We start from the raw sequence: 71,330 nt of genomic DNA on the forward strand, positions 1-71,330 counted from the left end.
TAAGGTCACCTCTTAGTCTCCGACGCTCCAGGGAAAACAGCCCCAGACTCTCCCCGTAGATCAAACCCTCCAACATCCTGGTCGATCTTCTCTGAGCCCTCTCCAGTTTAATAACGTTTTCCCTATGGTGCACTCAGTCCTTTCAGAAACCCACGGCCACTTCCATTTGGAAGGACAAGGGGGGGTCGCAGATACATGGGAACACCAGCCCCCTGCAAGATCCCCCTCCGTGCCCACTCCCCTTCCCCACTCGGAAATGTATCAGGCCCGTTCCTTCCTGGGTCTGAATCCTGGGATTCCATCCCTGAGGGAGATTGCAGCTGTCTCAGTCTCTCTCTCTCCCGCTCTCTCCCGCTCCCTCCCGCTCCCTCTAGCTCCCCCCTCCCCCTCTCTCCCTCTCTTCCCCCTCCCTCCCCCTCTCTCTCACTCCCTCCAGCTCCCGCACGCTCCCCCCCTCTCCCCCCCCCACTCTCCCGCGCTCTCCCGCTCCCTCTCGCTCCCCCTCTCTCCCCCTCTCTCCCACTCTCTCCCCCTTCTCTCCCCCCTCTCTCCCCCTCTCCCCCCTCTCTCTCACTCCCTCCAGCTCCCGCACGCTCCCCCCCTCTCCCCCCCCACTCTCCCGCTCCCTCTCGCTCCCCCTCTCTCCCCCTCTCTCCCACTCTCTCCCCCCTCTCCCCCTCTCTCTCCCGCTCCCCCTCTCTCCCCCTCTCTCCCACTCTCTCCCCCTTCTCTCCCCCCTCTCTCCCCCTCTCCCCCCTCTCTCTCACTCCCTCCAGCTCCCGCACGCTCCCCCCCTCTCCCTCCCCACTCTCCCGCTCCCTCTCGCTCCCCCTCTCTCCCCCTCTCTCCCCCTCTCTCCCACTCTCTCCCACTCTCTCCCCCCTCTCCTCCTCTCTCTCCCGCTCCCCCTCTCTCCCCCTCTCTCCCACTCTCACCCCCTTCTCTCCCCCCTCTCTCCCCCTCTCCCCCCTCTCTCTCCCGCTCCCTCTCACTGCCACTCTCCCCCTCTTTCCCCCTCTTTTTCCTCTCTCCCCCACTCTCCCTCTCTCTCCCACTCTCTCCCCCTTCTCTCCCGCCTCTCTCCCCCTCTCCCCCCTCTCTCTCCCGCTCCCTCTCACTGCACCTCTCACTGCCACTCTCCCCCTCTTTCCCCCTCTTTCTCCTCTCTCCCCCACTCTCCCTCTCTCTCCCACTCTTTCCCCCTCTCTCCCCCACTCTCCCCCTCTCTCTCCCGCACCCCCCCGCTCCCTCTCACTCCCCCCTCTCCTCCCCCTCTCAGTCTGTCCCCTGACCCCGTTCCTGTCTCAGTGTGACCCCTGACCCCGTTCCAGTCTCAGTGTGTCCCTGACCCCATTCCCGTCTCAGTGTGTCCCCTGACCCCGTCCCACTCTCAGTGTGACCCCTGACCCTGTTCCACTCTCAGTGTGTCTCCTGGGCCTATTCCCGTCTCAGTGTGTCCCCTGACCCCGTTCCCATCTCAGTCTGACCCCTGACCCCGTTTCCGTCTCATTGTGTCCCCTGACCCCGTTCCAGCTCAGTGTGTCCCCCCTGACCCTGTTTCCATCGCAGTGTGTCCCCTGACCCCATTCCACTCTCAGTGTGTCCCCGATCCCATTCCCATCTCATTGTGACCCCTGACCCCGTTCCAGTCTCAGTGGGACCCCTGACCCCTGTTCCAGTCTCAGTGTGACCCCTGACCCCGTTCCAGTCTCAGTCTGTCCCCTGACCCCATTTCAGTCTCAGTCTGTCCCCTGACCCCGTTCCAGTCTCAATGTGACCCCTGAACCAATTCCAGTCTCAGTGTGACCCCTGACCCTGTTCCAGTCTCAGTCTGTCCCCTGACCCCGTTCCCGTCTCAGTGTGACCCCTGACCCCGTTCTAGTCTCAGTGTGACCCCTGACCCCGTTCCAGTCTCAGTGTGACCCTAGACCCGTTTCCATCTCAGTGTATCCCCTGACCCCGATCCAGTCTCAGTCTGTCCCCTGACCCCATTTCAGTCTCAGTCTGTCCCCTGACCCTGTTCCAGTCTCAATGTGACCCCTGAACCAATTCCAGTCTGTGTGACCCCTGACCCTGTTCCAGTCTCAGTCTGTCCCCTGACCCCGTTCCAGTCTCAGTGTGACCCTAGACCCGTTTCTGTCTCAGTGCATCCCCAGACCCCGATCCAGTCTCAGTGTGACCCCTGACCCCGTTCCACTCTCAGTGTGACCCCTGACCCCGTTCCAGTCTCAGTGTGACCCCTGACCCCGTTCCACTCTCAGTGTGACCCTAGACCCGTTTCCATCTCAGTGTATCCCCTGACCCCGATCCAGTCTCAGTGTGACCCCTGACCCCGTTCCACTCTCAGTCTGTACCCTGCCCCCGTTCCCATCTCAGTGTGACCCCTGACCCCGTTCCTGTCTCATTGTGTCCCCTGACGCCATTCCAGTCTCAATCTGTCCCCTGAACCAATTCCAGTCTCAGTGTGACCCCTGACCCCATTCCCGTATTAGTCTGTCCCCTGACCCCGTTCCGTTCTCAGTGTGTCCCCTGACCCCCTCCCAGTCTCAGTGTGACCCCTGACCCCGTTCCAGTCTCAGTCTGTCCCCTGACACCATTCCCGTCTCAGTGTGACCCCTGACCCCGTTCCTGTCTCAGTGTGACCCCTGACCCCGTTCCCGTCTCAGTCTGTCCCCTGACCCTGTTCCCGTCTCAGTGTGTCCCCTGACCCCATTCCACTCTCAGTGTGACCCCTGACCCTGTACCCATCTCAGTCTGTCCTCTGACCCCGTTCCCGTCTCAGTGTGACCCATGACCCCGTTCCAGTCTCAGTCTGTCCCCTGACCCCGTTCCAGTCTCAGTCTGTCCCCTGACAACATTCCCGTCTCAGTGTGATCCCTGACCCCGTTCCTGTCTCAGTGTGACCCCTGACCCCGTTCCCATCTCAGTCTGACCCCTGACCCCGTTTCCGTCTCGTTGTGTCCCCTGACCCCGTTCCACTCTCAGTCTGATCCCTGACCCCGTTCCAGCTCAGTGTGTCCCCCCTGACCCTGTTTCCATCGCAGTGTGTCCCCTGACCCCGTTCCACTCTCAGTGTGTCCCCTGATCCCATTCCCATCTCATTGTGACCCCTGACCCTGTTCCAGTCTCAGTGGGACCCCTGACCCCTGTTCCAGTCTCAGTATGTCTGCTGAGCCAGTTCCAGTCTCAGTGTGACCCCTGACCCCGTTCCAGTCTCAGTGTGACCCCTGACCCCGTTCAAGTCTCAGTCTGTCCCCTGACCCCATTTCAGTCTCAGTCTGTCCCCTGACCCTGTTCCAGTCTCAATGTGACCCCTGAACCAATTCCAGTCTCAGTGTGACCCCTGACCCTGTTCCAGTCTCAGTCTGTCCCCTGACCCCGTTCCAGTCTCAGTGTGACCCCTGACCCCGTTCCACGCTCAGTCGGTCCCCTGACCCTGTTCCAGTCTCAGTCAGTCCCCTGACTCCATTCCAGTCTCAGTGTGACCCCTGACCCTGTGCCAGGCCCAGTGTGTCCCCTGACCCTGTGTCAGTTCCAGTGTGACCCCTGGCCCTGTGCCAGTCCCAGTATGACCCCTGACGCTGTGTCAGTTCCAGTGTGACCCCTGGCCCTGTGCCAGTTCCAGTGTGACCGCTGACCCCGTGTCAGTCCCAGTGTGACCCCTGGCTCTGTGCCAGTCCCAGTATGTCCCCTGACCCTGTGTTAGTCTCAGTGTGACCCTGACCCCGTTCCAGCCTCAGTGTGTCCCCGACCCCGTTCCCATCTCAGTGTGTCCCCTGACCCTATTCCCCTCTCAGTGTGACCCCTGACCCTGTTCCAGTCTCAGTGGGACCCCTGACCCCTGTTCCACTCTCAGCGTGACCCCGACACCCTCCCAGTCTCAGTCTGTCCCCTGACCCAGTTCAAGTCTCAGTGTGACCCCTGACCCCGTTCCAGTCTCAGTCTGTCCACTGACCCTGTTCCAGTCTCAGTCTGTCCCCTGACTCCGTTCCAGTCTCAGTGTGACCCCTGACCCTGTGCCAGTCCCACTGTGTCCCCTGGCCCTGTGTCAGTCCCAGTGTGACCCCTGACCCTGTGTCAGTCCCAGTATGACCCCTGGCCCTGTGCCAGTTCCAGTATGACCCCTGACCCTGTGCCAGTTCCAGTGTGACCCCTGGCCCTGTGTCAGTACTAGTGTGACCGCTAACCCTGTGTCAGTCCCAGTGTGACCCCTGGCTCTGTGCCAGTCCCAGTATGACCCCTGACCCTGTGTCAGTTTCAGTGTGACCCCGGGCCCTGTGTCAGTCCCATGTGTGACCCCTGGCCCTGTGCCAGTTCCAGTGTGACCCCTGGCCCTGTGCCAGTCCCAGTGTGACCCCTGACCCTGTGCCAGTTCCAGTGTGACCCCTGGCCCTGTGTCAGTCCTAGTGTGACCGCTGACCCTGTGTCAGTCCCAGTGTGACCCCTGGCTCTGTGCCAGTCCCAGTATGTCCCCTGACCCTGTGTTAGTCTCAGTGTGACCCTGACCCCGTTCCAGCCTCAGTGTGTCCCCGACCCCATTCCCATCTCAGTGTGTCCCCTGACCCCATTCCCATCCTAGTGTGACCCCTGACCCCGTTCCAGTCTCAGTGGGACCCCTGACCCCTGTTCCAGTTTCAGTATGTCCCCTGTGCCCATTCCAGTCTCTGTGTGACTCCTGACCCCATTTCAGTCTCAGTCTGTCCCCTGACCTTTTCCAGTCTCAGTGTGACCCCTGAACCAGTTCCAGTCTCGTCTGTCCCCGACTACGTTCCAGTCTCAGTGTGACCCCTGACCCTGTTCCAGTCTCAGTTTGTCCCCTGACCCCGTTCCACTCTCAGTTTGTCTCCTGACCCCGTTCCAGCCTCAGTGTGTCCCCTGACCCCGTTCCCGTCTCGGTGTGACCCCTGACCCCGTTCAAGTCTCAGTGGGACCTCTGACCCCATTCCAGTCTCAGTGTGTCCCCGGACCCCGTTCCAGTCTCAGTCTGTCACCTGACCCCGTTCCAGTCTTAGTGTGACCCCTGACCCCGTTCCAGTCTCAGTCTGTCCCCTGACCCTTTTCCAGTCTGTTTGTCCCCTGACCCCATTCCAGTCTCAGTGTGTCCCCTGAACCCGTTCCACTTTCAGTGTGACCCCGGACCCCGGACCCCATTCCCGTCTCAGTGTGACTCCTGACCCCATTCCCGTCTCAGTGTGACCATGACCCCGTTCCCGTCTCAGTGTGACCCCTGACCCCGTTCCAGTCTCACTGCGACTCCTGACCCCATTCCCGTCTCAGTGTGACCTTGACCCCGTTCCACTCTCAGTATGTCCCCTGACCACGTTACAGTCCCAGTGTGAACCCTGACCCCGTACCCATCTCAGTGTGTCCCATGACCCCGTTCCCGTCTCAGTGTGACCCCTGACCCCGTTCCAGTCTCAGTGTGTCCCCTGGCCCCGTTCAAGTCTCAGTGTGACCCCTGACCCCGTTCCACTCTCAGTCTGTCCCCTGACCCTGTTCAAGTCTCAGTCTGTCCCCTGACTCTGTTCCAGTCTCAGTGTGACCCCTGACCCTGTGCCAGTCCCACTGTATCCCCTGACCCTGTGTCAGTCCCAGTGTGACCCCTGACCCTGTGTCAGTCCCAGTATGACCACTGGCCCTGTGCCAGTTCCAGTATGACCCCTGACCCTGTGCCAGTTCCAGTGTGACCCCTGGCCCTGTGTCAGTACTAGTGTGACCGCTAACCCTGTGTCAGTCCCAGTGTGACCCCTGGCTCTGTGCCAGTCCCAGTATGACCCCTGACCCTGTGTCAGTTCCAGTGTGACCCCGGGCCCTGTGTCAGTCCCAGTGTGACCCCTGGCCCTGTGCCAGTTCCAGTGTGACCCCTGGCCCTGTGCCAGTCCCAGTGTGACCCCTGGCCCTGTGTCAGTCCTAGTGTGACCGCTGACCCTGTGTCAGTCCCAGTGTGACCCCTGGCTCTGTGCCAGTCCCAGTATGTCCCCTGACCCTGTGTTAGTCTCAGTGTGACCCTGACCCCGTTCCAGCCTCAGTGTGTCCCCGACCCCATTCCCATCTCAATGTGTCCCCTGACCCCATTCCCATCCTAGTGTGACCCCTGACCCCGTTCCAGTCTCAGTGGGACCCCTGACCCCTGTTCCAGTTTCAGTATGTCCCATGGGCCCGTTCCAGTCTCTGTGTGATCCCTGACCCCATTTCAGTCTCAGTCTGTCCCCTGACCCTGTTCCAGTCTCAGTGTGACCCCTGAACCAGTTCCAGTCTCAGTCTGTCCCCTGACTCCGTTCCAGTCTCAGTGGGACCTCTGACCCCATTCCAGTCTCAGTGTGTCCCCTGAACCCATTCCACTTTCAGTGTGACCCCGGACCCCGGACCCCGTTCCCGTCTCAGTGTGACTCCTGACCCCATTCCCGTCTCAGTGTGACCTTGACCCCGTTCCACTCTCAGTCTGTCCCCTGACCACGTTACAGTCCCAGTGTGAACCCTGACCCCGTACCCATCTCAGTGTGTCCCATGACCCCGTTCCCGTCTCAGTGTGACCCCTGACCCTGTTCCAGTCTTAGTGTGGCCCCGGACCCCGTTCCCGTCTCACTGCGACTCCTGACCCCATTCCCGTCTCAGTGTGACCTTGACCCCGTTCCACTCTCAGTCTGTCCCCTGACCATGTTACAGTCCCAGTGTGAACCCTGACCCCGTACCCATCTCAGTGTGTCACATGACCCCGTTCCCGTCTCAGTGTGACCCCTGACCCCGTTCCAGTCTCAGTGTGTCCCCTGGCCCCGTTCCAGTCTCAGCGTGACCCCTGACCCCCTCCCAGTCTCAGTCTGTCCCCTGACCCAGTTCAAGTCTCAGTGTGACCCCTGACCCCCTCCCAGTCTCAGTGTGTCCCCTGACCCCATTCCAGTCTCAGCGTGACCCCGACCCCCTCCCAGTCTCAGTCTGTCCCCTGACCCAGTTCCTGTCTCAGTGTGACCCCTGACCCTGTTCCAGTCTCAGTTTGTCCCCTGACCCCGTTCCAGCCGCAGTGTGTCCCCTGACCCCGTTCCCATCTCAGTGTGACGCCTGACCCTGTTCCAGTCTCGGTGTGTCCCCTGACCCCGTTCCAGTTCAGTGTGACCTCTGACCCCGTTCCAGTCTCAGTGTGTCCCCTGACCCCGTTCCCGTCTCGGTGTGACCCCTGACCCCGTTCAAGTCTCAGTGGGACCTCTGACCCCATTCCAGTCTCAGTGTGTCCCCGGACCCCGTTCCAGTCTCAGTCTGTCACCTGACCCCGTTCCAGTCTTAGTGTGACCCCTGACCCCGTTCCAGTCTCAGTCTGTCCCCTGACCCTTTTCCAGTCTGTTTGTCCCCTCACCCCATTCCAATCTCAGTGTGTCCCCTGAACCCGTTCCACTTTCAGTGTGACCCCGGACCCCCCGGACCCTGTTCCCTTCTCAGTATGACTCCTTCCCCCATTCCCGTCTCAGTGTGACCATGACCCCGTTCCCGTCTCAGTATGACCCCTGACCCCGTTCCAGTCTTAGTGTGACCCCGGACCCCGTTCCCGTCTCACTGCGACTCCTGACCCCATTCCCGTCTCAGTGTGACCCCTGACCCAGTTCCAGTCTCAGTCTGTCCCCTGACCACGTTACAGTCCCAGTGTGAACCCTGACCCTGTACCCATCTCAGTGTGTCCCATGACCCCGTTCCCGTCTCAGTGTGACCCCTGACCCCATTCCTGTCTCAGTGTGTCCCCTGGCCCCGTTCCAGTCTCAGCGTGACCCCTGACCCCCTCCCAGTCTCAGTCTATCCCCTGACCCAGTTCCAACCTCAGTGTGACCCCTGACCCCCTCCCAGTCTCAGTCTGTCCCCTGACCCAGTTCCCGTCTCAGTGTGATCCCTGACCCTGTTCCAGTCTCAGTTTGTCCCCTGACTCCGTTCCAGTCTCAGTGGGACCTCTGACCCCATTCCAGTCTCAGTGCGTCCCCTAACTCCGTTCCCATCTCAGTGTGATGCCTGACCCTGTTCCCGTCTCCGTGTGTCCCCTGACCCCGTTCCAGTCTCAGTGTGACCTCTGACCCCGTTCCAATCTCAGTCTGTCCCATGGCCCAGTTCCAGTCTCAGTGTGACCCCTGACCCCATTCCAGTCTCAGTGTGTCCCCTGACCCCGTTCCAGTCTCAGGCTGTCCCCTGACCCCGTTCCAGTCTCAGTGTGACCCCTGACCCTGTGCCAATTCCTGTGTGACCCCTGACCCTGTGCCAGTCTCTATGTGACCCCTGACCCTGTGTTAGCCCCGGTGTGAATCCATACCCAGTACTTGTCCCAGTGTGACCGCTGGCCCTATGCCAGTCCCAGTGTGACTCCTGACCCTGTGCCAGTCCCAGTGTGACCCCTGACCCTGTGCCAGTCTCGGTGTGATCCTTGACCATGTGTCAGTCCCAGTGTGATTCCTGACCCGGTGTCACTCCCAGTGTGATCCAATATCCAATGCCAATCCCAGTGTGACCCCTGACCCTGTGTCAGTCGCAGTGTGACCCCTGACCCAGTGCTAGTCTCAGTTTGTCCCCAGACCCCATTCCAATCTCAGTGTGTCCCCTGACCCCGTTGCAGTCTCAGTGTGACCCCTGACCCTGTTCCACTCTCAGTGTGACCCTTGGCGCCGTTTCAGTCTCAGTCTGTTCCCTGACCCCGTTGCAGTCCCAGTGTGACCCCTGACCCCGTACCCATCTCAGTGTGACCCCTGATCCTGTGTGACCCGTGACCCTGTGCCAGTCCCAGTGTGAATCCATACCCAGTGCTTGCCCCAGTGTGACCGCTGGCACTGTGCCTGTCCCAGTGTGAGTCCTGACCCTGTGTCAGTCCAAGTGTGACTCCTGACCCATTGCCAGTCTCAGTGTGACCCCTGACCATGTGTCAGTCCCAGTGTGAGTCCTGACCCCGTTCCAGTCCCAGTGTGTCCCCTGACCCAGTTCCAGTCTCAGTGTGACCCCTGACCCCGTTCCTGCCTCAGTGTGTCCCCTGACCCGTTCCAGACTCAGTCTGTCCCCTGACCCTGTTTCAGTCTCAGTGTGTCCCCTGACCCTGTTCCAGTCTCAGTGTGACCCCTGGCCCTGTGCCAGTCCCAGTGTGACCCCTGGCCCTGTGCCAGTTCCAGTGTGACCCCTGGCCCTGTGTCAGTCCTAGTGTGACCGCTGACCCTGTGTCAGTCCCAGTGTGACCCCTGGCTCTGTGCCAGTCCCAGTATGTCCCCTGACCCTGTGTTAGTCTCAGTGTGACCCTGACCCCGTTCCAGCCTCAGTGTGTCCCCGACCCCATTCCCATCTCAATGTGTCCCCTGACCCCATTCCCATCCTAGTGTGACCCCTGACCCCGTTCCAGTCTCAGTGGGACCCCTGACCCCTGTTCCAGTTTCAGTATGTCCCATGGGCCCGTTCCAGTCTCTGTGTGATCCCTGACCCCATTTCAGTCTCAGTCTGTCCCCTGACCCTGTTCCAGTCTCAGTGTGACCCCTGAACCAGTTCCAGTCTCAGTCTGTCCCCTGACTCCGTTCCAGTCTCAGTGGGACCTCTGACCCCATTCCAGTCTCAGTGTGTCCCCTGAACCCATTCCACTTTCAGTGTGACCCCGGACCCCGGACCCCGTTCCCGTCTCAGTGTGACTCCTGACCCCATTCCCGTCTCAGTGTGACCTTGACCCCGTTCCACTCTCAGTCTGTCCCCTGACCACGTTACAGTCCCAGTGTGAACCCTGACCCCGTACCCATCTCAGTGTGTCCCATGACCCCGTTCCCGTCTCAGTGTGACCCCTGACCCTGTTCCAGTCTTAGTGTGGCCCCGGACCCCGTTCCCGTCTCACTGCGACTCCTGACCCCATTCCCGTCTCAGTGTGACCTTGACCCCGTTCCACTCTCAGTCTGTCCCCTGACCATGTTACAGTCCCAGTGTGAACCCTGACCCCGTACCCATCTCAGTGTGTCACATGACCCCGTTCCCGTCTCAGTGTGACCCCTGACCCCGTTCCAGTCTCAGTGTGTCCCCTGGCCCCGTTCCAGTCTCAGCGTGACCCCTGACCCCCTCCCAGTCTCAGTCTGTCCCCTGACCCAGTTCAAGTCTCAGTGTGACCCCTGACCCCCTCCCAGTCTCAGTGTGTCCCCTGACCCCATTCCAGTCTCAGCGTGACCCCGACCCCCTCCCAGTCTCAGTCTGTCCCCTGACCCAGTTCCTGTCTCAGTGTGACCCCTGACCCTGTTCCAGTCTCAGTTTGTCCCCTGACCCCGTTCCAGCCGCAGTGTGTCCCCTGACCCCGTTCCCATCTCAGTGTGACGCCTGACCCTGTTCCAGTCTCGGTGTGTCCCCTGACCCCGTTCCAGTTCAGTGTGACCTCTGACCCCGTTCCAGTCTCAGTGTGTCCCCTGACCCCGTTCCCGTCTCGGTGTGACCCCTGACCCCGTTCAAGTCTCAGTGGGACCTCTGACCCCATTCCAGTCTCAGTGTGTCCCCGGACCCCGTTCCAGTCTCAGTCTGTCACCTGACCCCGTTCCAGTCTTAGTGTGACCCCTGACCCCGTTCCAGTCTCAGTCTGTCCCCTGACCCTTTTCCAGTCTGTTTGTCCCCTCACCCCATTCCAATCTCAGTGTGTCCCCTGAACCCGTTCCACTTTCAGTGTGACCCCGGACCCCCCGGACCCTGTTCCCTTCTCAGTATGACTCCTTCCCCCATTCCCGTCTCAGTGTGACCATGACCCCGTTCCCGTCTCAGTATGACCCCTGACCCCGTTCCAGTCTTAGTGTGACCCCGGACCCCGTTCCCGTCTCACTGCGACTCCTGACCCCATTCCCGTCTCAGTGTGACCCCTGACCCAGTTCCAGTCTCAGTCTGTCCCCTGACCACGTTACAGTCCCAGTGTGAACCCTGACCCTGTACCCATCTCAGTGTGTCCCATGACCCCGTTCCCGTCTCAGTGTGACCCCTGACCCCATTCCTGTCTCAGTGTGTCCCCTGGCCCCGTTCCAGTCTCAGCGTGACCCCTGACCCCCTCCCAGTCTCAGTCTATCCCCTGACCCAGTTCCAACCTCAGTGTGACCCCTGACCCCCTCCCAGTCTCAGTCTGTCCCCGACCCAGTTCCCGTCTCAGTGTGATCCCTGACCCTGTTCCAGTCTCAGTTTGTCCCCTGACTCCGTTCCAGTCTCAGTGGGACCTCTGACCCCATTCCAGTCTCAGTGCGTCCCCTAACTCCGTTCCCATCTCAGTGTGATGCCTGACCCTGTTCCCGTCTCCGTGTGTCCCCTGACCCCGTTCCAGTCTCAGTGTGACCTCTGACCCCGTTCCAATCTCAGTCTGTCCCATGGCCCAGTTCCAGTCTCAGTGTGACCCCTGACCCCATTCCAGTCTCAGTGTGTCCCCTGACCCCGTTCCAGTCTCAGGCTGTCCCCTGACCCCGTTCCAGTCTCAGTGTGACCCCTGACCCTGTGCCAATTCCTGTGTGACCCCTGACCCTGTGCCAGTCTCTATGTGACCCCTGACCCTGTGTTAGCCCCGGTGTGAATCCATACCCAGTACTTGTCCCAGTGTGACCGCTGGCCCTATGCCAGTCCCAGTGTGACTCCTGACCCTGTGCCAGTCCCAGTGTGACCCCTGACCCTGTGCCAGTCTCGGTGTGATCCCTGACCATGTGTCAGTCCCAGTGTGATTCCTGACCCGGTGTCACTCCCAGTGTGATCCAATATCCAATGCCAATCCCAGTGTGACCCCTGACCCTGTGTCAGTCGCAGTGTGACCCCTGACCCAGTGCTAGTCTCAGTTTGTCCCCAGACCCCATTCCAATCTCAGTGTGTCCCCTGACCCCGTTGCAGTCTCAGTGTGACCCCTGACCCTGTTCCACTCTCAGTGTGACCCTTGGCGCCGTTTCAGTCTCAGTCTGTTCCCTGACCCCGTTGCAGTCCCAGTGTGACCCCTGACCCCGTACCCATCTCAGTGTGACCCCTGATCCTGTGTGACCCGTGACCCTGTGCCAGTCCCAGTGTGAATCCATACCCAGTGCTTGCCCCAGTGTGACCGCTGGCACTGTGCCTGTCCCAGTGTGAGTCCTGACCCTGTGTCAGTCCAAGTGTGACTCCTGACCCATTGCCAGTCTCAGTGTGACCCCTGACCATGTGTCAGTCCCAGTGTGAGTCCTGACCCCGTTCCAGTCCCAGTGTGTCCCCTGACCCAGTTCCAGTCCCAGTGTGTCCCCTGACCCAGTTCCAGTCTCAGTGTGACCCCTGACCCCGTTCCTGTCTCAGTGTGTCCCCTGACCCGTTCCAGGCTCAGTCTGTCCCCTGACCCTGTTTCAGTCTCAGTGTGTCCCCTGACCCTGTTCCAGTCTCAGTGTGACCCCTGACCCTGTGCCAATTCCTGTGAGCCCTGACCCTGTGCCATTCCCAGTGTGATCCCTGACCCAGTGCCAGTCTCAATGTGACCCCTGACCCTGTGTTAGTCCCAGTGTGAATCCATACCCAGTGCTTGTCCCAGTGTGACCGCTGGCCCTGTGCCAGTCCCAGTGTGAGTCCTGACCCTGTGTCAGTCCCAGTGTGACCCCTGACCCATTGCCAGTCTCAGTGTGACCCCTGACCATGTGTCAGTCCCAGTGTGATCCCTGACCTGGTGTCACTCCCAGTGTGATCCCATACCCAATGCCAATCCCAGTGTGACCCCTGACCCTGTGTCAGTTGCAGTGTGACCTCTGACCCAGTGCCAGTCCCAGTGTGACTCCTGACCCTGTGTCAGTCGCAGTGTGACCCCTGACCCAGTGCTAGTCTCAGTTTGTCCCCTGACTACGTTCCAGTGTCAGTCTGTCCCCTGACCCTGTTCCAGTGTCAGTCTGTCCCCTGACCCCATTCCAATCTCAGTGTGTCCCCTGACCCTGTTCCAGTCTTAGTGTGTCCCCTGACCCACTGGGGTGTAGTGTGTCTGAATAATTTATTTCTCACACACGGGGGGGCAGTGCATCTTAATAATTTATTTCTCACACACGGGGGGCACTGTGTCTGAATAATTTATTTCTCACACACGGGGGGGGCAGTGTGTCTGAATAATTTATTTCTCACACACGGGAGGGCAGTATGTCTGAATAATTTATTTCTCAATTTTGATGGTGATTACAGGTATTCAGTGTAGATTTTCAAACATCATATGATCATAAAACACTTCATAAACTGTTTCCAGTCCCCTCTTAGAGATTTCAACCTCTCCCAAGGACAGAGAGTAGTCTGAGAGACACCAGTCAGTGTCCAAATATCTCCCTCACACACACAGAGAGAGAGAGAGAGAGAGAGAGAGAGAGAGAGAGAGAGAGAGAAAGAGAGAGACAGGACTGAGAGACACTAGTCAGTGTACAGATATCTCCTTCACAGAGAGAGAGAGAGAGAGGACTGAGACAGCAGTCAGTGACCAGCTATCTCCCTGAGAGAGAGGGAACTGAGAGACACCAGTCAGTGTACAGATATCTCGCTGAGAGAGAGAGAGAGAGAGAGGACTGAGAGAGACCAGTCAGTGTGTCGATATCTCCCTGAGAGAGAGGGGGACTGAGAGACACCAGTCAGTGTAAAGATATCTCCCTGAGAGAGAGAGAGTGGGGACTGAGAGACACCAATCAGTGTACAGATATCTCCCTGAGAGAGGGGGGGGGACTGAGAGACACCAGTCAGTGTAAAGATATCTCCCAGAGAGAGAGGACTGAGAGACACCAGTCAGTGTGCAGAGATCTCCTTGAGAGAGAAGGGGGACTGAGAGACACCAGTCAGTGTACAGATATCTCCCTGAGAGAGAGAGAGGACTGAGAGACACCAGTCAGTGTGCATATATCTCCCTGAGAGAGAGAGGGGACTGAGAGACACCAGTCAGTGTGCAGATATCTCCCTGAGAGAGAGAGAGGACTGAGAGACACCAGTCAGTGTGCATATATCTCCCTGAGAGAGAGAGGGGACTGAGAGACACCAGTCAGTGTGCAGATATCTCCCTGAGAGAGAGAGGACTGAGAGACACCAGTCAGTGCACAGATATCTCCCTGAGATGAGGACTGAGAGACACCAGTCAGTGCACAGATATCTCCCTGAGATGAGGACTGAGAGACACCAGTCAGTGTACAGATATCTCCCTGAGCGAGAGAGCGGACTGTGAGACACCAGTCAGTGTACAGATATCTCCCTGAGCGAGAGAGCGGACTGTGAGACACCAGTCAGTGTACAGATATCTCCCTGAGCGAGAGAGCGGACTGTGAGACACCAGTCAGTGTACAGATATCTCCCTGAGAGAGAGGGGACTGAGAGACACCAGTCAGTGTACAGATATCTCCCTGAGAGAGAGAGGGGACTGAGAGACACCAGTCAGTGTACAGATATCTCCCTGAGAGAGAGAGGGGACTGAGAGACACCAGTCAGTGTCCAGATATCTCCCTGGGAGAGAGAGGGGGGACTGAGAGACACCAGTCAGTGTACAGATATCTCCCTGAGAGAGAGAGGGGACTGAGAGACACCAGTCAGTGTCCAGATATCTCCCTGGGAGAGAGAGGACAGAGACACGCGTCAGTGTACAGAGATCTCCCTGAGTGAACATACTGCATTATGTGAATGTTGTTCCAAGCTTCTGGACAGATCTTTAATTGTCTGCTCGCTGGCTTTCAGTTCCAGTGCAAAAGACAAAATATACACAGCCTTTTAAATAAGAATATAAATAAATACACAGCTAGGGATTGCCCAGTTGGAAGGATCTGAACGATGTGTCTGATCTAATCAGAGAATGTCAGCGTCTGTCTGCAGTAGATCAACAGGATCTCTCTCAACAGATTGATGCAGGAGGATTCAATTTCGGAGAGGCAGAGAATGGATATTTGTGGGCCTGGCATTTATTGAACCCCTCCCATCCCTAGTTGCCCCTTGGGAAGGTACTGGGGTGGGGGGGAGGGGGGGGGGGGCAGGTGAGTTGCCTTCTTGAACCACTGTGCTCCATGTGCTGTAGGGCAGACCCATACTCTTCCTCAGGGAGAGAATTCCGGGATTCTGACCCGGGAAGGAATGGTCAATATATTTCCGAGTCGGGATGGAGAAGGAGGGGGAGCTTTCAGAGGGTGGGGTCCTACTGCAATGATTAACAGATCCCAGGGTCCAACCGGATTAACCAACAGATCCCAGGGTCCAACCGGATTAACCAACAGATCCCAGGGTCACACCATACTAACCAACAGAGTCCAGTACCTACATCACAAACCAACAGATCTAATGGTCTGTCCCTCACTAACCAACAGATCTAATGGTTTATCCCTCACTAACCAACAGATCGCAGGGCCTAACCATATTAACCAACAGATCGCAGGGCCTAACCATATTAACCAACAGATCGCAGGGTCTACAGATCCTGGAACACGGCCACCAGGTGTTGACGATAGCCAATGGGAGCCCAGGGGTGGAGCTGGCAGCTGGTGGAGGGGAGAATGGGGGGGGGGCGGGATTTTGTGAGGGATGGAAAAGGGACCCAGGAGATCCCTGCCAGAGAGACAGCCCTGATTGGCCGCTCGGATGACAGCAGCCCCTCCATGATCCGAAGGGTTCCTTTTATGAGATTGAAGTGGTCCCAAATCTTTGGCAGGGGGTGGGGAGATATGGGAGGGGTGGATGGGTTGGGGTTGGGGAGGGGTGACAGCCAGTGCCCTAGGCACTCTGGCAGGCCATTCTGCCCACAATGTGGGTGACCAATTTCTCCAAGATGGTGGCACTCCGTTTGCCGGTCTGCAGCACCTCCTCATGATTGGCTCGTTCTGTGCTGTCATACTCCATCACCACCTTGTTAGTGACCAATGAGAGGCCCAGGACGCGGAGGCCGCCATGACGGGCAGTGATCACCTCATGGCTGGTGCTCATGCCTAGAAGAGGAGAGATTGCACAGGATTCAGCACGGGGAGTGAGATACACGTGTGCACGAGGAGTGGGGAACGAGATACACGGGGGGCACGGCGAGTGGGGAGTGAGATACACGTGGGCATGGAGAGCGGGCAGCGAGATACACGGGGAGGCATGGCGAATGGGGAGTGAGATACACGGGGGGGCACGGCGAGCGGGGAGTGAGATACACGGGGACACCGCGAGCGGGGAGTGAGATACACAGAGGGGACACGGCGAGCGGGGAGTGAGATACACGGGGACACCGCGAGCGGGGAGTGAGATACACAAAGGGGACACCGCGAGCGGGGAGTGAGATACACGGGGACACCGCGAGCAGGGAGTGAGATACACGGGGACACCGCGAGCAGGGAGCGAGATACACAGGGCACACGGGGAGCGGGCAGCAAGATACACGGGGCACGGCGAGAGGGGAGGGAGATACACGGGGGCACGGCGAGCGGGGAGTGAGATACACGGGGGCACGGGGAGAGGGGAGTGAGATACACGGCAGGGCACGGGGAGTAGGGAGTGAGATACACGGGGGCACGGTGAGTGGGGAGCGAGATACACAGGGGCACGGGGAGAGGGGAGTGAGAATCACGGCGGGGCACAGGGAGTGGGGAGTGAGATACACAGGGGGGGCACGGCGAGAGGGGAGTGAGATACACAGGGGGGGCACGGCGAGAGGGGAGCGAGATACACAGGGGGGGCACGGCGAGAGGGGAGCGAGATACACGGGGGGGGCACGGGGAGTGGGGAGTGAGATACACAGGGGGGGCACGGCGAGAGGGGAGCGAGATACACAGGGGGGGCACGGCGAGAGGGGAGTGAGATACACAGGGGGGGCACGGCGAGTGGGGAGTGAGATACACGGGGGGGGCACAGCGATGGGGGAGCGACATACACAGGGGGGGGGCACGGGGAGTGGGGAGCGAGATACACGGGGGGGGGGCACGGCGAGAGGGGAGCGAGATACACGGGGGGGGGGCACGGCGAGAGGGGAGCGAGATACACGGGGGGGGCACGGCGAGAGGGGAGCGAGATACACAGGGGGCGCACGGCGAGTGGGGAGTGAGATACATGGGGGGGCACGGCGAGAGGGGAGCGAGATACACGGGGGGGGCACGGCGAGTGGGGAGCGAGATACACAGGGGGGGGCACGGCGAGTGGGGAGCGAGATACACGGGGGGGGGCACGGGGAGTGGGGAGCGAGATACACAGGGGGGGGCACGGCGAGAGGGGAGCGAGATACACGGGGGGGGGGCACGGCGAGTGGGGAGTGAGATACACGGGGGGGGCACGGCGAGTGGGGAGCGAGATACACGGGGGGGGCACAGCGATGGGGGAGCGAGATACACAGGGGGGGCACGGCGATGGGGGAGCGAGATACACAGGGGGGGGCACGGGGAGGGGGGAGCGAGATACACGGGGGGGGGCACGGCGAGAGGGGAGCGAGATACACGGGGGGGGGCACGGTGAGCGGGGAGTGAGATACACAGGGGGGGCACGGCGAGAGGGGAGCGAGATACACAGGGGGGGGCACGGGGAGTGGGGAGTGAGATACACGGGGGGGGGCACGGGGAGAGGGGAGCGAGATACACGGGGGGGCACGGCGAGAGGGGAGCGAGATACATGGGGGGGGCACGGGGAGAGGGGAGCGAGATACACAGGGGGGGCACGGCGAGAGGGGAGCGAGATACACAGGGGGGGCACGGCGAGAGGGGAGCGAGATACACGGGGGGGGCACGGCGAGAGGGGAGCGAGCTACACGGGGGCGCACGGCGAGAGGGGAGCGAGATACACAGGGGGGGCACGGCGAGTGGGGAGCGAGATACACGGGGGGGGCACGGCGAGAGGGGAGCGAGATACACGGGGGGGCACGGCGAGAGGGGAGCGAGATACACGGGGGGGCACGGCGATGGGGGAGCGAGATACACGGGGGGGGCACGGCGAGAGGGGAGCGAGATACACAGGGGGGGCACGGCGAGAGGGGAGCGAGATACATGGGGGGGGCACGGGGAGTGGGGAGCGAGATACACGGGGGGGGGCACGGCGAGAGGGGAGCGAGATACATGGGGGGGCACGGGGAGAGGGGAGCGAGATACACGGGGGGGGCACGGCGAGTGGGGAGCGAGATACACGGGGGGGCACGGCGAGAGGGGAGCGAGATACACAGGGGGGGCACGGCGAGTGGGGAGCGAGATACACGGGGGGGGCACGGCGAGAGGGGAGCGAGATACACGGGGGGGCACGGCGAGAGGGGAGCGAGATACACGGGGGGGGCACGGCGAGAGGGGAGCGAGATACACGGGGGGGGGCACGGCGAGAGGGGAGCGAGATACACAGGGGGGGGCACGGCGAGTGGGGAGCGAGATACACAGGGGGGGCACGGGGAGTGGGGAGCGAGATACACAAGGGGACACGGCGAGCGGGGAGTGAGGTACACGGGGGCATGGCGAGCGGGGAGTGAGATACACGGGGACACCGCGAGCGGGGAGCGAGATACACGGGGGCACGGGGAGAGGGGAGTGAGATACACAAGGGACACGGGGAGTAGGGAGTGAGATACACGGGGGCACGGTGAGTGGGGAGCGAGGTACACAGGGGGGGGCACGGCGAGAGGGGAGCAAGAAACACGGGGGGGCACGGGGAGTGGGGAGCGAGATACACAGGGGGGGCACGGCGAGAGGGGAGTGAGATACACGGGGGGGCACGGCGAGAGGGGAGCGAGATACACGGGGGGGCACGGGGAGTGGGGAGCGAGATACACAGGGGGGGGCACGGGGAGTGGGGAGCGAGATACACAGGGGGGGCACGGCGAGAGGGGAGCGAGATACACGGGGGGGGCACGGCGAGAGGGGAGCGAGATACACGGGGGGGGCACGGCGAGAGGGGAGCGAGATACACAGGGGGGGCACGGCGAGAGGGGAGCGAGATACACGGGGGGGCACGGCGAGAGGGGAGCGAGATACACAGGGGGGGCACGGCGAGAGGGGAGCGAGATACACAGGGGGGGCACGGCGAGAGGGGAGCGAGATACACAGGGGGGGGCACGGTGAGAGGGGGGAGTGAGATACACGGGGGGGCACGGGGAGTGGGGAGCGAGATACACAGGGGGGGGCACGGCGAGAGGGGAGCGAGATACACGGGGGGGGCACGGCGAGAGGGGAGCGAGATACACGGGGGGGGCACGGCGAGAGGGGAGCGAGATACACAGGGGGGGCACGGCGAGAGGGGAGCGAGATACACGGGGGGGGCACGGCGAGAGGGGAGCAAGAAACACGGGGGGGCACGGGGAGTGGGGAGCGAGATACACGGGGGGGGCACGGCGAGAGGGGAGCGAGATACACAGGGGGCGCACGGCGAGAGGGGAGCGAGATACACGGGGGGGGCACGGCGAGAGGGGAGCGAGATACACAGGGGGGGCACGGCGTGAGGGGAGCGAGATACACGGGGGGGGCACGGCGAGAGGGGAGCGAGATACACGGGGGGGCACGGCGAGAGGGGAGCGAGATACACGGGGGGCACAGGGAGTGGGGAGCGAGATACACAGGGGGGGGCACGGCGAGAGGGGAGCGAGATACACGGGGGGGGCACGGCGAGAGGGGAGCGAGATACACAGGGGGGGCACGGCGTGAGGGGAGCGAGATACACGGGGGGCACAGGGAGTGGGGAGCGAGATACACAGGGGGGGGCACGGCGAGAGGGGAGCGAGATACACGGGGGGGCACGGCGAGAGGGGAGCGAGATACACGGGGGGCACGGGGAGTGGGGAGCGAGATACACGGGGGGGGCACGGCGAGAGGGGAGCGAGATACACAGGGGGGGCACGGCGAGAGGGGAGCGAGATACACAGGGGGGGGCACGGGGAGAGGGGAGCGAGATACACAGGGGGGGCACGGCGAGAGGGGAGCGAGATACACGGGGGGGGCACGGCGAGAGGGGAGCGAGATACACAGGGGGGGCACGGCGAGAGGGGAGCGAGATACACAGGGGGGGGCACGGCGAGAGGGGAGCGAGATACACGGGGGGGGGGCACGGCGAGAGGGGAGCGAGATACACAGGGGGGGCACGGCGAGAGGGGAGTGAGATACACAGGGGGGGGCACGGCGTGAGGGGAGCGAGATACACAGGGGGGGCACGGCGAGAGGGGAGCGAGATACACGGGGGGGGCACGGCGAGAGGGGAGTGAGATACATAGGGGGGGCACGGCGAGAGGGGAGTGAGATACACGGGGGGGGCACGGCGAGAGGGGAGCGAGATACACAGGGGGGAACCGGCGAGAGGGGAGTGAGATACACAGGGGGGGGCACGGCGATCAGGGAGCGAGATACACAGGGGGGGCACGGCGAGAGGGGAGTGAGATACACGGGGGGGGGCACGGCGACAGGGGAGCGAGATACACAGGGGGCGCACGGCGACAGGGGAGCGAGATACACAGGGGGCGCACGGCGAGAGGGGAGCGAGATACACAGGGGGGGGGCATGGCGAGAGGGGAGCGAGATACACGGGGGGGGGCACGGCGAGAGGGGAGCGAGATACACGGGGAGGGGGCACGGCGAGAGGGGAGCGAGATACACGGGGGGGGCACGGCGAGAGGGGAGCGAGATACACGGGGGGGGCACGGCGAGAGGGGAGCGAGATACACGGGGGGGGCACGGCGAGAGGGGAGCGGGATACACGGGGGGGGCACGGCGAGAGGGGAGCGAGATACACGGGGGGGGGCACGGCGATGGGGGAGCGAGATACACAGGGGGGGCACGGCGATGGGGGAGCGAGATACACAGGGGGGGCACGGGGAGTGGGGAGCGAGATACACGGGGGGGGCACGGGGAGTGGGGAGCGAGATACACAGGGGGGGCACGGGGAGAGGGGAGTGAGATACACAGGGGGGGGCACGGCGAGAGGGGAGCGAGATACACAGGGGGGGGCACGGCGATGGGGGAACGAGATACACAGGGGGGGGCACGGGGAGTGGGGAGTGAGATACACGGGGGGGGCACGGGGAGAGGGGAGCGAGATACACGGGGGGGGGGCACGGCGAGAGGGGAGCGAGATACACAGGGGGGGGCACGGCGAGAAGGGAGCGAGATACACAGGGGGGGCACGGCGATGGGGGAACGAGATACACAGGGGGGGCACGGCGAGAGGGGAGCGAGATACACGGGGGGGGCACGGCGAGAGGGGATCGAGATACACAGGGGGGGCACGGCGAGAGGGGAGCGAGATACATGGGGGGGGCACGGGGAGAGGGGAGCGAGATACACAGGGGGGGCACGGCGAGTGGGGAGCGAGATACACGGGGGGGGGCACGGCGAGAGGGGAGCGAGATACACGGGGGGGGGCACGGCGGGAGGGGAGCGAGATACACAGGGGGGGGCACGGGGAGTGGGGAGCGAGATACATGGGGGGGGCACGGCGAGAGGGGAGCGAGATACACAGGGGGGGGCACGGCGAGAGGGGAGCGAGATACACAGGGGGGGCACGGCGAGTGGGGAGCGAGATACACGGGGGGGGCACGGCGAGAGGGGATCGAGATACACAGGGGGGGCACGGCGAGAGGGGAGCGAGATACATGGGGGGGGCACGGGGAGAGGGGAGCGAGATACACAGGGGGGGGCACGGCGAGAGGGGAGCGAGATACACAGGGGGGGCACGGCGAGTGGGGAGCGAGATACACGGGGGGGGCACGGCGAGAGGGGAGCGAGATACACGGGGGGGGGCACGGCGAGAGGGGAGCGAGATACACAGGGGGGGGCACGGGGAGTGGGGAGCGAGATACATGGGGGGGCACGGTGAGTGGGGAGCAAGGTACACAGGGGGGGCACGGTGAGTGGGGAGCGAGATACATGGGGGGGGCACAGTGAGTGGGGAGCAAGGTACACAGGGGGGGCACGGTGAGTGGGGAGCGAGATACATGGGGTGGGGCACGGGGAGTGGCGAGCGAGATACATGGGGGGGGGGCACGGGGAGTGGGGAGCGAGATACACAGGGGGGGCACGGCGAGAGGGGAGCGAGATACACGGGGGGGCACGGCGAGTGGGGAGCGAGATACACGGGGGGGCACGGCGAGTGGGGAGCGAGATACACGGGGGGGCACGGCGAGAGGGGAGCGAGATACATGGGGGGGCACGGCGAGCGGGGAGCGAGATACACGGGGGCACGGGGAGTGGGGAGTGAGATACACGGGGGGGGCACGGCGAGAGGGGAGCGAGATACACGGGGGACACGGGGAGTGGGGAGCGAGATACACAGGGGGGGCACGGGGAGTGGGGAGCGAGATACATGGGGGGGCACGGCGAGCGGGGAGCGAGATACACGGGGCCACGGGGAGTGGGGAGTGAGATACACGGGGGGGCACGGGGAGGGGGGAGTGAGATACACAGGGGGGGCATGGCGAGAGGGGAGCGAGATACATGGGGGGGCACGGCGAGCGGGGAGCGAGATACACGGGGCCACGGGGAGTGGGGAGTGAGATACACGGGGGGGCACGGGGAGGAGGGAGTGAGATACACAGGGGGGGCACGGCGAGTGGGGAGCGAGATACACGGGGGGGGCACGGCGAGCACGGAGCGAGATACACCGGGGCACGACGAGCGGGGAGCGAGATACACGGGGGGGGCACGGCGAGAGGGGAGCGAGATACACGGGGGGCACGGCGAGAGGGGAGCGAGATACACGGGGGAGACGGCGAGCGGGGAGCGAGATACACGGGGGGGGGCACGGCGAGTGGGGAGTGAGATACACGGGGACACGGCGAGTGGGGAGCGAGATACACAGGGGGGCACGGCGAGTGGGGAGTGAGATACACGGGGGGGCACGGCGAGAGGGGAGCGAGATACACGGGGGGGGGCACGGCGAGTGGGGAGCGAGATACACAGGGGGGGGCACGGCGAGTGGGGAGTGAGATACACGGGGACACGGCGAGTGGGGAGCGAGATACACGGGGGCACGGGGAGTGGGGAGCGAGATACACGGGGACACGGCGAGTGGGGAGCGAGATACACGGGGGGGGGCACGGGGAGTGGGGAGCGAGATACACGGGGGGGGGCACGGGGAGTGGGGAGCGAGATACACGGGGACACGGCGAGTGGGGAGCGAGATACACAGGGGGGCACGGCGAGTGGGGAGCGAGATACACGGGGGCACGGGGAGTGGGGAGCGAGATACACGGGGGGGCACGACGAGCGGGGAGCGAGATACACGGGGGGGCACGGCGAGTGGGGAGCGAGATACACAGGGGGGCACGGCGAGAGGGGAGCGAGATACACGGGGGGGGGCACGGCGAGAGGGGAGCGAGATACACGGGGGGACACGGCGAGTGGGGAGCGAGATACACAGGGGGGCACGGCGAGTGGGGAGCGAGATACACGGGGGGGCACGACGAGCGGGGAGCGAGATACACGGGGGGGCACGGCGAGTGGGGAGCGAGATACACGGGGGGGCACGGCGAGTGGGGAGCGAGATACACGGGGGGGCACGGCGAGAGGGGAGCGAGATACACGGGGGGGCACGGCGAGTGGGGAGCGAGATACACGGGGGGGGGCACGGCGAGTGGGGAGCGAGATACACCGGGGCACGACGAGTGGGGAGCGAGATACACGGGGGGCCACGGCGAGAGGGGAGCGAGATACACCGGGGCACGACGAGCGGGGAGCGAGATACACGGGGGGGGGCACGGCGAGAGGGGAGCGAGATACACGGGGGGCACGGCGAGAGGGGAGCGAGATACACGGGGGAGACGGCGAGCGGGGAGCGAGATACACGGGGGGCACGGGGAGTGGGGAGTTAGATACACGGGGGCACGGGGAGTGGGGAGTTAGATACACGGGGGCACGGCGAGTGGGGAGCGAGATACACAGGGGGGGGCATGGCGAGAGGGGAGTGAGATACACGGGGGGGGCACGGCGAGAGGGGAGCGAGATACACGGGGGGGGCACGGCGAGTGGGGAGCGAGATACACGGGGGGGGCACGGCGAGAGGGGAGCGGGATACACAGGGGGGGGGCACGGCGAGAGTGGAGCGAGATACACAGGGGGGGGGCACGGGGAGTGGGGAGCGAGATACACAGGGGGGGCACGGCGAGAGGGGAGCGAGATACACGGGGGGGGCACGGGGAGTGGGGAGCGAGATACACAGGGGGGGCACGGCGAGAGGGGAGCGAGATACACGGGGGGGGGCACGGGGAGTGGGGAGCGAGATACACAGGGGGGGCACGGGGAGAGGGGAGTGAGATACACAGGGGGGGCACGGCGAGAGGGGAGCGAGATACACAGGGGGGGCACGGGGAGTGGGGAGCGAGATACACGGGGGGGGCACGGCGAGAGGGGAGTGAGATACACAGGGGGGGCACGGCGAGAGGGGAGCGAGATACACGGGGGGGGGCACGGGGAGTGGGGAGCGAGATACACAGGGGGGGCACGGGGAGTGGGGAGCGAGATACACAGGGGGGGGCACGGCGAGAGGGGAGTGAGATACACAGGGGGGGCACGGCGAGAGGGGAGCGAGATACACGGGGGGGGCACGGCGAGAGGGGAGCGAGATACACGGGGGGGGCACGGGGAGTGGGGAGCGAGATACACAGGGGGGGCACGGCGAGAGGGGAGCGAGATACACGGGGGGGGGCACGGGGAGTGGGGAGCGAGATACACAGGGGGGGCACGGGGAGTGGGGAGCGAGATACACAGGGGGGGGCACGGCGAGAGGGGAGTGAGATACACAGGGGGGGCACGGCGAGAGGGGAGCGAGATACACGGGGGGGGCACGGCGAGAGGGGAGCGAGATACACGGGGGGGGCACGGCGAGAGGGGAGCGAGATACATGGGGGTGGCACAGCGAGAGGGGAGCGAGATACACGGGGGGGGGGCACGGCGAGAGGGGAGCGAGATACATGGGGGGGCACGGCGAGAGGGGAGCGAGATACACAGGGGGGGCACGGCGAGAGGGGAGCGAGATACACGGGGGGGGGGCACGGCGAGAGGGGAGCGAGATACACGGGGGGGGCACGGCGAGAGGGGAGCGAGATACACGGGGGGGGCACGGCGAGTGGGGAGCGAGATACACGGGGGGGCACGGCGAGTGGGGAGCGAGATACACGGGGGGGCACGGCGAGAGGGGAGCGAGATACACGGGGGGGGCACGGCGAGTGGGGAGCGAGATACACGGGGGGGCACGGCGAGAGGGGAGCGAGATACACAGGGGGGGGCACGGCGAGTGGGGAGCGAGATACACAGGTGGGGGCACGGCGATGGGGGAGCGAGATACACAGGGGGGTCACGGCGAGAGGGGAGCGAGATACACGGGGGGGCACGGCGAGAGGGGAGTGAGATACACGGGGGGGGCACGGCGAGAGGGGAGTGAGATACACGGGGGGGCACGGGGAGAGGGGAGCGAGATACACGGGGGGGCACGGCGAGAGGGGAGTGAGATACACAGGGGGGGCACGGGGAGTGGGGAGCGAGATACACAGGGGGGGCACGGCGAGAGGGGAGCGAGATACACAGGGGGGGCACGGCGAGAGGGGAGCGAGATACACGGGGGGCACGGCGAGAGGGGAGCGAGATACACGGGGGGGGCACGGCGAGAGGGGAGTGAGATACACGGGGGGGGCACGGCGAGTGGGGAGTGAGATACACAGGGGGGGGGCACGGGGAGTGGGGAGCGAGATACACAGGGGGGGCACGGGGAGTGGGGAGCGAGATACACGGGGGGGGCACGGGGAGTGGGGAACGAGATACACAGGGGGGGGCACGGGGAGTGGGGAGCGAGATACACGGGGGGGGCACGGCGAGAGGGGAGTGAGATACACGGGGGGGCACGGCGAGAGGGGAGCGAGATACACGGGGGGGCACGGTGAGTGGGGAGTGAGATACACGGGGGGGGCACGGCGAGAGGGGAGCGAGATACACGGGGGGGGCACGGCGATGGGGGAGCGAGATACACGGGGGGGCACGGGGAGAGGGGAGCGAGATACACAGGGGGGGGGCACGGCGAGAGGGGAGCGAGATACATGGGGGGGCACGGTGAGTGGGGAGCGAGATACACAGGGGGGGCTCGGTGAGTGGGGAGTGAGATACACGGGGGGGGCACGGCGAGAGGGGAGCGAGATACACGGGGGGGGCACGGCGAGAGGGGAGCGAGATACACGGGGGGGCACAGCGAGAGGGGAGCGAGATACACAGGGGGGGGCACGGCGAGAGGGGAGCGAGATACACAGGGGGGGCACGGCGAGAGGGGAGCGAGATACACGGGGGGGCACGGCGAGAGGGGAGCGAGATACACAGGGGGGGGCACGGCGAGAGGGGAGCGAGATACACAGGGGGGGCACGGCGAGAGGGGAGCGAGATACACAGGGGGGGGCACGGCGAGAGGGGAGCGAGATACACGGGGGGGCACGGCGAGAGGGGAGCGAGATACACGGGGGGGGGCACGGCGAGAGGGGAGCGAGATACACGGGGGGGGCACGGCGATGGGGGAGCGAGATACACAGGGGGGGCACGGCGATGGGGGAGCGTGATACACAGGGGGGGCACGGCGAGAGGGGAGTGAGACACACAGGGGGGGCACGGCGAGAGGGGAGCGAGATACACGGGGGGGCTCGGCGAGAGGGGAGCGAGATACACAGGGGGGGCACGGCGAGAGGGGAGCGAGATACACGGGGGGGGCACGGCGAGTGGGGAGCGAGATACACAGGGGGGGGGCACGGGGAGTGGGGAGCGAGATACACAGGGGGGGCACGGCGAGTGGGGAGCGAGATACACGGGGGGGCACGGCGAGAGGGGAGCGAGATACACGGGGGGGCACGGCGAGAGGGGAGCGAGATACACAGGGGGGTCACGGGGAGTGGGGAGCGAGATACACGGGGGGGCACGGCGATGGGGGAACGAGATACACGGGGGGGGGCACGGGGAGTGGGGAGCGAGATACACGGGGGGGCACGGCGAGAGGGGAGCGAGATACACAGGGGGGGGCACGGGGAGTGGGGAGCGAGATACATGGGGGGGCACGGTGAGTGGGGAGCGAGATACACAGGGGGGGCTCGGTGAGTGGGGAGCGAGATACACAGGGGGGCACGGCGAGAGGGGAGCGAGATACACGGGGGGGGCACGGCGAGAGGGGAGCGAGATACACGGGGGGGGGCACGGCGAGAGGGGAGCGAGATACACGGGGGGGCACGGCGAGAGGGGAGCGAGATACACGGGGGGGGGCACAGCGAGAGGGGAGCGAGATACACAGGGGGGGGCACGGGGAGTGGGGAGCGAGATACATGGGGGGGCACGGTGAGTGGGGAGCGAGATATACAGGGGGGGCACGGTGAGTGGGGAGCGAGATACATGGGGGGGCACGGCGAGCGGGGAGCGAGATACACGGTGGCACGGCGAGCAGGGAGCGAGATACATGGGGGGGCACGGGGAGTGGGGAGCGAGATACACAGCGGGGGCACGGCGAGAGGGGAGCGAGATACACAGGGGGGGCACGGCGAGAGGCGAGCGAGATACATGGGGGGGGGCACGGGGAGTGGGGAGCGAGATACACGGTGGCACGGCGAGCAGGGAGCGAGATACATGGGGGGGCACGGCGAGCGGGGAGCGAGATACACGGTGGCACGGCGAGCAGGGAGCGAGATACATGGGGGGGCACGGCGAGAGGGGAGCGAGATACACGGGGGGGGCACGGTGAGCGGGGAGCGAGATACACAGGGGGGGGCACGGCGATGGGGGAGCGAGATACACAGGGGCACGGGGAGTTGGGAGCGAGATACACGGGGGGGGCACGGGGAGCGGGGGGTGAGATACACGGGGGGGCACAGGGAGTTGGGAGCGAGATACATGGGGGGGCACGGCGAGCGGGAAGCGAGATACACGGGGGGGCACGGCGAGTGGGGAGCGAGATACACGGGGGGGCACGGGGAGTGGGGAGCGAGATACACGGGGGGGGCACGGCGAGAGGGGAGTGAGATACACGGGGGGGGCACGGCGAGAGGGGAGTGAGATACATGGGGGGGCACGGCGAGTGGGGAGCGACATACACGGGGGGGGCACGGCGAGTGGGGAGCGAGATACACGGGGACACGGCGAGTGGGGAGCGAGATACATAGGGGGGGCACGGCGAGTGGGGAGCGAGATACACGGGGGGGGCACGGCGAGTGGGGAGCGAGATACACGGGGGGGGCACGGCGAGTGGGGAGCGAGATACACGGGGACACGGCGAGTGGGGAGCGAGATACACGGGGGGGCACGGCGAGTGGGGAGCGAGATACACAGGGGACACGGCGAGAGGGGAGCGAGATACACGGGGACACGGCGAGTGGGGAGCGAGATACACGGGGGGGGCACGGAGAGTGGGGAGCGAGATACACAGGGGACACGGCGAGAGGGGAGCGAGATACACGGGGACACGGCGAGTGGGGAGCGAGATACACGGGGGGGGCACGGAGAGTGGGGAGCGAGATACACAGGGGACACGGCGAGAGGGGAGCGAGATACACGGGGACACGGCGAGTGGGGAGCGAGATACACGGGGGGGGCACGGCGAGTGGGGAGCGAGATACACGGGGGGGGCACGGCGAGTGGGGAGCGAGATACACGGGGACACGGCGAGTGGGGAGCGAGATACACGGGGACACGGCGAGAGGGGAGCGAGATACACGGGGGGGCACGGCGAGTGGGGAGCGAGATACACAGGGGACACGGCGAGAGGGGAGAGAGATACACGGGGGGGCACGGCGAGTGGGGAGCGAGATACACGGGGGGGGCACGGCGAGAGGGGAGCGAGATACACGGGGGGGGCACGGCGAGTGGGGAGCGAGATACACAGGGGGGCACGACGAGTGGGGAGAGAGATACACGGGGGGGGCACGGCGAGTGGGGAGCGAGATACACGGGGGGGGCACGGCGAGAGGGGAGCGAGATACACGGGGGGGCACGGGGAGTGGGGAGTGAGATACACGGGGGGGGCACGGCGAGTGGGGAGCGAGATACACGGGGGGGGCACGGCGAGAGGGGAGCGAGATACACGGGGGGGCACGACGAGTGGGGAGAGAGATACACGGGGGGGGCACGGCGAGTGGGGAGCGAGATACACGGGGGGGGCACGGCGAGAGGGGAGCGAGATACACGGGGGGGCACGACGAGCGGGGAGCGAGATACACGGGGGGGCACGGCGAGTGGGGAGCGAGATACACAGGGGCACGGCGAGTGGGGAGCGAGATACACAGGGCCACGGCGAGAGGGGAGCGAGATACACGGGGGGGGCACGGGGAGTGGGGAGTGAGATACACGGGGGCACGGGGTGTGGGGAGTGAGATACACGGGGGGGCACGGCGAGTGGGGAGCGAGATACACGGGGGGGCACGGCGAGTGGGGAGCGAGATACACGGGGGCACGGGGAGTGGGGAGTGAGATACACGGGGGGGGGCACGGCGAGTGGGGAGCGAGATACACGGGGGGCACGGCGAGTGGGGAGCGAGATACACGGGGGGGCACGGGGAGTGGGGAGCGAGATACACGGGGCACGGCGAGTGGGGAGCGAGATACACAGGGGCACGGCGAGCGGGGAGCGAGATACACGGGGGGGGCACGGCGAGTAGCGAACGAGATACACGGGGAGTGGGGAGCGCGATACACGGTGGGGGGTGGGGGCACAGCCAGTGGGGAGCGAGATATTCAGGTGCACGGCGATCGGGGAGCGAGATACACGGGGGGGCACGACGAGTGGGGAGCGAGATACACGGGGGGGACACGGGGAGTGGGGAGCGAGATACACAGGGGGGGGCACGGCGAGAGGGGAGCGAGATACACGGGGGGGCACGGCGAGAGGGGAGCGAGATACACGGGGGGGCACGGCGAGTGGGGAGCGAGATACACGGGGGGGCACGGCGAGTGGGGAGCGAGATACACGGGGGGTGCACGGCGAGAGGGGAGCGAGATACACAGGGGGGGCACGGCGAGTGGGGAGCGAGATACATGGGGGGGGCACGGCGAGAGGGGAGCGAGATACACGGGGGGGCACGGCGAGTGGGGAGCGAGATACATGGGGGGGGCACAGCGAGAGGGGAGCGAGATACACGGGGGGGCACGGCGAGAGGGGAGCGAGATACATGGGGGGGGCACAGCGAGAGGGGAGCGAGATACACGGGGGGGCACGGCGAGTGGGGAGCGAGATACACGGGGGGGCACGGCGAGAGGGGAGCGAGATACACGGGGGGGCACGGCGAGTGGGGAGCGAGAAACACGGCGGGGCACGGGGACCGGGGAGTGAGATACACAGGGGGGGCACGGCGAGAGGGTAGTGAGATACATGGGGGCAAGGGGAGTGGGGAGCGAGAAACACGGGGACACAAGGCGCAGGGAACAAGATACACGGGAGTATGGGGAGCAGGGAGCGAGCTACACAGGGCGCACGGGGAGCGGGCAGCAAGATACACGGGGGGGCACGGTGAGCGGGGAAAGAGATACACGGGGGCACGGCGAGCAGGAAGCGAGATACACGGGGGGGGGAGAGCAATACACGGTGGGGGGGGGCACAGCCAGTGGGGAGTGAGATACACGGGGGGGGCACGGCGAGTGGGGAGTGAGATACACAGGGGGGGACACGGTGAGCGGGGAGCGAGATACACAGGGGGGGCACGGGGAGAGGGGAGCGAGATACACAGGGGGGGCTCGGCGAGTGGGGAGTGAGATACACGGGGGGGGCACGGGGAGAGGGGAGCGAGATACACAGGGGGGGCTCGGCGAGTGGGGAGTGAGATACACAGGGGGGGCACGGCGAGAGGGGAGCGAGATACACAGGGGGGGGCACGGCGAGAGGGGAGTGAGATACACGGGGGGGGGGCACGGCGAGAGGGGAGCGAGATACACGGGGGGGCACGACGATGGGGGAGCGAGATACACGGGGGGGGCACGGCGAGAGGGGAGCGAGATACACGGGGGGGCACGGCGATGGGGGAGCGAGATACACAGGGGGGGCACGGCGAGAGGGGAGCGAGATACACGGGGGGGCACGGCGAGAGGGGAGCGAGATACACGGGGGGGGGCACGGCGAGAGGGGAGCGAGATACACGGGGGGGGCACGGCGAGAGGGGAGCGAGATACACAGGGGGGGCACGGCGAGAGGGGAGCGAGATACACGGGGGGGCACGGCGAGAGGGGAGCGAGATACACGGGGGGGCACGGCGAGTGGGGAGCGAGATACACAGGGGGGGCACGGCGAGAGGGGAGCGAGATACACGGGGGGGCACGGCGAGAGGGGAGCGAGATACACGGGGGGGCACGGCGAGTGGGGAGCGAGATACACAGGGGGGGCACGGCGAGTGGGGAGTGAGATACACGGGGGGGGGCACGGGGAGTGGGGAGTGAGATACACAGGGGGGGCACGGCGAGAGGGGAGTGAGATACACGGGGGGGGCACGGCGAGTGGGGAGCGAGATACACAGGGGGGGCACGGCGAGAGGGGAGCGAGATACACGGGGGGGCACGGCGAGAGGGGAGCGAGATACACGGGGGGGCACGGCGAGTGGGGAGCGAGATACACAGGGGGGGCACGGCGAGTGGGGAGTGAGATACACGGGGGGGGGCACGGGGAGTGGGGAGTGAGATACACAGGGGGGGCACGGCGAGAGGAAAGCGAGATACACAGGGGGGGGCACGGCGAGTGGGGAGTGAGATACACGGGGGGGGCACGGCGAGAGGGGAGCAAGATACACAGGGGGGGCACGGCGATGGGGGAGCGAGATACACAGGGGGGGCACGGCGAGAGGGGAGCGAGATACACAGGGGGGGCACGGCGAGAGGGGAGCGAGATACACGGGGGGGGGCACGGTGAGCGGGGAGTGAGATACACGGGGGGGGCACGGCGATGGGGGAGCGAGATACACAGGGGGGGGCACGGCGAGAGGGGAGCGAGATACACGGGGGGGCACGGCGAGTGGGGAGCGAGATACACGGGGGGGGCACGGCGAGAGGGGAGTGAGATACACAGGGGGGGGCACAGCGATGGGGGAGCGAGATACACGGGGGGGCACGGGGAGAGGGGAGCGAGATACACGGGGGGGCACAGCGATGGGGGAGCGAGATACACAGGGGGGGGGCACGGGGAGAGGGGAGCGAGATACACAGGGGGGGCACAGCGATGGGGGAGCGAGATACACGGGGGGGCCACGGCGATGGGGGAGCGAGATACACGGGGGGGCACGGGGAGAGGGGAGCGAGATACACAGGGGGGGGCACAGCGAGAGGGGAGTGAGATACACGGGGGGGCACGGCGATGGGGGAGCGAGATACACGGGGGGGCACGGGGAGAGGGGAGCGAGATACACAGGGGGGGGCACGGCGAGAGGGGAGCGAGATACACAGGGGGGCACGGCGAGAGGGGAGCGAGATACACGGGGGGGCACGGGGAGAGGGGAGCGAGATACACGGGGGGGGCACGGCGAGAGGGGAGCGAGATACACAGGGGGGGCACGGCGAGAGGGGAGTGAGATACACAGGGGGGGCACGGGGAGAGGGGAGCGAGATACACAGGGGGGGGGGGCACGGGGAGAGGGGAGCGAGATACACGGGGGGGGGCACGGCGAGAGGGGAGCGAGATACACACGGGGGGGGCACGGGGAGAGGGGAGCGAGATACACGGGGGGGGCACGGCGAGAGGGGAGCGAGATACACAGGGGGGGCACGGCGAGAGGGGAGTGAGATACACAGGGGGGGCACGGGGAGTGGGGAGCGAGATACACAGGGGGGGCACGGCGAGAGGGGAGCGAGATACACGGGGGGGGCACGGGGAGCGGGGAGTGAGATACACGGGGGGGCACGGCGAGTGGGGAGCGAGATACACGGGGGGGGCACGGCGAGAGGGGAGCGAGATACACAGGGGGGGCACGGTGAGAGGGGAGCGAGATACACGGGGGGGGCACGGCGAGAGGGGAGCGAGATACACGGGGGGGGCACGGGGAGCGGGGAGTGAGATACACGGGGGGGCACGGCGAGTGGGGAGCGAGATACACGGGGGGGGCACGGCGAGTGGGGAGCGAGATACACGGGGGGGGCACGGCGAGAGGGGAGCGAGATACACAGGGGGGGCACGGTGAGAGGGGAGCGAGATACACGGGGGGGGCACGGCGAGAGGGGAGCGAGATACACGGGGGGGGCACGGCGAGAGGGGAGCGAGATACACGGGGGGGCACGGCGAGAGGGGAGCGAGATACACGGGGGGGGCACGGCGAGAGGGGAGCGAGATACACGGGGGGGGCACGGGGAGGGGGGAGCGAGATACACAGGGGGGGCACGGCGAGAGGGGAGCGAGATACACGGGGGGGGCACGGCGAGAGGGGAGTGAGATACACGGGGGGGGCACGGCGAGAGGGGAGCGAGATACACGGGGGGGGGCACGGCGAGAGGGGAGTGAGATACACGGGGGGCCACGGCGAGAGGGGAGCGAGATACACGGGGGGCACGGCGAGAGGGGAGCGAGATACACGGGGGGGGGCACGGCGAGAGGGGAGTGAGATACACGGGGGGGGGCACGGCGAGAGGGGAGCGAGATACACGGGGGGGGGCACGGGGAGAGGGGAGCGAGATACACAGGGGGGGCACGGCGAGAGGGGAGCGAGATACACGGGGGGGGCACGGGGAGCGGGGAGCGAGATACACGGGGGGGGGGCACGGCGAGAGGGGAGCGAGATACACGGGGGGGGCACGGGGAGAGGGGAGCGAGATACACAGGGGGGGCACGGCGAGAGGGGAGCGAGATACACAGGGGGGGCACGGCGAGAGGGGAGTGAGATACACGGGGGGGGCACGGCGAGTGGGGAGCGAGATACACGGGGGGGGCACGGCGAGAGGGGAGCGAGATACACGAAGGGGCACGGGGAGCGGGGAGCGAGATACACGGGGGGGCACGGGGAGTGGGGAGCGAGATACACGCGGGGGCACGGCGAGTGGGGAGCGAGATACACGGGGGGGGGGCACGGCGATGGGGGAGCGAGATACACGGGGGGGGCACGGCGAGAGGGGAGCGAGATACACAGGGGGGGCACGGCGAGAGGGGAGCGAGATACACGGGGGGCACGGGGAGAGGGGAGTGAGATACACGGGGGGGCACGGGGAGTGGGGAGTGAGATACACAGGGGGGGCACGGCGAGAGGGGAGTGAGATACACGGGGGGGCACGGGGAGGGGGGAGTGAGATACACGGGGGGGCACGGCGAGAGGGGAGTGAGATACACGGGGGGGCACGGCGATCAGGGAGCGAGATACACAGGGGGGGCACGGCGATGGGGGAGCGAGATACACGGGAGGGCATGGGGAGAGGGGAGCGAGATACACAGGGGCACGGGGAGTAGGGAGTGAGATACACGGGTGGACACGGGGAGAGGGGAGTGAGATACACGGGGGACACGGGGAGTAGGGAGTGAGATACACGGGGGACACGGGGAGGGGGGAGTGAGATACACGGGGGACACGGGGAGAGGGGAGTGAGATACACGGGGGACACGGGGAGTAGGGAGTGAGATACACGGGGGACACGGGGAGAGGGGAGTGAGATACACGGGGGACACGGGGAGTAGGGAGTGAGATACACGGGGGACACGGGGAGAGGGGAGTGAGATACACGGGGGACACGGGGAGTAGGGAGTGAGATACACGGGGGACACGGGGAGAGGGGAGTGAGATACACGGGGGACACGGGGAGTAGGGAGTGAGATACACGGGGGACACGGGGAGTAGGGAGTGAGATACACGGGGGACACGGGGAGTAGGGAGTGAGATACACGGGGGACACGGGGAGGGGGGAGTGAGATACACGGGGGACACGGGGAGAGGGGAGTGAGATACACGGGGGACACGGGGAAGGGGGAGTGAGATACACGGGGGACACGGGGAGAGGGGAGTGAGATACACGGGGGACACGGGGAGGGGGGAGTGAGATACACGGGGGACACGGGGAGTGGGGAAAGAGATACACGGGGGACACGGGGAGTAGGGAGTGAGATACACGGGGGACACGGGGAGTGGGGAGTGAGATACACGGGGGACATGGGGAGGGGGGAGTGAGATACACGGGGGACACGGGGAGTAGGGAGTGAGATACACGGGGGGGGGCACGGGGAGTGGGGAGTGAGATACACGGGGGACACGGGGAGGGGGGAGTGAGATACACGGGGGACACGGGGAGGGGGGAGTGAGATACACGGGGGACACGGGGAGTAGGGAGTGAGATACACGGGGGACACGGGGAGGGGGGAGTGAGATACACGGGGGACACGGGGAGGGGGGAGTGAGATACACGGGGGACACGGGGAGAGGGGAAAGAGATACACGGGGGACACGGGGAGAGGGGAGTGAGATACACGGGGGACACGGGGAGGGGGGAGTGAGATACACGGGGGACACGGGGAGAGGGGAAAGAGATACACGGGGGACACGGGGAGTAGGGAGTGAGATACACGGGGGACACGGGGAGAGGGGAGTGAGATACACGGGGGACACGGGGAGTAGGGAGTGAGATACACGGGGGACACGGGGAGAGGGGAAAGAGATACACGGGGGACACGGGGAGAGGGGAGTGAGATACACGGGGGGGGCACGGGGAGAGGGGAGTGAGATACACCGGGGACACGGGGAGTGGGGAGTGAGATACACGGGGGACACGGGGAGAGGGGAGCGAGATACACGGGGGACACGGTGAGGGGGGAGTGAGATACACGGGGGACACGGGGAGGGGGGAGTGAGATACACGGGGGGGGCACGGGGAGAGGGGAGTGAGATACACCGGGGACACGGGGAGTGGGGAGTGAGATACACGGGGGACACGGGGAGAGGGGAGCGAGATACACGGGGGACACGGTGAGGGGGGAGTGAGATACACGGGGGGGGCACGGGGAGAGGGGAGTGAGATACACGGGGGACACGGGGAGAGGGGAGTGAGATACACGGGGGACACGGGGAGTGGGGAGTGAGATACACGGGGGACACGGGGAGAGGGGAGCGAGATACACGGGAGCACGGTGAGAGGGGAGCGAGATACACGGGGGACACGGTGAGTGGGGAGTGAGATACACGGGGGACACGGGGAGCGGGGAGCGAGATACACGGGGCATGGTGAGTGGGGAGCGAGATACACGGGGCACGGTGAGTGGGGAGCGAGATACACGGGGCACGGCGAGCGGGGAGTGAGATACACGGGGGGGCACGGTGAGTGGGGAGCGAGATACACGGGAGCACGGTGAGCGGGGAGCGAGATACACGGGGCACGGTGAGTGGGGAGTGAGATACACGGGGCACGGTGAGTGGGGAGTGAGATACACGGGGCACGGTGAGTGGGGAGCGAGATACACGGGGCACGGTGAGCGGGGAGCGAGATACACGGGGGCACGGTGAGTGGGGAGCGAGATACACGGGGGCACGGTGAGTGGGGAGCGAGATACACGGGGGCACGGTGAGTGGGGAGTGAGATACAGGGGGCACGGTGAGTGGGGAGCGAGATACACGGGGCACGGTGAGCGGGGAGTGAGATACACGGGGCACGGTGAGTGGGGAGCGAGATACACGGGGGCACGGTGAGTGGGGAGTGAGATACACGGGTCACGGTGAGTGGGGAGTGAGATACACGGGGCACGGGGAGCGGGGAGTGAGATACACGGGGCACGGTGAGTGGGGAGCGAGATACACGGGGGCACGGGGAGGGGGGAGTGAGATACACGGGGCACGGTGAGTGGGGAGTGAGATACACGGGGGCACGGTGAGTGGGGAGTGAGATACACGGGGCACGGTGAGTGGGGAGCGAGATACACGGGGGCACGGGGAGGGGGGAGTGAGATACACGGGGCACGGTGAGCGGGGAGTGAGATACACGGGGGACACGGTGAGTGGGGAGTGAGATACACGGGGGACACGGTGAGTGGGGAGCGAGATACACGGGTCACGGTGAGTGGGGAGTGAGATACACGGGTCACGGTGAGTGGGGAGTGAGATACACGGGGCACGGTGAGCGGGGAGTGAGACACACGGGGCACGGTGAGTGGGGAGTGAGATACACGGGGCACGGTGAGTGGGGAGTGAGATACACGGGGGGGCACGGTGAGTGGGGAGTGAGATACACGGGGCACGGTGAGTGGGGAGTGAGATACACGGGGGCACGGTGAGTGGGGAGCGAGATACACGGGGGCACGGTGAGTGGGGAGTGAGATACACGGGGGCACGGTGAGTGGGGAGTGAGACACACGGGGGCACGGTGAGTGGGGAGTGAGATACACCGGGGCACGGCGAGTGGGGAGTGAGATACACGGGGCACGGCGAGTGGGGAGTGAGATACACGGGGCACGGTGAGTGGGGAGTGAGATACACGGGGCACGGTGAGTGGGGAGTGAGATACACGGGGGACACGGTGAGCGGGGAGTGAGACACACGGGGGCACGGTGAGTGGGGAGTGAGATACACGGGGGACACGGTGAGCGGGGAGTGAGATACACGGGGCACGGTGAGTGGGGAGTGAGATACACGGGGCACGGCGAGAGGGGAGTGAGATACACGGGGCACGGCGAGAGGGGAGTGAGATACACGGGGCACGGTGAGTGGGGAGTGAGATACACGGGGCACAGCGAGAGGGGAGTGAGATACACGGGGCACGGTGAGTGGGGAGTGAGATACACGGGGCACGGCGAGAGGGGAGTGAGATACACGGGGCACGGTGAGTGGGGAGCGAGATACACGGGGACACGGTGAGTGGGGAGTGAGATACACGGGGCACGGTGAGTGGGGAGTGAGATACACGGGGCACGGCGAGAGGGGAGTGAGATACACGGGGCACGGCGAGAGGGGAGTGAGATACACGGGGCACGGTGAGTGGGGAGTGAGATACACGGGGCACAGCGAGAGGGGAGTGAGATACACGGGGCACGGTGAGTGGGGAGTGAGATACACGGGGCACGGCGAGAGGGGAGTGAGATACACGGGGCACGGTGAGCGGGGAGTGAGATACACGGGGCACGGTGAGTGGGGAGTGAGATACACGGGGCACGGTGAGTGGGGAGTGAGATACACGGGGCACGGCGAGAGGGGAGTGAGATACACGGGGCACGGCGAGCGGGGAGCGAGATACACGGGGCACGGTGAGTGGGGAGTGAGATACACGGGGCACGGTGAGTGGGGAGCGAGATACACGGGGCACGGCGAGTGGGGAGTGAGATACACGGGTCACGGGGAGTGGGGAGTGAGATACACGGGGGGCACGGTGAGCGGGGAGTGAGATACACCGGGGCACGGGGAGTGGGGAGTTAGATACACGGGGGCACGGGGAGTGGGGAGTGAGATACACGGGGGCACGGGGTGTGGGGAGTGAGATACACGGGGGCACGGCGAGAGGGGAGTCAGATACACGGGGGCACGGTGAGTGGGGAGTGAGATACACGGGGCACGGTGAGTGGGGAGTGAGATACACGGGGCACGGTGAGTGGGGAGTGAGATACACGGGGGCACGGGGAGCGGGGAGTGAGATACACGGGAGCACGGTGAGTGGGGAGTGAGATACACGGGGCACGGCGAGTGGGGAGTGAGATACACGGGGCACGGTGAGTGGGGAGCGAGATACACGGGGCACGGCGAGTGGGGAGTGAGATACACGGGGCACGGTGAGCGGGGAGCGAGATACACGGGGCACGGCGAGCGGGGAGTGAGATACACGGGGCACGGTGAGTGGGGAGCGAGATACACGGGGCACGGTGAGCGGGGAGCGAGATACACGGGGCACGGTGAGTGGGGAGCGAGATACACGGGGGCACGGTGAGCGGGGAGTGAGATACACGGGGCACGGTGAGTGGGGAGTGAGATACACGGGGCACGGCGAGTGGGGAGCGAGATACACGGGGCACGGTGAGTGGGGAGCGAGATACACGGGGTACGGCGAGTGGGGAGTGAGACACACGGGGGACACGGTGAGTGGGGAGCGAGATACACGGGGCACGGTGAGTGGGGAGCGAGATACACGGGGCACGGTGAGTGGGGAGCGAGATACACGGGGTACGGCGAGTGGGGAGTGAGATACACGGGGGGCACGGGGAGTGGGGAGTGAGATACACGGGGCACGGTGAGCGGGGAGCGAGATACACGGGGGCACGGTGAGTGGGGAGCGAGATACACGGGGACACGGGGAGCGGGGAGCGAGATACACGGGGACACGGCGAGCGGGGAGCGAGATACACGGGGGCACGGTGAGTGGGGAGCGAGATACACGGGGACACGGGGAGTGGGGAGTGAGATACATGGGGCACGGTGAGTGGGGAGCGAGATACACGGGGGCACGGTGAGTGGGGAGCGAGATACACGGGGACACGGGGAGTGGGGAGTGAGATACATGGGGCACGGTGAGTGGGGAGCGAGATACACGGGGACACGGCGAGCGGGGAGCGAGATACACGGGGGCACGGTGAGTGGGGAGCGAGATACACGGGGGCACGGTGAGCGGGGAGCGAGATACACGGGGGCACGGTGAGTGGGGAGCGAGATACACGGGGCACGGTGAGTGGGGAGTCAGATACACGGGGCACGGTGAGTGGGGAGCGAGATACACGGGGCACGGTGAGTGGGGAGTCAGATACACGGGGCACGGTGAGTGGGGAGCGAGATACACGGGGCACGGTGAGTGGGGAGCGAGATACACGGGGCACGGTGAGTGGGGAGCGAGATACACGGGGTACGGCGAGTGGGGAGTGAGATACACGGGGGGCACGGGGAGTGGGGAGTGAGATACACGGGGCACGGTGAGCGGGGAGCGAGATACACGGGGGCACGGTGAGTGGGGAGCGAGATACACGGGGACACGGGGAGCGGGGAGCGAGATACACGGGGACACGGCGAGCGGGGAGCGAGATACACGGGGGCACGGTGAGTGGGGAGCGAGATACACGGGGACACGGGGAGTGGGGAGTGAGATACATGGGGCACGGTGAGTGGGGAGCGAGATACACGGGGACACGGCGAGCGGGGAGCGAGATACACGGGGGCACGGTGAGTGGGGAGCGAGATACACGGGGGCACGGTGAGCGGGGAGCGAGATACACGGGGGCACGGTGAGTGGGGAGCGAGATACACGGGGCACGGTGAGTGGGGAGTCAGATACACGGGGCACGGTGAGTGGGGAGCGAGATACACGGGGCACGGTGAGTGGGGAGTCAGATACACGGGGCACGGTGAGTGGGGAGCGAGATACACGGGGCACGGTGAGTGGGGAGCGAGATACACGGGGGCACGGTGAGCGGGGAGCGAGATACACGGGGCACGGTGAGTGGGGAGCGAGATACACGGGGCACGGTGAGCGGGGAGCGAGATACACGGGGGCACGGTGAGTGGGGAGTGAGATACACGGGGCACGGTGAGTGGGGAGTCAGATACACGGGGCACGGTGAGTGGGGAGTCAGATACACGGGGCACGGTGAGTGGGGAGCGAGATACACGGGGCACGGTGAGTGGGGAGCGAGATACACGGGGACACGGTGAGTGGGGAGCGAGATACACGGGGGCACGGTGAGTGGGGAGCGAGATACACGGGGACACGGTGAGTGGGGAGCGAGATACACGGGGGCACGGTGAGTGGGGAGCGAGATACACGGGGGCACGGTGAGTGGGGAGCGAGATACACGGGGGCACGGTGAGTGGGGAGTGAGATACACGGGGCACGGTGAGTGGGGAGTCAGATACACGGGGCACGGTGAGTGGGGAGTCAGATACACGGGGCACGGTGAGTGGGGAGTCAGATACACGGGGCACGGTGAGTGGGGAGTCAGATACACGGGGCACGGTGAGTGGGGAGCGAGATACACGGGGCACGGTGAGTGGGGAGCGAGATACACGGGGACACGGTGAGTGGGGAGCGAGATACACGGGGGCACGGTGAGTGGGGAGCGAGATACACGGGGACACGGTGAGTGGGGAGCGAGATACACGGGGGCACGGTGAGTGGGGAGCGAGATACACGGGGGCACGGTGAGTGGGGAGCGAGATACACGGGGGCACGGTGAGTGGGGAGCGAGATACACGGGGCACGGTGAGCGGGGAGCGAGATACACGGGGGCACGGTGAGTGGGGAGCGAGATACACAGGGGCACGGGGAGAGGGGAGCGAGATACACGGGGGGGCACGGCGAGAGGGGAGCGAGATACACGGGGACACGGGGAGTGGGGAGTGAGATACACGGGGGCACTGTGAGTGGAGAGCGAGATACACGGGGGACACGGTGAGTGGGGAGCGAGATACACGGGGCACGGTGAGTGGGGAGTGAGATACACGGGGCACGGTGAGTGGGGAGTGAGATACACGGGGCACGGTGAGCGGGGAGCGAGATACACGGGGCACGGGGAGTGGGGAGCGAGATACACGGGGGGCACGGTGAGTGGGGAGTGAGATACACGGGGGCACGGTGAGTGGGGAGCGAGATACACGGGGGGGCACGGCGAGAGGGGAGCGAGATACACAGGGGGGGCACGGGGAGTGGGGAGTGAGATACACGGGGCACGGTGAGCGGGGAGTGAGATACACGGGGGCACGGTGAGCGGGGAGCGAGATACACGGGGGGCACGGTGAGTGGGGAGTGAGATACACGGGGCACGGTGAGCGGGGAGCGAGATACACGGGGCACGGGGAGTGGGGAGCGAGATACACGGGGGGCACGGTGAGTGGGGAGTGAGATACACGGGGGCACGGTGAGTGGGGAGCGAGATACACGGGGGGGCACGGCGAGAGGGGAGCGAGATACACAGGGGGGGCACGGGGAGTGGGGAGTGAGATACACGGGGCACGGTGAGTGGGGAGTGAGATACACGGGGGACACGGTGAGTGGGGAGTGAGATACACGGGGGACACGGTGAGTGGGGAGCGAGATACACGGGGGACACGGTGAGTGGGGAGTGAGATACACGGGGCACGGTGAGTGGGGAGTGAGATACACGGGGCACGGTGAGTGGGGAGTGAGATACACGGGGGACACGGGGAGTGGGGAGCGGGATACACGGGAGCACTGCGCCGTCCCTCCACCGACCCCCCCCCCAGCCAGATACAAGGACTGCACTGGGTTAGATCCAGAGTAAAGCTCCCTCTACACAGGGTTCGGGACTCACCGACTGCATCTGCTCCGATGATCCGCAGCATGCGACACTCTGCGATGGTCTCGTATGAGGGTCCCCCAACAGCGCAGTATACTCCCTCCTGCAGGGTGGCACCGAAACCCAGGTCCTTGGCTACCTCACTCGCCAATCGCCTCAGCGCCCTGTCGTAGGCATCGGACATACACGGGAATCGCTCTCCGAACCTACACAGGAACCAGGAAAGGTCAAACCCACACCCTGAGCTCCCTGCACAGTTCCCGTCTCCCTATCTCTCAGTCCGATCCACACCCTGAGCTCCCTGTACAGTTCCCGTCTCCCTATCTCTCAGTCCGATCCACACTCGGAGCACTGTGCACAGTTCCCGTCTCCCTAGGTCAGACCCACACTCGGAGCACCGCGCACAGTTCCCGTCTCCCTAGGTCAGACCCACACTCGGAGTGCCGTGCACAGTTCCCATCTCCCTATCCCTCAGTCAGACCCACACTCGGAGCACCGTGCACAGTTCCCGTCTCCCTATCCCTGGGTCAGACTCACACTCGGAGCACCGTGCACAGTTCCCGTCTCCCTAGGTCAGACCCACACTCGGAGTGCCGTGCACAGTTCCCATCTCCCTATCCCTCAGTCAGACCCACACTCGGAGCACCGTGCACAGTTCCCGTCTCCCTATCCCTGGGTCAGACCCACACTCGGAGCACCGTGCACAGTTCCCGCCTCCCTCTCCCCAGGCTGACCCCTGACCCCTGACCTCCGGGAGATCCTGACCTCTCATCGTTGGGTCCCACCAGTGGGTTGATCCCAGCCAATCCGGGCAGGTTGATGTGATCCTTGATCAACATGATGTCTCCGACCTTGTAATCTGGATGGAGACCACCCGCTGCGTTGGTGACAATCAGGGTCTCCACCCCCATGAGGCGGAAAACACGGATTGGGAATGTCGTCTGGGAAAGAGAACGAGATCTGGATCAGGGACAGACCAGAAACCCACCCAGAAAGTCTTGAAAACCCATCGAGGATTCCACCCAGACGGATCCCTCAGTCAGTCTTTCCCAGACGGATCCCTCACTCAGTCTCTCCCAGACGGATCCCTCAGTCATTCTCTCCCAGACGGATCCCTCAGTCAGTCTCTCCCAGATGGATCCCTCAGTCAGTCTCTCCCAGATGGATCCCTCACTCAGTCTCTCCCAGACAGATCCCGCACTCAGTCTCTCCCAGACGGATCCCTCACTCAGTCAGTCTCTCCCAGACAGATCCCTCACTCAGTCTCTCCCAGACAGATCCCTCACTCAGTCTCTCCCAGACAGATCCCTCAGTCAGTCTCTCACAGACGGATCTCTCACTCAGTCTCTCCCAGACTGATCCCTCACACAGTCTCTCCCAGACGGATCCCTCAGTCAGTCTCTCCCAGACAGATCCCTCGGTCAGTCTCTCCCAGACGGATCCCTCAGTCTCTCCCAGACAGATCCCTCAGTCAGTCTCTCCCAGACAGATCACTCACTCAGTCTCTCCCAGACGGAACCCTCACTCAGTCTCTCCCAGACGGATCCCTCAGTCAGTCTCTCCCAGACGGATCCCTCAGTCAGTCTCTCCCAGAGACATCACACAGTCAGTCTGTCCCAGACGGATCCCTCACTCAGTCTCTCCCAGACGGATCCCTCAGTCATTCTCTCCCAGACAGATCCCTCAGTCAGTCTCTCCCAGACAGATCCCTCAGTCAGTCTCTCCCAGATGGATCCCTCAGTCAGTCTCTCCCAGATGGATCCCTCACTCAGTCTCTCCCAGACGGATCCCTCACTCAGTCTCTCCCAGACAGAGCCCTCAGTCAGTCTCTCCCAGATGGATCCCTCACTCAGTCTCTCCCAGACAGATCCCGCACTCAGTCTCTCCCAGACGGATCTCTCACTCAGTCTCTCCCACTCAGATCCCTCACTCAGTCTCTCCCAGACAGATCGCTCACTCAGTCTCTCCCAGACAGATCCCTCACTCAGTCTCTCCCAGACAGATCCCTCAGTCAGTCTCTCACAGACGGATCTCTCACTCAGTCTCTCCCAGACTGATCCCTCACACAGTCTCTCCCAGACGGATCCCTCAGTCAGTCTCTCCCAGACAGATCCCTCGGTCAGTCTCTCCCAGACGGATCCCTCAGTCTCTCCCAGACAGATCCCTCAGTCAGTCTCTCCCAGACAGATCACTCACTCAGTCTCTCCCAGACGGAACCCTCACTCAGTCTCTCCCAGACGGATCCCTCACTCAGTCTCTCCCAGACGGATCCCTCAGTCAGTCTCTCCCAGACAGATCCCTCACACAGTCTCTCCCAGACGGATCCCTCACTCAGTCTCTCCCAGACGGATCCCTCACTCAGTCTCTCCGAGACAGATCGCTCACACAGTCTCTCCCAGGCGGGTCCCTCACTCAGTCTCTCCCAGACGGATCCCTCAGTCAGTCTCTCCCAGACAGATCCCTCACACAGTCTCTCCCAGACGGATCCCTCACACAGTCACTCCCAGACGGATACCTCATACAGTCTCTCCCAGACGGATCCCTCGCTCAGTCTCTCCCAGACAGATCCCTCAGTCAGTCTCTCCCAGACAGATCACTCAATCAGTCTCTCCCAGACAGATCACTCACTCAGTCTCTCCCAGACGGAACCCTCACTCAGTCTCTCCCAGACAGATCCCTCACACAGTCTCTCCCAGACGGATGCCTCACTCAGTCTCTCCCAGACGGATCCCTCACTCAGTCAGTCTCTCCCAGACAGATCCCTCACTCAGTCTCTCCCAGACAGATCGCTCACACAGTCTCTCCCAGACGGATCCCTCACTCAGTCTCTCCCAGACAGAGCCCTCAGTCAGTCTCTCCCAGATGGGTCCCTCAGTCAGTCTCTCCCAGACAGATCCCTCACTCAGTCTCTCCCAGACAGAGCCCTCAGTAAGTCTCTCCCAGACGGATCCCTCAGTCAGTCTCTCCCAGACAGATCCCTCACACAGTCTCTCCCAGACGGATCCCTCACACAGTCACTCCCAGACGGATACCTCATACAGTCTCTCCCAGACGGATCCCTCGCTCAGTCTCTCCCAGACAGAGCCCTCAGTCAGTCTCTCCCAGACAGATCCCTCACTCAGTCTCTCCCAGACGGATCCCTCACACAGTCTCTCCCAGACGGATCCCTCACTCAGTCTCTCCCAGACAGATCCCTCAGTCAGTCTCTCCCAGACAGATCCCTCACTCAGTCTCTCCCAGACAGATCCCTCAGTCAGTCTCTCCCAGACAGATCACTCACTCAGTCTCTCCCAGACAGATCACTCACTCAGTCTCTCCCAGACGGAACCCTCACTCAGTCTCTCCCAGACAGATCCCTCACACAGTCTCTCCCAGACGGATGCCTCACTCAGTCTCTCCCAGACGGATCCCTCACTCAGTCAGTCTCTCCCAGACAGATCCCTCACTCAGTCTCTCCCAGACAGATCGCTCACACAGTCTCTCCCAGACGGATCCCTCACTCAGTCTCTCCCAGACAGAGCCCTCAGTCAGTCTCTCCCAGATGGGTCCCTCAGTCAGTCTCTCCCAGACAGATCCCTCACTCAGTCTCTCCCAGACAGAGCCCTCAGTAAGTCTCTCCCAGACAGATCCCTCACTCAGTCTCTCCCAGATGGATCCCTCAGTCAGTCTCTCCCAGACAGAGCCCTCAGTAAGTCTCTCCCAGACAGACCCGTCACTCAGTCTCTCCCAGATGGATCCCTCAGTCAGTCTCTCCCAGACAGATCCCTCACTCAGTCTCACCCAGACAAATCCCTCAGTAAGTCTCTCCCAGACAGATCCCTCACTCAGTCTCTCCCAGACGGATCCCTCACTCAGTGTCTCCCAGACGGATCCCTCAATCAGTCTCTCCCAGATGGATCCCTCACTCAGTCTCTCCAAGACAGATCCCTCACTCAGTCTCTCCCAGATGGATCCCTCACTCGGTCTCTCCCAGACGGATCCCTCACTCAGTGTCTCCCAGACGGATCCCTCAATCAGTCTCTCCCAGATGGATCCCTCACTCAGTCTCTCCAAGACAGATCCCTCACTCAGTCTCTCCCAGATGAATCCCTCACTCAGTCTCTCCAAGACAGATCCCTCACTCAGTCTCTCCCAGACGGATCCCTCACTCAGTCTCTCCCAGACAGATCCCTCACTCAGTCTCTACCAGAAGGATCCCTCACTCAGTCAGTCTCTCAAAGACAGATCCCTCACTCAGTCTCTCCCAGATGGATCCCACAGTCAGTCTCTCCCCGACAGATCCCTCGGTCAGTCTCTCCCAGACGGATCCCTCAGTCTCTCCCAGACAGATCCCTCAGTCAGTCTCTCCCAGACAGATCACTCACTCAGTCTCTCCCAGACGGAACCCTCACTCAGTCTCTCCCAGACGGATCCCTCACTCAGTCTCTCCCAGACAGATCACTCACACAGTCTCTCCCAGACGGAACCCTCACTCAGTCTCTCCCAGACAGATCACTCACACAGTCTCTCCCAGACGGATCCCTCACACAGTCTCTCCCAGACGGATCCCTCACTCAGTCTCTCCCAGACAGAGCCCTCAGTCAGTCTCTCCCAGACGGATCCCTCACACAGTCTCTCCCAGACGGATCCCTCACTCAGTCTCTCCCAGACGGATCCCTCAGTCAGTCTCTCCCAGACAGACCCGTCACTCAGTCTCTCCCAGATGGATCCCTCAGTCAGTCCTCTCCCATACAGATCCCTCACTCAGTCTCTCCCAGACGGATCCCTCAGTCAGTCCTCTCCCAGACGGATCCCTCACTCAGTCTCTCCCAGACGGATCCCTCAGTCAGTCTCTCCCAGACAGACCCGTCACTCAGTCTCTCCCAGATGGATCCCTCAGTCAGTCCTCTCCCATACAGATCCCTCACACAGTCTCTCCCAGACGGATCCCTCACTCAGTCTCTCCCAGATGGATCCCTCAGTCAGTCTCGCCCAGACAGAGCCCTCAGTCAGTCTCTCCCAGACGGATCCCTCACACAGTCTCTCCCAGACGGATTCCTCACTCAGTCTCTCCCAGACGGATCCCTCAGTCAGTCTCTCCCATACAGATCCCTCACTCAGTCTCTCCCAGACAGATTTCTCAGTCAGACTCTCCCAGACGGATCCCTCACTCAGTCTCTCCCAGATGGATCCCTCAGTCAGTCTCTCCCAGACAGAGCCCTCAGTAAGTCTCTCCCAGACAGATCCCTCACTCAGTCTCTCCCAGATGGATCCCTCAGTCAGTCTCTCCCAGACAGAGCCCTCAGTAAGTCTCTCCCAGACAGACCCGTCACTCAGTCTCTCCCAGATGGATCCCTCAGTCAGTCTCTCCCAGACAGATCCCTCACTCAGTCTCACCCAGACAAATCCCTCAGTAAGTCTCTCCCAGACAGATCCCTCACTCAGTCTCTCCCAGACGGAACCCTCACTCAGTCTCTCCCAGACAGATCCCTCACACAGTCTCTCCCAGACGGATGCCTCACTCAGTCTCTCCCAGACGGATCCCTCACTCAGTCAGTCTCTCCCAGACAGATCCCTCACTCAGTCTCTCCCAGACAGATCGCTCACACAGTCTCTCCCAGACGGATCCCTCACTCAGTCTCTCCCAGACAGAGCCCTCAGTCAGTCTCTCCCAGATGGGTCCCTCAGTCAGTCTCTCCCAGACAGATCCCTCACTCAGTCTCTCCCAGACAGAGCCCTCAGTAAGTCTCTCCCAGACAGATCCCTCACTCAGTCTCTCCCAGATGGATCCCTCAGTCAGTCTCTCCCAGACAGAGCCCTCAGTAAGTCTCTCCCAGACAGATCCGTCACTCAGTCTCTCCCAGATGGATCCCTCAGTCAGTCTCTCCCAGACAGATCCCTCACTCAGTCTCACCCAGACAAATCCCTCAGTAAGTCTCTCCCAGACAGATCCCTCACTCAGTCTCTCCCAGACGGATCCCTCACTCAGTGTCTCCCAGACGGATCCCTCAATCAGTCTCTCCCAGATGGATCCCTCACTCAGTCTCTCCAAGACAGATCCCTCACTCAGTCTCTCCCAGATGGATCCCTCACTCGGTCTCTCCCAGACGGATCCCTCACTCAGTGTCTCCCAGACGGATCCCTCAATCAGTCTCTCCCAGATGGATCCCTCACTCAGTCTCTCCAAGACAGATCCCTCACTCAGTCTCTCCCAGATGAATCCCTCACTCAGTCTCTCCAAGACAGATCCCTCACTCAGTCTCTCCCAGACGGATCCCTCACTCAGTCTCTCCCAGACAGATCCCTCACTCAGTCTCTACCAGAAGGATCCCTCACTCAGTCAGTCTCTCAAAGACAGATCCCTCACTCAGTCTCTCCCAGATGGATCCCACAGTCAGTCTCTCCCCGACAGATCCCTCGGTCAGTCTCTCCCAGACGGATCCCTCAGTCTCTCCCAGACAGATCCCTCAGTCAGTCTCTCCCAGACAGATCACTCACACAGTCTCTCCCAGACGGATCCCTCACTCAGTCTCTCCCAGACGGATCCCTCAGTCAGTCTCTCCCAGACAGACCCGTCACTCAGTCTCTCCCAGATGGATCCCTCAGTCAGTCCTCTCCCATACAGATCCCTCACTCAGTCTCTCCCAGACGGATCCCTCAGTCAGTCCTCTCCCAGACGGATCCCTCACTCAGTCTCTCCCAGACGGATCCCTCAGTCAGTCTCTCCCAGACAGACCCGTCACTCAGTCTCTCCCAGATGGATCCCTCAGTCAGTCCTCTCCCATACAGATCCCTCACACAGTCTCTCCCAGACAGAGCCCTCAGACAGTCTCTCCCAGATGGATCCCTCAGTCAGTCTCTCCCAGACAGACCTGTCACTCAGTCTCTCCCAGATGGATCCCTCAGTCAGTCTCGCCCAGACAGAGCCCTCAGTCAGTCTCTCCCAGACGGATCCCTCACACAGTCTCTCCCAGACGGATCCCTCACTCAGTCTCTCCCAGACGGATCCCTCAGTCAGTCTCTCCCATACAGATCCCTCACTCAGTCTCTCCCAGACAGATTTCTCAGTCAGACTCTCCCAGACGGATCCCTCAGTCAGTCTCTCCCTCACTGTCCCCTCCCTCACTGTCCCCCCTCCCTCACTGCCCCCTCCCTCACTGTCCCCCTCCCTCACTGTCCCCCTCCCTCACTGTCCCCTCCCTCACTGTCCCCCCCCTCACTGCCCCCTCCCTCACTGTCCCCTCCCTCACTGCCCCCTCCCTCACTGTCCCCCTCCCTCACAGTCCCCTCCCTCACTGTCCCCTCCCTCACTGTCCCCTCCCTCACTGTCCCCTCCCTCACTGTCCCCTCCCTCACTGCCCCCTCCCTCACTGTCCCCTCCCTCACAGTCCCCTCCCTCACTGCCCCCTCCCTCACTGTCCCCTCCCTCACTGCCCCCTCCCTCACTGTCCCCTCCCTCACTACCCCCTCCCTCACTGCCCCCTCCCTCACAGTCCCCTCCCTCACTGCCCCCTCCCTCACTGCCCCCTCACTGCCCCCTCCCTCACTGTCCCCCTCCCTCACTGCCCCCTCCCTCACTGTCCCCTCCCTCACAGTCCCCTCCCTCACTGCCCCCTCCCTCACTGTCCCCTCCCTCACTGCCCCCTCCCTCACAGTCCCCTCCCTCACTGCCCCCTCCCTCACTGCCCCCTCCCTCACTGCCCCCTCCCTCACTGTCCCCTCCGTCACTGCCCCCTCCCTCACTGTCCCCTCCCTCACTGTCCCCTCCCTCACTACCCCCTCCCTCAATACCCCCTCCCTCACAGTCCCCTCCCTCACTGCCCCCTCCCTCACTGCCCCCTCCCTCACTGTCCCCTCCGTCACTGCCCCCTCCCTCACTGTCCCCTCCCTCACTACCCCCTCCCTCAATACCCCCTCCCTCACTGTCCCCTCCCTCACTGTCCCCCTCCCTCACTGTCCCCTCCCTCACTGCCCCCTCCCTCACTGCCCCCTCCCTCACTGCCCCCTCACTGCCCCCTCCCTCACTGCCCCCTCCCTCACTGCCCCCTCACTGCCCCCTCCCTCACTGCCCCCTCACTGCCCCCTCCCTCACTGCCCCCTCCCTCACTGCCCCCTCACTGCCCCCTCCCTCACTGCCCCCTCACTGCCCCCTCCCTCACTGCCCCCTCCCTCACTGCCCCCTCACTGCCCCCTCCCTCACTGCCCCCTCACTGCCCCCTCCCTCACTGTCCCCTCCCTCACTGCCCCCTCACTGCCCCCTCCCTCACTGCCCCCTCACTGCCCCCTCCCTCACTGTCCCCTCCCTCACTGCCCCCTCACTGCCCCCTCCCTCACTGCCCCCTCCCTCACTGCCCCCTCCCTCACTGCGCCTGCTCAGTACCTTCCAGACAGGGTGCCCTTCGTAGAGATGGCTTCGTCCCTGCATACAGACGCAGTGCGTCCCGCTCAGCGATCCGAAAACCAAGCGCCCTGCGTGTCCCACCACTGCAACAGATCACAACTGGATCACTACCCACCAGCCATGGGCACCAGGAACCGCGAGGAGGCAGAAGAAATAGGAACCGGGATCGAGTCCATGGGGACGGTGTAGAGCGGGAGGGAATGGGAAGGGGTTTGGGGTCCATGGGGACAGCGTGGAGCGGGAGGGAACGGGGAAGGGGTTTGGGGTCCATGGGGACGGTGCAGAGCGGGAGGGAACGGGGAAGGGGTTTGGGGTCCATGGGGACGGTGCAGAGCGGGAGGGAACGCGAAAGGAGTTTGGGGTCCATCGGGACAGTGGAGAGTGGGAGGGAATGGGAAGGGGTTTAGGGTCCATTGGGGACGGAGTAGAGCAGGAGGGAACGGGGAAGGGGTTTGGGGTCCATCGGGACGGTGCAGAGCGGGAGGGAACGGGGAAGGGGTTTGGGGTCCATCGGGACGGTGCAGAGCGGGAGGGAACGGGGAAGGGGTTTGGGGTCCATCGGGACCGTGCAGAGCGGGAGGGAACGGGGAAGGGGTTTGGGGTCCATTGGGGACAGAGTAGAGCAGGAGGGAACGGGGAAGGGGTTTGGGGTCCATTGGGACGGAGTAGAGCGGGAGGGAACGGGAAGGGGTTTGGTGTCCATTGGGGACGGAGTAGAGCAGGAGGGAACGGGGAAGGGGTTTGGGGTCCATCGGGATGGTGTAGAGTGGGAGGGAACGGGGAAGGGGTTTGGGGTCCATTGGGGACGGAGTAGAGCAGGAGGGAACAGGAAGGGGTTTGGGGTCCATCGGGATGGTGTAGAGTGGGAGGGAACGGGGAAGGGGTTTGGGGTCCATTGGGGACGGAGTAGAGCAGGAGGGAACGGGGAAGGGGTTTGCGGTCCATCGGGATGGTGTAGAGCAGGAGGGAACGGGAAGGGGTTTGGTGTCCATTGGGGACGGAGTAGAGCAGGAGGGAACGGGGAAGGGGCTTGGGGCCATTGGGGACAGAGTAGAGCAGGAGGGAACGGGGAAGGGGTTTGGGGTCCATCGGGATGGTGTAGAGTGGGAGGGAACGGGGAAGGGGTTTGGGGTCCATTGGGGACGGAGTAGAGCAGGAGGGAACGGGGAAGGGGTTTGGGGTCCATCGGGATGGTGTAGATCGGGAGGGAACGGGGAAGGGGTTTGGGTCCATTGGGGACGGAGTAGAGCAGGAAGGAACGGGGAAGGGGTTTGGGGTCCATCGGGATGGTGTAGAGTGGGAGGGAACGGGGAAGGGGTTTGGGGTCCATTGGGGACGGTGTAGAGCGGGAGGGAACAGGAAGGGGCTTGGGGTCCATTGGGACGGTGTAGCGCGGGAGAGAACGGGGAAGAGGTTTGGAGTCCATCGGGATGGTGTACAGTGGGAGGGAACGGGGAAGGGGTTTGGGGCCATTGGGGACAGAGTAGAGCAGGAGGGAACGGGGAAGGGGTTTGGGGGCCATTGGGGACGGAGTAGAGCAGGAGGGAACGGGGAAGGGGCTTGGGGGCCATTGGGGACGGAGTAGAGCAGGAGGGAACGGGGAAGGGGTTTGGGGGCCATTGGGGACGGAGTAGAGCAGGAGGGAACGGGGAAGGGGTTTGGGGGCCATTGGGAACGGAGTAGAGCAGGAGGGAACGGGGAGGGGTTTGGGGGCCATTGGGGACGGAGTAGAGCAGGAGGGAACGGGGAAGGGGTTTGGGGTCCATTGGGGACGGTGTAGAGCGGGAGGGAACGGGGAAGGGGTTTGGGGTCCATTGGGGACGGAGTAGAGCAGGAGGGAACGGGGAAGGGGTTTGGGGTCCATTGGGGACGGTGTAGAGCAGGAGGGAACAGGAAGGGGCTTGGGGTCCATTGTGGACGGAGTAGAGCAGGAGGGAACGGGGAAGGGGTTTGGGGTCCATTGGGGACGGAGTAGAGCAGGAGGGAACGGGGAAGGGGTTTGGGGTCCATTGGGGACGGTGTAGAGCAGGAGGGAACGGGGAAGGGGTTTGGGGTCCATTGGGGACGGAGTAGAGCGGGAGGGAACGGGGAAGGGGTTTGGGGTCCATTGGATTTGGGGGTTGCCTTACCTGTGCTGTGAGGGAAGTTGGGAATATCGGTGTACTTGAAACAGACAGGATCCTTCAGGGTATCAGCGAGACCCCCTAATCCAGACCCACAGATTATAGCAACAGTAGGTCTCTGATTTGTCCGTGCGAGCAGCCAATCGGCTGTGGTCTTGTACTGGTCATAAGAATATCTGTCAAATAGAGAGAGAGAGAGAGAGAGACAATTACACATGCTCAAAATCTACTCCATCTCCAGCTATCTCCCTGAGAGAGAGAGGGGTCTGAGAGACACCAGTCAGTGTACAGATATCTCCCTGAGAGAGAGCGGTGGGGGGCTACTGAGAGACACCAGTCAGTGTACAGATATTTCCCTGAGAGAGAGAGAGGGGACTGAGAGACACCAGTCAGTGTACAGATATCTCCCTGAGAGAGAGCGGTGGGGGGCTACTGAGAGACACCAGTCAGTGTACTGATACCTCCCTGAGAGAGAGGGAGGACTGAGAGACACCAGTCAGTGTACAAATATCTCCCTGAGAGAGAGGAGGGACTGAGAGACACCAGTCAGTGTACAGATATTTCCCTGAGAGAGAGAGGGGACTGAGAGACACCAGTCAGTGTACAGATATCTCCCTGAGAGAGAGAGGGGACTGAGAGACACCAGTCAGTGTACAGATATCTCCCTGAGAGAGAGGGGGGACTGAGAGGCACCAGTCAGTGTACAGATATCTCCCTGAGAGAGAGGACTGAGAGACACCAGTCAGTGTACAGATATCTCCCTGAGAGAGAGAGAGGGGACTGAGAGACACCAGTCAGTGTACAGATATCTCCCTGAGAGAGAGAGAGAGGGGACTGAGAGACACCAGTCAGTGTACAGAAATCTCCGTGAGAGAGAGGGGGTCTGAGAGACACCAGTCAGTGTACAGATATCTCCCTGAGAGAGAGGGGACTGAGAGTCACCAGTCAGTGTACAGATATCTTCCTGAGAGAGAGGTGACTGAAAGACACCAGTCAGTGTACAGATATCTCCCTGAGAGGGGGGACTGGGAGACACCAGTCAGTGTACAGATATCTCCCTGAGAGAGAGAGGGGACTGAGAGACACCAGTCAGTGTACAGATATCTTCCTGAGAGAGAGGTGACTGAAAGACACCAGTCAGTGTACAGATATCTCCCTGAGAGGGGGGACTGGGAGACACCAGTCAGTGTACAGATATCTCCCTGAGAGGGGGGACTGAGAGACACCAGTCAGTGTACAGATATCTCCCTGAGAGAGAGGAGGGACTGAGAGACACCAATCAGTGTACAGATATTTCCCTGAGAGAGAGGAGGGACTGAGAGACACCAGTCAGTGTACAGATATTTCCCTGAGAGAGAGAGGGGACTGAGAGACTCCAGTCAGTGTACAGATATCTCCCTGAGAGGGGGGGGGGGGATACTGAGAGACTCCAGTCAGTGTACAGATATCTCCCTGAGAGAGGGCAGGGGACTGAGAGACTCCAGTCAGTGTACAGGTATCTCCCTGAGAGGGGGGGGGATACTGAGAGACTCCAGTCAGTGTACAGATATCTCCCTGAGAGAGAGGAGGGACTGAGAGACTCCAGTCAGTGTACAGATATCTCCCTGAGAGAGAGAGGGGACTGAGAGACTCCAGTCAGTGTACAGATATCTCCCTGAGAGAGAGGAGGGACTGAGAGACTCCAGTCAGTGTACAGATATCTCCCTGAGAGAGAGAGAGGACTGAGAGACACCAGTCAGTGTACAGATATCTCCCTGAGAGGGGGGGGGGGATACTGAGAGACACCAGTCAGTGTACAGATATCTCCCTGAGAGAGAGAGGGGACTGAGAGACTCCAGTCAGTGTACAGATATCTCCCTGAGAGAGAGGAGGGACTGAGAGACTCCAGTCAGTGTACAGATATCTCCCTGAGAGAGAGAGAGGACTGAGAGACACCAGTCAGTGTACAGATATCTCCCTGAGAGAGAGAGGGGACTGAGAGACTCCAGTCAGTGTACAGATATCTCCCTGAGAGGGGGGGGGGGATACTGAGAGACTCCAGTCAGTGTGCAGATATGTGGGGTGGGTGGTTGGTGGGGTGTGTGTGTGGTGAAGTCCTTGCTGAGTGACACATTTCCGGAGTTTTGTACGTGATGCTTGAATGGAAAGGCTGCCCTCAGAGCTGATGAAAGGAAATGGTTGTGGGGGCTGGGTGAAGGCTGGGAGACCAGGAAGCAGTGTTTGTGGTTTGCAGCTCAGTGTCTCTCCACGTGGCCCTGCTGATAGGCAGACAGGCAGACAGGCAGACACGCAGGCAGGCAGACACGCAGGCAGGCAGACACGCAGAATCCTGATTTCACAGCCTCCCAACAGCATTACACAGGCTGATCCCAGTCCGTATACCACCCCATTCCCTGGTTCTCTCCCAGGCTACCTTCCTCCCGCACCACACATCTCTCTCTCTCTGTCTCCCCCTCTCTCTTTGTCCCTTCCTTAATTATCCACAATGTCTCTCCCTGTGTCTCTCGCTCTCTCTCTTTCTCTTTGTCCGTATCTGTTTTGCTTGCTCTGTCTCACTCTCTGTGTGTCTCTCTCTCTCCGTCTCTCTCTCTCTCTCTAGGTCTCTCTCTATCTCTGTCTGTTGCCCTCTCTGTCTCTCTATTGCTCTCTGTCTGTCTCTGTCATTCTCTCTCTGTATCTCTCTACCTCTCACCTCTCTATCCCTCTTTCTCTCTCCCAGCCATTTATCTCTATCCCTACATCTGTCTCTTTCCCCCTATATATATATCTCCCTCCCCCTCTGTCTCTCCCTCTATCCATCTCTCCATCCCTCTCTCTCCATCTCTCTGTCTCTCACTCTATCCATCCCTCCATCCCTCTCTCTCCCCCTCTAAGTCGCTCTCCATCCCTCTCTCTCCATCCTCCTCTCTTCCCCCTCTGCCTCTCTCACCATCCCCTTTCCCTTTCACTTACCCCTTCCCGGTGTCCATGGCAGGCATCTCTTTCTGTCTGGGAGTCAGGGAGGGAGAGATCTGTCTCTCTGGGAGCGAGTGTGTCGAAGTGATCCCTCTGCCTGGATTTCCCCGTTCACTAAGTCACTGGCATCCCACGCTCTGATTGGCTGCTCGGGAGGTGGGGTTCCTCAACCCACGGTGACATCAACAATGGAAGCTCCGCCCACCACCCACTGCCAATCACAGCCCAGCATGACCCAGGGGATCCACTCACTCACCAGGGTCAACCCTGGGCACGAACTCGGGGTCAGTGAGGGGGATCCGCACTAACCCGGGATCAGTGAGGGGGATCCGCACTAACCCGGGATCAGTGAGGGGGATCCGCGCTAACCCGGGATCAGTGAGGGGGATCCGCACTAACCCGGGGTCAGTGATAGATCCGCACTAACCCGGGATCAGTGAGGGGGATCCGCACTAACCCGGGATCAGTGAGGGGGATCCGCACTAACCCGGGATCAGTGATAGATCCGCACTAACCCGGGGTCAGTGATAGATCCGCACTAACCCGGGATCAGTGAGGGGGATCCGCACTAACCCGGGGTCAGTGATAGATCCGCACTAACCCGGGATCAGTGAGGGGGATCCGCACTAACCCGGGATCAGTGAGGGGGATCCGCACTAACCCGGGATCAGTGAGAGGGATCCGCACTAACCCGGGGTCAGTGAGGGGGATCCGCACTAACCCGGGATCAGTGAGGGGGATCCGCACTAACCCGGGATCAGTGATAGATCCGCACTAACCCGGGATCAGTGAGGGGGATCCGCACTAACCCGGGATCAGTGAGGGGGATCCGCACTAACCCGGGATCAGTGATAGATCCGCACTAACCCGGGATCAGTGAGGGGGATCCGCACTAACCCGGGATCAGTGAGGGGGATCCGCACTAACCCGGGATCAGTGATAGATCCGCACTAACCCGGGATCAGTGAGGGGGATCCGCACTAACCCGGGATCAGTGAGGGGGATCCGCACTAACCCGGGATCAGTGAGGGGGATCCGCACTAACCCGGGATCAGTGAGGGGGATCCGCACTAACCCGGGATCAGTGATAGATCCGCACGAACCCGGGATCAGTGAGGGGGATCCGCACTAACCCGGGATCAGTGAGGGGGATCCGCACTAACCCGGGATCAGTGATAGATCCGCACTAACCCAGGATCAGTGAGGGGGATCCGCACTAACCCGGGATCAGTGAGGGGGATCGTACTAACCCGGGATCAGTGAGGGGGATCCGCACTAACCCGGGATCAGTGAGGGGGATCCGCACTAACCCGGGATCAGTGAGAGGGATCCGCACTAACCCGGGATCAGTGAGGGGGATACGCACTAACCCGGGATCAGTGAGGGGGATCGTACTAACCCGGGATCAGTGAGGGGGATCCGCACTAACCCGGGATCAGTGAGAGGGATCCGCACTAACCCGGGATCAGTGAGGGGGATCCGCACTAACCCGGGATCAGTGAGGGGGATCCGCACTAACCCGGGATCAGTGAGGGGGATCCGCACTAACCCGGGATCAGTGAGAGGGATCCGCACTAACCCGGGATCAGTGAGGGGGATCCGCACTAACCCGGGATCAGTGAGGGGGATCCGCACTAACCCGGGATCAGTGATAGATCCGCACTAACCCGGGATCAGTGAGGGGGATCTGCACTAACCCGGGATCAGTGAGGGGGATCGTACTAACCCGGGATCAGTGAGGGGGATCCGCACTAACCCGGGATCAGTGAGGGGGATCCGCACTAACCCGGGATCAGTGAGGGGGATCCGCACTAACCCGGGATCAGTGAGGGGGATCCGCACTAACCCGGGATCAGTGATAGATCCGCACTAACCCGGGATCAGTGAGGGGGATCCGCACTGACCCGGGGTCAGTGAGGGGGATCCGCACTAACCCGGGATCAGTGAGGGGGATCCGCACTAACCCGGGGTCAGTGATAGATCCGCACTAACCCGGGATCAGTGAGGGGGATCCGCACTAACCCGGGATCAGTGAGGGGGATCCGCACTAACCCGGGGTCAGTGAGGGGGATCCGCACTAACCCGGGATCAGTGATAGATCCGCACTAACCCGGGATCAGTGAGGGGGATCCGCACTAACCCGGGATCAGTGAGGGGGATCCGCACTAACCCGGGATCAGTGAGGGGGATCCGCACTAATCCGGGATCAGTGAGGGGGATCCGCACTAACCCGGGATCAGCGAGGGGGATCCGCACTAACCCGGGATCAGTGAGGGGGATCCGCACTAACCCGGGATCAGTGAGAGGGATCCGCACTAACCCGGGATCAGTGAGGGGCATCCGCACTAACCCGGGATCAGTGATAGATCCGAACTAACCCGGGATCAGTGAGGGGGGATCCGCACTAACCCGGGATCAGTGAGGGGGATCCGCACTAACCCGGGATCAGTGAGGGGGGATCCGCACTAACCCGGGATCAGTGAGGGGGATCCGCACTAACCCGGGATCAGTGAGGGGGATCCGCACTAACCCGGGGTCAGTGAGGGGGATCCGCACTAACCCGGGATCAGTGAGGGGGATCCGCACTAACCCGGGATCAGTGAGGGGGATCCGCACTAACCCGGGATCAGTGAGGGGGATCCGCACTAACCCGGGATCAGTGAGGGGGATCCGCACTAACCCGGGGTCAGTGATAGATCCGCACTAACCCGGGGTCAGTGATAGATCCGCACTAACCCGGGATCAGTGAGGGGGATCCGCACTAACCCGGGATCAGTGAGGGGGATCCGCACTAACCCGGGATCAGTGAGGGGGATCCGCACTAGCCCGGGATCAGTGAGGGGGATCCGCACTAACCGGGGATCAGTGAGAGGGATCCGCACTAACCCGGGATCAGTGATAGATCCGCACTAATCCGGGATCAGTGAGGGGGATCCGCACTAACCCGGGATCAGTGAGGGGGATCCGCGCTAACCCGGGATCAGTGAGGGTGATCCGCACTAACCCGGGATCAGTGATAGATCCGCACTAACCCGGGATCAGTGATAGATCCGCACTAACCCGGGGTCAGTGAGGGGGATCCGCACTAACCCGGGATCAGTGAGGGGGATCCGCACTAACCCGGGATCAGTGAGGGGGATCCGCACTAACCCGGGATCAGTGAGGGGGATCCGCACTAACCCGGGATCAGTGAGAGGGATCCGCACTAACCCGGGATCAGTGATAGATCCGCACTAACCCGGGATCAGTGAGGGGGATCCGCACTAACCCGGGATCAGTGAGGGGGATCCGCACTAACCCGGGATCAGTGAGGGGGCTCCGCACTAACCCGGGATCAGTGAGGGGGATCCGCACTAACCCGGGATCAGTGATAGATCCGCACTAACCCGGGATCAGTGAGGGGGATCCGCACTAACCCGGGATCAGTGAGGGGGATCCGCACTAACCCGGGATCAGTGAGAGGGATCCGCACTAACCCGGGATCAGTGAGGGGGATCCGCACTAACCCGGGATCAGTGAGGGGGATCCGCACTAACCCGGGATCAGTGAGGGGGATCCGCACTAACCCGGGATCAGTGAGGGGGATCCGCACTAACCCGGGATCAGTGAGGGGGATCCGCACTAACCCGGGATCAGTGAGAGGGATCCGCACTAACCCGGGATCAGTGAGGGGGATCCGCACTAACCCGGGATCAGTGAGGGGGATCCGCACTAACCGGGGATCAGTGAGAGGGATCCGCACTAACCCGGGATCAGTGAGGGGGATCCGCACTAACCCGGGATCAGTGAGGGGGATCCGCACTAACCCGGGATCAGTGAGGGGGATCCGCGCTAACCCGGGATCAGTGATAGATCCGCACTAACCCGGGATCAGTGAGGGGGATCCGCACTAACCCGGGATCAGTGAGGGGGATCCGCACTAACCCGGGATCAGTGAGGGGGCTCCGCACTAACCCGGGATCAGTGAGGGGGATCCGCACTAACCCGGGATCAGTGAGGGGGATCCGCACTAACCCGGGATCAGTGAGGGGGATCCGCACTAACCCGGGATCAGTGAGGGGGATCCGCACTAACCCGGGATCAGTGAGGGGGAACCGTACTAACCCGGGATCAGTGAGGGGGATCCGCACTAACCCGGGATCAGTGAGGGGGCTCCGCACTAACCCGGGATCAGTGAGGGGGATCCGCACTAACCCGGGATCAGTGAGAGGGATCCGCACTAACCCGGGATCAGTGAGGGGGATCCGCACTAACCCGGGATCAGTGAGGGGGATCCGCACTAACCCGGGATCAGTGAGGGGGATCCGCACTAACCCGGGATCAGTGAGGGGGATCCGCACTAACCCGGGATCAGTGATAGATCCGCACTAACCCGGGATCAGTGAGGGGGATCCGCACTAACCCGGGATCAGTGAGGGGGATCCGCACTAACCCGGGATCAGTGAGGGGGATCCGCACTAACCCGGGATCAGTGAGGGGGATCCGCACTAACCCGGGATCAGTGAGGGGGATCCGCACTAAACCGGGATCAGTGAGGGGGATCCTCACTAACCCGGGATCAGTGATAGATCCGCACTAACCCGGGATCAGTGAGGGGGATCCGCACTAACCCGGGATCAGTGATAGATCCGCACTAACCCGGGATCAGTGATAGATCCGCACTAACCCGGGATCAGTGAGGGGGATCCGCACTAACCCGGGATCAGTGAGGGGGATCCGCACTAACCCGGGAACAGAGAGGGGGGATCCGCACTAACCCGGGATCAGTGAGGGGGATCCGCACTAACCCGGGATCAGTGATAGATCCGCACTAACCCGGGATCAGTGATAGATCCGCACTAACCCGGGATCAGTGAGGGGGATCCGCACTAACCCGGGATAAGTGAGGGGGATCCGCACTAACCCGGGATAAGTGAGGGGGATCCGCACTAACCCGGGATCAGTGAGGGGGATCCGCACTAACCCGGGATCAGTGAGGGGGATCCGCACTAACCCGGGATCAGTGAGGGGGATCCGCACTAACCCGGGATCAGTGAGGGGGATCCGCACTAACCCGGGATCAGTGAGAGGGATCCGCACTAACCCGGGATCAGTGAGGGGGATCCGCACTAACCCGGGATCAGTGAGGGGGATCCGCACTAACCCGGGATCAGTGAGAGGGATCCGCACTAACCCGGGATCAGTGAGGGGGATACGCACTAACCCGGGATCAGTGATAGATCCGCACTAACCCGGGATCAGTGAGGGGGATCGTACTAACCCGGGATCAGTGAGGGCGATCCGCACTAACCCGGGATCAGTGATAGATCCGCACTAACCCGGGATCAGTGAGGGGGATCGTACTAACCCGGGATCAGTGAGGGGGATCCGCACTAACCCGGGATCAGTGAGAGGGATCCGCACTAACCCGGGATCAGTGAGGGGGATCCGCACTAACCCGGGATCAGTGAGGGGGAGCCGCACTAACCCGGGATCAGTGAGGGGGATCCGCACTAACCCGGGATCAGTGAGGGGGAGCCGCACTAACCCGGGATCAGTGAGGGGGATCCGCACTAACCCGGGATCAGTGAGGGGGATCCGCACTAACCCGGGATCAGTGAGGGGGATCCGCACTAACCCGGGATCAGTGAGGGGGATCCGCACTAACCCGGGATCAGTGAGGGGGATCCGCACTAACCCGGGATCAGTGAGAGGGATCCGCACTAACCCGGGATCAGTGAGGGGGATCCGCACTAACCCGGGATCAGTGAGAGGGATCCGCACTAACCCGGGATCAGTGAGAGGGATCCGCACTAACCCGGGATCAGTGAGAGGGATCCGTACTAACCCGGGATCAGTGAGGGGGATCCGCACTAACCCGGGATCAGTGATAGATCCGCACTAACCCGGGATCAGTGAGGGGGATCCGCACTAACCCGGGATCAGTGAGGGGGATCCGCACTAACCCGGGATCAGTGAGGGGGAACCGTACTAACCCGGGATCAGTGAGGGGGATCCGCACTAACCCGGGATCAGTGAGGGGGAACCGTACTAACCCGGGATCAGTGAGGGGGATCCGCACTAACCCGGGGTCAGTGATAGATCCGCACTAACCCGGGATCAGTGAGGGGGATCCGCACTAACCCGGGATCAGTGAGGGGGATCCGCACTAACCCGGGATCAGTGAGAGGGATCCGCGCTAACCCGGGATCAGTGATAGATCCGCACTAACCCGGGATCAGTGAGGGGGATCCGCACTAACCCGGGGTCAGTGATAGATCCGCACTAACCCGGGATCAGTGAGGGGGATCCGCACTAACCCGGGATCAGTGAGGGGGATCCGCACTAACCCGGGATCAGTGAGGGGGATCCGCACTAACCCGGGATCAGTGAGGGGGATCCGCACTAACTCGGGATCAGTGAGGGGGATCCGCACTAACCCGGGATCAGTGAGGGGGATCCGCACTAACCCGGGATCAGTGAGGGGGATCCGCACTAACCCGGGATCAGTGAGGGGGATCCGCACTAACCCGGGATCAGTGATAGATCCGCACTAACCCGGGATCAGTGATAGATCCGCACTAACCCGGGATCAGTGATAGATCCGCACTAACCCGGGATCAGTGATAGATCCGCACTAACCCGGGATCAGTGAGGGGGATCCGCACTAACCCGGGATCAGTGAGGGGGATCCGCACTAACCCGGGATCAGTGAGGGGGATCCGCACTAACCCGGGATCAGTGAGGGGGATCCGCACTAACCCGGGATCAGTGAGGGGGATCCGCACTAACCCGGGATCAGTGAGGGGGATCCGCACTAACCCGGGATCAGTGAGGGGGATCCGCACTAACCCGGGATCAGTGAGGGGGATCCGCACTAACCCGGGGTCAGTGAGGGGGATCCGCACTAACCCGGGATCAGTGAGGGGGATCCGCACTAACTCGGGATCAGTGAGGGGGATCCGCACTAACCCGGGATCAGTGAGGGGGATCCGCACTAACCCGGGATCAGTGAGGGGGATCCGCACTAACCCGGGATCAGTGAGGGGGATCCGCACTAACCCGGGATCAGTGAGGGGGATCCGCACTAACCCGGGATCAGTGAGAGGGATCCGCACTAACCCGGGATCAGTGAGGGGGATCCGCACTAACCCGGGATCAGTGAGGGGGATCCGCACTAACCCGGGATCAGTGAGGGGGATCCGCACTAACCCGGGATCAGTGAGGGGGATACGCACTAACCCGGGATCAGTGAGGGGGATCGTACTAACCCGGGATCAGTGAGGGGGATCCGCACTAACCCGGGATCAGTGAGGGGGATCCGCACTAACCCGGGATCAGTGAGGGGGATCCGCACTAACCCGGGATCAGTGAGGGGGATCCGCACTAACCCGGGATCAGTGAGGGGGATCCGCACTAACCCGGGATCAGTGAGGGGGATCCGCACTAACCCGGGATCAGTGATAGATCCGCACTAACCCGGGATCAGTGATAGATCCGCACTAACCCGGGATCAGTGAGGGGGATCCGCACTAACCCGGGATCAGTGAGAGGGATCCGCACTAACCCGGGATCAGTGAGGGGGATCCGCACTAACCCGGGATCAGTGAGGGGGATCCGCACTAACCCGGGATCAGTGAGGGGGATCCGCACTAACCCGGGATCAGTGAGGGGGATCCGCACTAACCCGGGATCAGTGAGAGGGATCCGCACTAACCCGGGATCAGTGAGGGGGATCCGCACTAACCCGGGATCAGTGAGGGGGATCCGCACTAACCCGGGATCAGTGAGAGGGATCCGCACTAACCCGGGATCAGTGAGGGGGATCCGCACTAACCCGGGATCAGTGAGGGGGATCCGCACTAACCCGGGATCAGTGAGGGGGATCCGCACTAACCCGGGATCAGTGATAGATCCGCACTAACCCGGGATCAGTGAGGGGGATCTGCACTAACCCGGGATCAGTTATAGATCCGCACTAACCCGGGATCAGTGAGGGGGATCCGCACTAACCCGGGATCAGTGATAGATCCGCACTAACCCGGGATCAGTGAGGGGGATCCGCACTAACCCGGGATCAGTGAGGGGGATCTGCACTAACCCGGGATCAGTTATAGATCCGCACTAACCCGGGATCAGTGAGGGGGATCCGCACTAACCCGGGATCAGTGATAGATCCGCACTAACCCGGGATCAGTGAGGGGGATCCGCACTAACCCGGGATCAGTGATAGATCCGCACTAACCCGGGATCAGTGAGGGGGATCCGCACTAACCCGGGATCAGTGAGGGGGATCCGCACTAACCCGGGATCAGTGAGGGGGATCCGCACTAACCCGGGATCAGTGAGGGGGATCCGCACTAACCCGGGGTCAGTGAGGGGGATCCGCACTAACCCGGGATCAGTGAGGGGGATCCGCACTAACCCGGGATCAGTGAGGGGGATCCGCACTAACCCGGGATCAGTGAGGGGGATCCGCACTAACCCGGGATCAGTGAGGGGGATCCGCACTAACCCGGGATCAGTGAGGGGGATCCGCACTAACCCGGGGTCAGTGAGGGGGATCCGCACTAACCCGGGATCAGTGAGGGGGATCCGCACTAACCGGGGGTCAGTGAGGGGGATCCGCACTAACCCGGGATCAGTGAGTGGGATCCGCATTAATCCAGGATCAGTGATAGATCCGTACTAACCCGGGATCAGTGAGGGGGACCCAATAAGTGAGGGAGAGGGTGAATGAGTGAAGGTAAGAGTGGACGAGTGAAGGAGAGGGGGATAGAGTGACAGACCGGGGAATGAGTGACAGACAGGGGAATGAGTAAGGGAGAGTGTGAATGAATAAGGGAGAGTGTGGATGAGTGAGGGAGAGTGTGAATGAGTGAAGGCGAGAGTGGACGAGTGAAGGAGAGGGGGAATGAGTGACAGACGGGGGAATGAGTAAGGGAGAGTGTGGATGAGTGAGGGAGAGTGTGGATGAGTGAGGGAGAGTTGGGGACAGTTCTGGTGCCGGAGAGATGAGGGGGTGGATGAGGTGGAGCATCGAGAGGCAGATGGGAATCAGGTTTATTGAACCCTCCTTGAAAGACAATTCCTGGAAGAGGAGAGAGCTGGCGACGTCAATCATTAACAGGATCCATCATTCGCCACAATAAACCTTTCACCTGCAGTTATCAGTTGGATAGTGGAACTGTAAAAACTCATTGATTATCTGCACTATTGCAGGGCGATTATCGTCCGTCAGATAAAACAGACACTTTCACAATTAGACACATGTACGGGGCTGGGGAGGCCCAGGCTGCATTCCCGGCCTAGTGCTGAGGCCTGGGGTCTGGGGCTGAGCTCCCACCCTCTCACACACACAGAAGGACAGGCCCCAGGCTGCGTTCTGGGTCCATTGCTGAGGCCTGGGGTCTGGGGCTGAGCTCCCACCCTCTCACACACACAGTAGGACAGGCCCCAGGCTGCATTCCGGGCCTAGTGCTGAGGCCTGGCGTCTGGGGCTGAGCTCTCACCCACACACACACACAGCAGGATAGGCTCCAGGCTGCATTCCGGGTCTAGTGCTGAGGCCTGGCGTCTGGGGCTGAGCTCCCACCCTCTCACACACACAGTAGGACAGGCCCCAGGCTGCATTCCGGGCCTAGTGCTGAGGCCTGGCGTCTGGGGCTGAGCTCTCACCCACACACACACACAGCAGGATAGGCCCCAGGCTGCATTCCGGGCCTAGTACTGAGGCCTGGCGTCTGGGGCTGAGCTCTCACCCACGCACACACACAGCAGGATAGGCCCCAGGCTGCATTCTGGGCCTAGTGCTGAGGCCTGGCGTCTGGGGCTGAGCTCTCACCCACGCACACACACAGCAGGATAGGCCCCAGGCTGCATTCCGGGCCTAGTGCTGAGGCCTGGGGTCTGGGAAATCGAAACTGAGACCAGAGGGTTCTCAGTCATGGCGGGGATTGGGATGGTGGGATAGTGGAAGGGGAGAGGAGAGGGGGGAATGGGTTGCATTCTCACTCTCTCTGCGTCTCCAATACATTCACATCTTCCTGACAATGTACGCCGCTCCCCCCAGCCAATGTCTAACAAGGGTCTTATTGGGGTTCAGCATTACCTCCCTGCTCTCATACTCTCCGTGCCCCTGGGAGTGAGAATCGTCCACTGCCACCAAAATACCCACTGGCTGTCTGGCTCTCTATCCCTCTGTCTTTTTCTCTCTCCCTCTATCTCTCCTCTCTCCCTATATCCTTCCTCTCTCTCTCTTTCTCTCTCTATCCCTCTGTCTGTCTATCTATCCCTCTCTCTCTCTCTTTATCCCTCTGTCCCTCTCTCTCTATCACCCCCTCTCTCTATCCCTCTCTCTCTCTCCCTCTGTCTCTCGCTCTCTATCCCTCTCTCTCTTCATCCCTCTGTCACTCTCTATCACCCCCTCTCTCTATCCCTCTCTCTCTCCCTCTGTCTCTCTCTCTCTATCCCTCTCTCTCTATTCTCTCTCTCTATCCCTCTGTCTCTCGCTCCCTAGCCCCTCTCTCTCTCTATCCCTGTCTTTACCTCTCTCTCTTTATCCTCTGTCACTCACTCTCTTTATCACCCCTCTCTCTATACCTCTCTCTCTCTATCCCTCTGTCTCTCGCTCTCTATCCTCTCTCTCTTTATCCCTCTGCCACTCTCTCTCTCTCTATCCCTCTGTCACTCTCTCTCTTTATCACCCCTCTCTCTATCCCTCTCTCTCTCTATCCCTCTGTCTCTGACTCTCTATCCTCTCTCTCTTTATCCCTCTGCCTCTCTCCCTCTCTCTATCCCTCTGTCTCTCGCTCTCTATCTTCTCTCTATCCTTCTACCTCTCGCTGTCCCTCTCTATCCCTCACTCTCTATAGCCCTCTCTATCCCTGCCCCTGCCCCTCTATCCCAGTGTACAAGGGAGGGCGGAGGGGTGCAGAGGAACCTGGGGTATGGGACGGCCAGGCTGTGGAAGCTTTCGAGAGGGTGCAGAGGAGATTTCCCAGGATGCTGCCTGGACTGGAGGGCATGTCTTATGAAGAAAGGGTTGAGGGAGCCAGGGCTTCTTTCATTGGAGTGAAGAAAGATGAGAGGCGACTTTGATAAAGGTGTACAAGATGGTGAGAGGCACAGATAGAGTGGATAGCCTTCACAGAAATGTCTATTACGAGAGGGCAGCATGGTGGCTCAGTGGTTAGCACTGCTGCCTCACAGCGCCAGGGACCCAGGTTCGATTCCCGCCTCGGGGCGACTCTCTGTCTGGAGTTTGCACATTCTCCCCGTGTCTGTGTGGGTTTCCTCCGGGTGCTCCGGTTTCCTCACACAGTCCACAGATGTGCAGGTTAGGGTGGATTGGCCATGCTAAATTACCCATAGTGCCCAGGGATGTGCAGGTTAGGGTGGATTGGCCATGCTAAATTACCCATAGTGCCCAGGGATGTGCAGGTTAGGGTGGATTGGCCATGCTAAATTACCCATAGTGCCCAGGGATGTGCAGGTTAGGGTGGATTGGCCATGCTAAATTACCCATAGTGCCCAGGGATGTGCAGGTTAGGGTGGATTGGCCATGCTAAATTACCCATAGTGCCCAGGGATGTGCAGGTTAGGGTGGATTGGCCGTGCTAAATTACCCATAGTGCCCAGGGATGTGCAGGTTAGGGTGGATTGGCCGTGCTAAATTACCCATAGTGCCCAGGGATGTGCAGGTTAGGGTGGATTGGCCGTGCTAAATTACCCATAGTGCCCAGGGATGTGCAGGTTAGGGTGGATTGGCCGTGCTAAATTACCCATAGTGCCCAGGGATGTGCAGGTTAGGGTGGATTGGCCGTGCTAAATTACCCATAGTGCCCAGGGATGTGCAGGTTAGGGTGGATTGGCCGTGCTAAATTACCCATCGTGCCCAGGGATGTGCAGGTTAGGGTGGATTGGCCGTGCTAAATTACCCATCGTGCCCAGGGATGTGCAGGTTAGGGTGGATTGGCCATGCTAAATTACCCATAGTGCCCAGGGATGTGCAGGTTAGGGTGGATTGGCCATGCTAAATTACCCATAGTGCCCAGGGATGTGCAGGTTAGGGTGGATTGGCCGTGCTAAATTACCCATCGTGCCCAGGGATGTGCAGGTTAGGGTGGATTGGCCATGCTAAATTACCCATAGTGCCCAGGGATGTGCAGGTTAGGGTGGATTGGCCGTGCTAAATTACCCATCGTGCCCAGGGATGTGCAGGTTAGGGTGGATTGGCCGTGCTAAATTACCCATAGTGCCCAGGGATGTGCAGGTTAGGGTGGATTGGCCGTGCTAAATTACCCATAGTGCCCAGGGACGTGCAGGTTAGGGTGGATTGGCCATGCTAAATTACCCATAGTGCCCAGGGACGTGCAGGTTAGGGTGGATTGGCCATGCTAAATTACCCATAGTGCCCAGGGACGTGCAGGTTAGGGTGGATTGGCCATGCTAAATTACCCATAGTGCCCAGGGACGTGCAGGTTAGGGTGGATTGGCCATGCTAAATTACCCATAGTGCCCAGGGACGTGCAGGTTAGGGTGGATTGGCCGTGCTAAATTACCCATAGTGCCCAGGGACGTGCAGGTTAGGGTGGATTGGCCGTGCTAAATTACCCATAGTGCCCAGGGACGTGCAGGTTAGGGTGGATTGGCCGTGCTAAATTACCCATAGTGCCCAGGGACGTGCAGGTTAGGGTGGATTGGCCGTGCTAAATTACCCATAGTGCCCAGGGACGTGCAGGTTAGGGTGGATTGGCCGTGCTAAATTACCCATCGTGCCCAGGGATGTGCAGGTTAGGGTGGATTGGCCGTGCTAAATTACCCATCGTGCCCAGGGATGTGCAGGTTAGGGTGGATTGGCCATGCTAAATTACCCATAGTGCCCAGGGATGTGCAGGTTAGGGTGGATTGGCCATGCTAAATTACCCATAGTGCCCAGGGATGTGCAGGTTAGGGTGGATTGGCCGTGCTAAATTACCCATCGTGCCCAGGGATGTGCAGGTTAGGGTGGATTGGCCATGCTAAATTACCCATAGTGCCCAGGGATGTGCAGGTTAGGGTGGATTGGCCATGCTAAATTACCCATAGTGCCCAGGGATGTGCAGGGGTAAATGTCAAGCAACGGGCGGTAGGGGAATGGGCGGGATTCTCTTTGGAGGGTTGGAGTGGATTTGTTGGGCCGAAGGGCCTGTCTCCAAATGCTTGGGGGCTCTGCGGCATTCTGCGGGCGGCGAAGGTGGGTGAGGGCGTTGGCTGTTTCTCTCCGAGTGCGACCCATCAGGGCGCTGCCCGGATCGCAGTCGGGACGCTGGCTTCAGTTTGAGGAGGGCCTTATCGGAGGGAAGATCGAGCGTGCGATGGTTCCGGGAGGAGCAGGGATTGTTTTACGATGACAGTTTGGACCTGTTTGGAAACCTTATCTCTGCTGCTTGGAGAAGAGACGTGCGTCTCCCCGGGTAATCGCCGCTCTGCGTTTACTGCTGGCTGTCCCGCTGTTGTACCTTGCCCCTGACTCAAGGCCATCAACATTTGACAGCTATACAGCACAGTCCAGGCCCTTCAGCCCTCGATGCAGTGCCAGCCCTTTATCCTCCTCTGAGATCAGACTAACCTCCATCCCCTTCATTGTACTATCTTCCATGTGTCTATCCAAGAGTCGCTTAAACATCCCCAATGTCTCTGACTCTGCTGCCACGACACTCCACACACCCACCACTCTCAGCGTGAAGAACCTACCTCTGATATTAGATTTTTTTAAGATTAGGTTCCCTACAGCCCTTCAGCCCTTCCACACCAACCCTGCGAAGAGCAACCCCCCCCAACATTCACGCCTGACTAACGTACCTAACACTACGGGGTAATTTAGCATGGCCAATCCACCCTAACCTGCACATCCCTGGGCACTATGGGTAATTTAGCACGGCCAATCCACCCTAACCTGCACATCCCTGGGCACTATGGGTAATTTAGCACGGCCAATCCACCCTAACCTGCACATCCCTGGGCACTATGGGTAGTTTAGCATGGCCAATCCACCCTAACCTGCACATCCCTGGGCACGATGGGTAATTTAGCATGGCCAATCCACCCTAACCTGCACATCCCTGGGCACTATGGGTAATTTAGCATGGCCAATCCACCCTAACCTGCACATCCCTGGGCACGATGGGTAATTTAGCACGGCCAATCCACCCTAACCTGCACATCGTTGGACTGTGGGAGGAAATCGGAGCACTGGGAGGTGACCCACGCAGACACTTAGGGGTGGAGGGTGGGGAGAGAGGGAGAATGTGCAAACTTCCACACAGAGAGCCAGTCGGCCCGAGGCTGGAATTGAACCTGGGTCCCTGGCGCCGGGAGGCAGCGGTGCTAACCCCGGAGCCATTCCCTGCTGAACTCAGAAGACCGCGTCTCTGGGAAAGCCTTCACCTGGGATTCCGGGAGGCAGGTTGACCGGGAAAGTTAGATTACCCGGGGATCCAGGGAGAACCAGCCAGTCAGATAGCAGCTCCGCTTGAGAGCTGGGGCGGTGGGTGGGTGGGTGGGGGGGGGTTGGGGGGAGGGGGCAGGCGTTGTACGGGGAGCGGGGGGTCCCGTGAGCAGTGGTGTCCTCTCCTGCCCCCCCCGACGGGGATCAGGCCTGGGTCCGCAGCGTCTGTGCGTCTGTCTCCAAAAGGTCCGGATCGGAGGGGCGGTCGGGAAGTTTGGGAAGCCGACCAGGGTCGCTGGGAGACTGGCCAGAGGTGAAAGTCACCTCCAGGTCACAAAGGTCCATCATCGGGGGGGGGGGGGGGTGGGGAGCGAGTGGCCGTTCAATTCGGCAAAAACGCGAGGGGGCCTGCGTCTGGGAGAAACGCAGAAGCAAAGGGCATGGCGTGCACAGTTAGCGGTCGGGCCCTGGGTCAGTGGTGGGAAGGCACAGAGAGTGAGAGAGAGAGAAGGAGAGGAGACGAAGTGGACGGAAACAGAGGAGAAATGAACCAGGCGGTTTGCAAGGGAGGGATGAGGGAGATGGATGGAGGATTGGGATCTTGCTGTGCTCTGGGGGTTAATCACAGTCCCACACGGCCCTGTGTCCGATCAGAGAGAGAGGGAGGGGGTTTACTGGGATCTTGCTGTGCTCTGGGGGTTACTCGCAGTCCCACACCACCCTGTGTCCGATCAGAGAGAGAGGGAGGGGGTTACTGGGACCTTGCTGTGCTCTGGGGGTTACCCTCAGTCCCACACTGCCCTGGGTCCGATCAGAGAGAGGGAGGGGGTTTACTGGGATCTTGCTGTGCTCTGGGGGTTACCCTCAGTCCCACACTGCCCTGTGTCCGATCAGAGAGAGAGAGGGAGGGGGTTTACTGGGATCTTGCTGTGCTCTGGGGGTTACCCTCAGTCCCACACCGCCCTGTGTCCGATCAGAGGAGAGGGAGGGAGGGGTTTACTGGGATCTTGCTGTGCTCTGGGGGTTACCTCAGTCCCACACTGCCCTGTGTCCGATCAGAGAGAGAGAGAGGGAGGGGGTTTACTGGGATCTTGCTGTGCTCTGGGTGGTTACCCTCAGTCCCACACTGCCCTGTGTCCGATCAAAGAGAGAGAGGGAGGGGGTTATTGGGATCTTGCTGTGCTCTGGGTGTGGCCCTCAGTCCCACACTGCCCTGTGTCCGATCAAAGAGAGAGAGGGAGGGGTTATTGGGATCTTGCTGTGCTCTGGGTGTGGCCCTCAGTCCCACACTGCCCTGTGTCCGATCAAAGAGAGAGAGGGAGGGGGTTATTGGGATCTTGCTGTGCTCTGGGGGTTACCCTCAGTCCCACACGGCCTTGTGTCCGATCAGAGAGAGGGAGGGAGGGGGTTTACTGGGATCTTGCTGTGCTCTGGGTCCCCCCCCCACCCGCCGCCGGTTGTGTTTGAGGAAGTCTGCTCTCTCTCT

At 62.6% G+C, this 71,330-nt stretch overlaps 1 protein-coding gene across 2 annotated transcripts; it reads right to left on the reverse strand.

The window, feature by feature from the left end:
* Positions 1-13,068: 13,068 nt before the first annotated feature.
* On the reverse strand, positions 13,069-55,570 carry LOC148145063 (purine nucleoside phosphorylase-like). Of its 2 annotated transcripts, XR_015751671.1 has the most exons (7): positions 55,432-55,570; positions 52,486-52,655; positions 50,336-50,439; positions 42,742-42,917; positions 41,992-42,182; positions 15,326-15,869; positions 13,069-15,295 (listed from the first exon to the last, which is right to left on the reverse strand). XR_015751671.1 is itself a non-coding variant. In XM_087975174.1 (6 exons), exons 1-6 carry the CDS (start codon positions 55,455-55,457, stop codon positions 15,658-15,660), a joined length of 879 nt encoding a protein of 292 aa, XP_087831300.1. In that variant the 5' UTR covers positions 55,458-55,570; the 3' UTR covers positions 13,069-15,657. The 2 variants fall into 2 exon arrangements, 1 of the variants encoding a protein (XP_087831300.1); XM_087975174.1 differs by having other exon boundaries at positions 13,069-15,869.
* Between the last annotated feature and the right edge of the window lie 15,760 nt (positions 55,571-71,330).

This window comes from Chiloscyllium plagiosum, unplaced genomic scaffold, assembly GCF_037043375.1.
Source record: "Chiloscyllium plagiosum isolate Xiang-an unplaced genomic scaffold, Cpla_swu_hap1 HiC_scaffold_27, whole genome shotgun sequence".
NCBI classification, from domain to species: domain Eukaryota; kingdom Metazoa; phylum Chordata; class Chondrichthyes; order Orectolobiformes; family Hemiscylliidae; genus Chiloscyllium; species Chiloscyllium plagiosum.

What these genes read in the sequence shown, in the direction of transcription:
- LOC148145063 (XM_087975174.1), bottom strand. Translation starts at nt 55,457, where the DNA reads ATGCCTGCCATGGACACCGGGAAGGG. An exon ending in GTGGGACCCAACGATGAGAG is followed by an intron (nt 42,183 to 42,741) that starts GTCAGGATCTCC and finishes GTTCCTGTGTAG; the next exon opens with GTTCGGAGAGCGATTCCCGT. An exon ending in CATCGGAGCAGATGCAGTCG is followed by an intron (nt 15,870 to 41,991) that starts GTGAGTCCCGAA and finishes CTCCTCTTCTAG; the next exon opens with GCATGAGCACCAGCCATGAG.